At 44.1% G+C, this 70,895-nt stretch overlaps 4 protein-coding genes across 6 annotated transcripts in view; 2 read left to right on the top strand and 2 right to left on the bottom strand.

Moving 5' to 3' along the window:
• RAB33B (RAB33B, member RAS oncogene family) overlaps window positions 1-4,650 on the top strand; it is an 8,719-nt gene extending 4,069 nt beyond the window's left edge. The window contains exon 2 of the mRNA XM_027885702.1: window positions 1,717-4,650. Coding sequence (XP_027741503.1) covers window positions 1,717-2,160 — 444 coding nt within the window. The 3' untranslated portion in view covers window positions 2,161-4,650. The remainder of the gene's footprint in view (window positions 1-1,716) is intronic.
• Window positions 4,651-13,744: 9,094 nt separating this feature from the next.
• LOC114058387 lies at window positions 13,745-19,065 on the bottom strand. Of its 3 annotated transcripts, none has more exons than XM_027885703.1 (7): window positions 18,933-19,065; window positions 18,211-18,453; window positions 17,280-17,339; window positions 16,520-16,651; window positions 15,583-15,729; window positions 14,732-14,792; window positions 13,745-14,578 (listed from the first exon to the last, which is right to left on the bottom strand). In XM_027885703.1, exons 2-7 carry the CDS (start codon window positions 18,373-18,375, stop codon window positions 14,475-14,477), a joined length of 669 nt encoding a protein of 222 aa, XP_027741504.1. In that variant the 5' UTR covers window positions 18,376-18,453; window positions 18,933-19,065; the 3' UTR covers window positions 13,745-14,474. The 3 variants fall into 3 exon arrangements, with proteins under 3 accessions (XP_027741504.1, XP_027741505.1, XP_027741507.1); XM_027885704.1 differs by lacking the exon at window positions 18,933-19,065 and adding an exon at window positions 18,776-18,820; XM_027885706.1 differs by lacking the exon at window positions 18,933-19,065 and adding an exon at window positions 18,672-18,706.
• Window positions 19,066-21,250: 2,185 nt separating this feature from the next.
• SETD7 (SET domain containing 7, histone lysine methyltransferase) lies at window positions 21,251-43,351 on the bottom strand. Its single transcript, XM_027885694.1, has 8 exons — window positions 43,254-43,351; window positions 38,267-38,396; window positions 33,735-33,936; window positions 31,455-31,644; window positions 29,759-29,840; window positions 28,571-28,688; window positions 28,130-28,287; window positions 21,251-27,425 (listed from the first exon to the last, which is right to left on the bottom strand). Exons 1-8 carry the CDS (start codon window positions 43,291-43,293, stop codon window positions 27,245-27,247), a joined length of 1,101 nt encoding a protein of 366 aa, XP_027741495.1. The 5' UTR covers window positions 43,294-43,351; the 3' UTR covers window positions 21,251-27,244.
• A 23,632-nt stretch (window positions 43,352-66,983) lies between these two features.
• The window catches only part of MGST2 (microsomal glutathione S-transferase 2), an 11,830-nt gene continuing 7,918 nt past the window's right edge, over window positions 66,984-70,895 (top strand). Inside the window, exon 1 of the mRNA XM_027885707.1 lies at window positions 66,984-67,446. Coding sequence (XP_027741508.1) covers window positions 67,389-67,446 — 58 coding nt within the window. The 5' untranslated portion in view covers window positions 66,984-67,388. The remainder of the gene's footprint in view (window positions 67,447-70,895) is intronic.

The raw sequence follows: 70,895 nt of genomic DNA, 5'->3' as shown, positions 1-70,895 counted from the left end.
AGATTGCAACTGATTATCGTTTTCTGTGATCGGAGACAGCAACTTGGCTTGCTTTTCTTAATAATCTTAAGGACCCTTCTGGAAGCTGCAATTGGGTCTTTTTAAGTCTGTGGATCAGAAGCTGCAGAGAACTGGACTAGACTGCAGAAACCAAACTGTTCTGATGTTTTCATGTAAATCCCCCTGATGCAGTCAGTGCGTGCCTTTTCCACCTGCTCTGGTCTGAGTTTTTCTCGAGGATGGGTGGCCAGGGCTGAGCATAATATTGCAGGAAAAGTCACACCATCTGAAACATCACTTACTGTTTTTCCTTCAGTCTGTCACAAGAGTGATTCATAACGTCCTGTGATTGACTCGTGTATCTGGATGGTCATCTGTTTTAATAACTTCCGACCCGATTGAACCCTGTGTTTAAAGCAAAAGTCTTCATTGGTGGTCAGTGTTATCAAGATTTTACATCTGCTTCTATTTGGTTTCACCCTATTTTTACTGTTTCCAAACAATTTTATGTGATACTGTAATCCTCCTCTCTCTCAGTGATGCATCTTAAATTCTTGCTGTCAGCAGATTTCTCTGGCACTTCCCCTTTTTTTTAATATAAAAAGACACTGGTAAAAGTGGTAAACAAGGCAACTTTCAAGACACTTGCAATTTCTGAATAAGAAGTTTTACTGAGATATTTGGATCAAAGGAATGCAGAATTGTGGTAATGGGAGAACAATTTCAACAATTACATTGTGGCTTTAACTTCCATGAGGACAGACTGAATTTTAAATTTGCCTTCATTGCCTGTGGAACATTTAATATTCCTTGAGTTCTGAGTTTCAAGAAGAACTCGGCTTTCGTTCCCGGGGAGGAAACATTTTCTGTTCAAAGGCCTGAATGCTAATCAATCTGCCCCAGCCATCAGGGATCAACTGTACAGGACAGACAGGAAGGCAGAACGCAGCTTTTTCCCAAGAAATGGGAATTGCCTTTTAGATGTGTGTGATAGAGCAACACACTAGTATTGGAAACAATAATCACATGTTAAGCTAACATGTAAAGGTTTATGCATGTAATATTTTTTATTATTATTATTATTTTTTTCCTTTCATGCATACTTTGATACTACAAACCACAGCGTGGTCCCAGTTTAGGCATTACATAAGCTGAAGCTAGATATTCTTCATAGGAGGGCTTGATTCCAGTAGATACACTGCAGGGAAAGATTTGTCCTGTTTCTAGTGGTGGTGGTGGTGGTGGTGTTATCAAGCATGGCTTGATTTCTTCTTACTTTTATGTAATACCACAATAGACAACGAACAAAACTTTGGTGAAGATGACATTATTTTTGGCAATAACACAAATCATGTCAGCTGAGGGTTGTACCGTGAAGTAATATGTATTTTGTGTTACTTTCAAATGAAAGTGCTCTTGCCGAGACTTCAGCATCTGTTTTTTATAAAAATCCTTAAAAATACAGTCTCTGACAAACCTTTAAAAATTTGTATTTTTTATCAAGTTGTACCATCATTCTTCTTGGCCTCCCTTGTGAGCAGCTCTGAAAGCCAAAGTTTCAGGAATTGTGTAAATGCAACAATTTTCCTCAGCACAAACTTTCCAGTATGATTAATTCCGAAGAGTAGATTTCTGTGATCACGAAACTCCCCTTGTATTGTTTTCCGACATGAGTAGTAAAACACATTTTTCTCCCGTTGTGTTTTCCCTCTCCAGATACAACTGTGGGACACTGCAGGCCAGGAGCGCTTCAGGAAGAGCATGGTGCAGCACTACTACAGGAACGTACACGCTGTGGTGTTCGTGTATGACATGACAAACATTGCCAGCTTCCACAGTCTGCCCTCATGGATAGAGGAGTGCAAGCAACACCTTCTTGCCAACGATATCCCACGGATTCTGGTTGGAAATAAGTGTGACCTGAGAAGTGCCATTCAGGTGCCCACGGACCTGGCGCAGAAGTTTGCTGATACCCACAGCATGCCCTTGTTTGAGACCTCTGCCAAGAACCCCAATGACAATGACCACGTGGAGGCCATATTCATGACACTGGCTCACAAGCTTAAAAGTCACAAGCCATTAATGCTTAGTCAACCCCCAGACCATGATGAGATACATATAAAGCCTGAACCAAAACCTGCCACGTCCTGCTGGTGTTAGACCACTCTGTCACTGCCTGTCACCTTGTCCTGTTTGCAAGCGCTTCAAAATTATGATCTTGGCAAAATTCCAGGTTTTGGTAGCAATTATAGAAAATCCCTTTGGCACTTTAATGTGGTTTTCTGTTTGGGTTTGTTTTTATTTTTTTCCCCTGGTGTAGATGTGCCCATCTCATGCTCTTGCACTTTGTAATTGTACTTTCTGAATTACTGGTTTCCCTGCAAATATATGGGAACGTTAACTTTCAAGTGAAATTTTGACAGAGCAATTCTACTTGAGGTCTTGCTGCCATTTTTTGGTTGCTGCTTGCACTGGAATAATGTAGAAGAAAGAGAGTTTTTTGACAGCAAGGGAGCTTGGCTTTTGGGTCAGCAAGTGGGGAGGTTTTTGGCATGTGAAGGAATATTTGGTGACTGCTAGCAAATTAGTAAGCAGGTACCTTTTTATTATAAAAACGAAAACCAGGACTGTCAAAGTTTGGGCTGTCATTGTAGGTGCAAACTGCTGGTGTTTGGCCTGTCATTCCACTGTGAACTTTGTCACTTCATGGCAGTGGTAAGGGAATTGACAGACTTGTCCCTGCCTCTAGACTATTATTTGATACTTAAAGCTTCATTAATATTTCATAATTAGCATGTGGTACTAAACTATGCATTGCCTCTTACGGAAAGTACTGTAGCACAGGATTTGGGGTAAATTTCGGACTCCTAACTGTCCGTAATTTCTCTGAGCTTACTAAAATTCCAATGAGGATGTATTTCTAAAGGTGCTGTATTTGAGTTGAGTGTCCCAGGGTAAGTAAAAGCACTTAAGTAAATAAAAGATTTAGCGAATTTGCGAAAACATTGGTTTTTAAAGATTTTGGGGGTTTGGAGGATTTTACTAATGATGAGTGCTTCTCAAATATCTTGAGAAACCAACTTGGTAACATATTCCCAGGAATTGGAATGCCTTGGACGAAGTGCTAGGAATATGGGACTTTCTTGAAATATTTCTGAATACAAACTAAAGTGGGTCTTGAAATATGCAGTAAATCTACCAAGTACATCATCTGTTACAGATTTTTGAGCTAAAACCTGCTTGTGTAATGTCGTGGCTGTATGTGGGGCATCCTTGGCATTGCTAGTGTGAGTTAGTAGGGATCAGAGGAGGGAAATCACTGCTCTAGAACCATCTTTTTCTGTGTTCCAGTAGTTTCAGCCGCTTTTTTTTTTTTCAGTTCTGTCTGAAGGTCAAGTTTCATAATAAGGTCGAGTTTCATAATAAAAACGGTGCTAAGTTTTGCATGTAATTGCATAAAGCAAAATGTAAGCCATAGAATGCAATCTATGACTTCATTCACATGCCATGTCAAACAGTGTCTTGTTTGACTTAGTTTTTGAAGGAATTGAAGTATAAATGAAGTGGTTTGGGCTTGTTTTTTTTTTATTATTATTGGCAGTGTATAGCAGGTGTTGCTGACTGGAAACTAAATGGAAGGGCCAGTTTAGAAGCTGCCACCCCAGCGATCACATTCGAAACAAATCATCGAAACAAGATAACTAATATAATGTAAACTATTACAGTTGTTAAGATGTAATTCCACTGCAGCTTATACCGACAAAATAAAAATGCATTGAATTTTTTCTAGATTTAGAAAGAGCATTCAATTTGGTCTAATACAATTAAGATGTTTAAAAGTAGTCCAAGCAAAAGGTTATACTATAAAGCTGCTTCAACTGTGACAGTATTTTTGTTTAGGAAACATTTGTAAAAGGGAGCTTTTGTATTCACTCTGAACCTTACTAGAATTTACAGTCCTTTCAGAAACAGTCACCTTTTTAACACTAGTGTACTTAATGTTTTTTTTAAGAAAAGGATTGATCTTAAATTTATCTGTATACTATTGTAAATAAATATGGTTTACAGTCCAATTGGACAGTTTGTTTTTCACCCATGTCCTTAATCCTTTTTCTCAGAAGGATCCATTTTAATTATTTGTTTACCAAGGAGATTGACAAGTGTTGGGTTTTTTTTTTTTTTTGCTTGTTTGTTTGTGTTTGGTTTTTTTTTTCCTTTTCTAATAACCCCAGAATTCCAAAGTCAGTCAGTCAGGCTGGAGGTTGAGGTAAGGAAATCATGTAGCTACAGTGTTACTGTTAAATTTGCACACGTGTTAAGCTTTATTTGAGTTATCACAACCTGTAAATAAAGGCCCTCACGTCATGAAAATTGTGTGGAAATGGTGTTCAAGTATGTAATTTCATGTTCAGCACAAAGTGTGTTTTAATGGTTCTGCCATAAAGGTAATGTGGTCAGTAATGCAGGGTTCAGTATTGCTTCCTGGCTTTCAGTGGTGATGTTCTGCCCACAAAGTGGATGTCAAAAATACTGAATACTCTATATGTGTATCTTCACCTTAACCAAATTGTAAAGCTGGGTTATTTTCTGTGTGTTGGGGGGAGGGCAAGACACAATTCCAGAAACCTAATAAACTGTCTTTGCCACAAACTGTTATCAGTTGTTTTCAATAATTACACAAGGAACGATGATCTAATTTCTTACAGATAAAAAAAGCTATGAGGGGGGAAGAAGTGTTTCTAGTTTGTGTGTGTGTGGGTGACAGTTTTGTACAAGACTGTCACCACACTTGGACTGCTGTCAGCGCTTCCTTGTGATGGCTCCAGGTGGATCTGAGGCACCCACCTGATGATTCAGAAGCACGTTCAGGATTTATTTCAGATTCCAGAAGAGTGGGAAATGATACAACAGTTACAAAATTAGGAATTACTGACCCTTGAATGTATTGTCAAGACTGTAAAGGAATCTTCTCCGTTACTCTTCTGGTCTCATCGTGTTCAGAAGTAAAATCTCTTCCATGTTATCTCTTTGTTAATCTATCTTGGTGGTTTGCCCTGTGAGTCTGGACCTTGGGAGTGACCAGAAGGGGCCTTGGTAAAAGAAAGCTGCTCGGGGAGGAAGCAGTTTGCAACCTGGGGAAGGCAAGAGGTTGTGATACAGGCTCCAGATACGTCCTAGGACTCATGCATATACTTGATGTGCACTGGGGTTTCGTGGGGATTTTAATGTCTCATGTCTTTGTCGTGATCAAGATGCTAAGAAGCATCAAAATAAATCCATGAGGGTTTTACGTGTACCGTAGTCTCCCTAAAGCAAAAAGTCATTAAAGATGAAACAGTTCCACCCTTGTCGTTCTTCCTTCAGCTTCATAGGTCAGTAGTTTTAACAAAACAGCTTTCCAGATGAAGTGAAAATAGGGGAGGACCCCTAATGCAAGCCATATATTTCACTTCAATTTCAGCTCTACGCAGCTTAATGATCTAAAAAACAAGTTAGGCTCTGACTTTGATGGAAGGGTGTACTGTGGGAGTCCATACAAGAGTCTAGACAGAGGCAGCTCTGTCTGCTGCTCCCTGTGGCCTTCACCATCCTCATCTGTGCCTCATTTCATGAGTGCTTTCCCGCCTGGAATCAGGAAAATGGGAAAGCAGAAAAATTCACTCATAACTGTTTTCCCTCAAATATGGCAGCTTTGCATGAAGGCAAAACTGACCAGTGATTATGGCTTTGATCAGCCTGCAGCCAGAAATGCCTGGTTTTGCCTTTGTCTCGCATAACATTTGATCATGAGCTGATCGTGCTCTTGTTACCTGGTTCATCCTGTATGACACAGTGGAAGTGCCATCTTTAAACTGTAGCCTTGCACCAACATTCCCCCTGACTGATCATCTGCTGACTTCCTGCATTTCTAAATTCTCGGAAATTCATGTTCCTTGTGCCCTCTGTGAGTATTTTCACTTTCACCAGAAAGTATATTCCAATGGTCTTTCGTTTTCCAAAGTCCTACTTTTCAAGGTCATTGACTGATGTTTTACTAAACAATCTGCAATTCCCAGATAAAAAAGAGAGCCCTGGGTCATTTTAAAATAACAGTAACGTAACTTTTAAAATGGCAGCCTGGTTTTCTGTGCAAATCAACGCAACACCAACATGTAATCTTAAATCTAAAGTTGTGAATAACGTTAGAAACTCATTATCCTATGACTCACAAAAAACCCCCAGTGTTTTTAGGATGAGGGATTGTTTTAAAATTCATCAGTTGACTCTGGGTGCCCAAAGGAAGGCCTCTCATTCACCCATCTGAAGGGCTGTGAAGAGACACAAGAGGGAGGAGGAATGGCTGCTGGATTCCAGTCGTGTCCCGGGGCTCTCTGGGCTCTGCACAGCCTCTCAGCTGCAAAACCAGCGTGTCAGAGGCTGATATGTATTAATGTACTTCCTGAAGACAGCTCCTTGTAGGTCAGGAAGCTATTTCCAGATCCCAAAGGAAGGCCATGTAAGAGCTGCTAGCCACTCAGGGACACTCCATGAGGTGCTCAGTCCCATTCCATGTGGGTATTACTGACATGTTTTGTTTTCTTGCCTTTGCTGAATCACCACTGTTATTCAGGAATGGTGGAAGCCTTAGCTAATCATTTGAAATTACTGGAAAGCAAATTTCCCAGCAATACCAGTGACCATTAAAAGAAAACCCCAAAAAACCCAACCAAATGTAATCCTGTCCCCAGCTTGCATTTAACAAATGTTCTGTGCTTATTAGAAAGAAATTCTTCACTGTGAGGGCAGTGAGGCACTGGCACAGGTTGCCCAGAGACGCTGTGGCTGCCCCATGCCATGATTTATGACTTCCCCTCCCTCCTTGTTGTTTTGGGACAGTAGAACTTACAGCTCACTTTGCCCTCAGGTGTATGGGAGTTGGCATTGCCAGTATCAAACATTCAAAAGGAAGCAGCCTATTCTCTCTTCCCCAAAATTAAGATTGGCTTTGAAATAAATGGATCGTGTTAAAGAAAAAAAAAAAAAAAGTAAGGTGAGGGGGCACATGTTTTGGATTCCTGTCTGCTTTCATCTTATTTTGAAACCTGCAGGGTGCTCTTAGATCTTCCAGTCTGTTGTTTCCATTAAGAGATGGAGTTTGAAAACAGACTTTGCTCACACATTTGAAAATAACAACAACAACCACCCCACCAAAATCTTCAGGTAGTTACTTGCTCCCAGAGAATCAAGGAAAAGCAACTATATTTGACAACACCAAAGAGTTTAAGGGCCCTTTCCTTTTATCTGCCCGTCATAATCTTTCTGTACAGTCAGCTCCCGTCAGGTGCTGGTTTAAAACAAGTAACTCTATAGCACAGCAAAGAGCTTGCAGTGCAAGCTGACGGCAGCAACCCTGCCTCTGTGTTTGAGAGAAAGAGCAGTACATCATATAATCAGATCTTCATTTCAGAAAATAACGGTGCAGGTTTTTTTCTTTCTACTAATATTAATATTTTTCAATAGGAAATTTACAGAGTGCCAAATTTAACAAAAGGAAGAGCACTGTCTTTCTAACATTTTATCAGCTCCTTTTGAAATAAATTTTCTGCTTCAGATGTAGTTGTAAGAGTGCAAAATCCCAGTGGTAAAACCACAATAGCATGGACTTTGTGTGATTACAGCCTCTATTTTTCATACACACATGTGCATGCACAAACACACACACAGAGATGTATTTAATAAACAGGAAGAAGCAACAAGTGTGAATGTGAGCATGTGAAGAGTCATAAGACCCTGATCTTAGCTCAGTACTTCCTTTTTTATTATTATTTTTCACTGCTTGCACTGCCCCTTTGGAAAGGTCACAGGCAAAATAGGCTCCAGGGTGTGAGGCAATATGCTAAACTCCCTCTAGATGAAAATCTTTGGTTATTTGCTTTTAAAAACGACATTCTGGGCATCTAAATCACAGGTCATAAAACGGAGGCTGCGTTTGTAGAACATTTCTCCTTTCCCATGGCCAGGGGCCTAACTGAGTCTTGGCTTAGCCCTACAAAGTGAAGCTGTCAGAAGAGAAGTTCAAGCAAAATGCTGTCTTTTAACGCTGCAGTTAAACTGGAAGTCCTGACCATGAGATGATGGGACTGCTAGGAGTTTCTGAAGGTTTAACAAAAAAAAACCCTATACATGTTAACAGAAGATAACTTCTTTTTGCACATGGCTAAATGGGAGGGCTCCGGGCTACAGGTGGAGTACAGGAATGTGTGTTAAGTGCTGACCCTGCACTTATATTTTTGGGGCTGTTGCAGAAGGTGGAGGTACAGGTTCTTGTTCTTGGCTGCTTTTACATAAAAGCCTTGTCATTCCACACCCTTCACGCCCACTCCTGCCCAGGAAAACGCTTTGGAATGCTCAGGGGGGTTGAGGTGCTCCTCGTCCTTCATAATCCTCTGTCCCTTGGTGCTTTCTTTAGTTAAGGAAGAACGCACAACAAGAAAAAGATCAAACTGGCCCTAAAATACATGCAACAGCTTTTCCATTGACTTCAAGGTATTTTTAAAGCACTCACAAATCAGAGGCAGCGAAGGGCTTCTGGCTTCAGCAACTAAAAATTCAGAGGAGGTTTCCAGGTTCCTGTGCATCCTCATTACTACCTTGAAGTACTAACTTCCATACTGAGCTAATATCTGAGTCACTGTGACACTGCTGTTAAAAGCTCAATATTGGCAGCCCTTGCCTTTGGCTTCCAAGGCTTACTGTGGTTGTGCTTTTGTCAGATTGCAACTGAAGTGAAATAATCAATTTCAATAGTTTTGGCTATCATGAAATAGGTGTATTTCATTTTTAGGAGTGGTGGTAGTAGGTGATAAATAAAGATATGTAAGATATATTCTCTCTGTTTATATAAAATGATGACCAGAAAACATGTACATTCACATCTATGTATTTTTGGCCATCAGAGTTATGCATACTTTGGCATCATAATGCAACACTTGGAAGAGTGTTGTACAGAATTCCAGTTTTTTGGTATGGCAGTGAGGTGCCTGTGTGGTACATGACACGGGTGGGAGTCCAACAATAGCATCTGCTTCAAAACTCCACCTCTTGGGCTTTATAGGAGAAGAGCTGTTGGATGTAGCAAAAATTTGGGTCAGTCAGGATTGTGAGGCTGCCTGCATCAGACAAAATAAGAGAGACAGAAGCAACTGCTATGAGATGCCCTTAGGGCAAAGAATTTGGAAAGTGAAAACACCAGCCATCATCCTAAATTATGCTTTTTGGGTGGGGGCCAAGGGCTTCAGCAATATTTGCATGTACTCTTTCAGTATAAACACTATATACACAGCTTCTAATATTGACTAAAGAAGTAAGTGGTGAATGTATTTAGAAACAAGTAGTGGACAGAAGCCAGAAGATGAAACACAAATTATAAACCACAGTAATTTTCTTTTAAATTAAGATGACATATAAATGTCAAGCCAATTAAAGAGAACACATATGTTTCTGGTAGTACCAAAGAAAAGAAACATTACTGTAGCAGCTCAGAAAGTGCAACTAAAACTGTACAGTTTACTTGTATGTTTTGGTTAGGTTGACCTGAAGAGCTGCAGGGTCGATCTTTACAGAGCAGTTTTTATCTTTACAGAGAAGCTGCTGTGGAAGGCTGGGAAATGCTGTTTATGCCGTTTGCTTTGATGGGCTTTCCCTCCTCAAGTTGGATTTAAGTCCAAGGACCTTTCCCCATACTTACACACTGCTAGTGCTGGAGAATCATAGAGTCATATCTCAAGTTGGAAGGGACCCATAAGGATCAAGGGTTGGACTTGAAGGTCCTTCCCAGCTGAAACAATTCTGTGGGCCTGTGATTCTAAGAATCAAGAAATCACAGACTGACTCCAAAAAATGCATGCCATGATTCAGTTATATTAGGTGGGGTTTCTACTGACTGGGGAAAAAAAAACAAAAACAAAAACAAAACACCAGAACAAAACAGGAAAGAGAATAGTCCTCCTCTCAGCTGCAGGCAAATACCCCTTTCTGTTTTCAGAATGGATCTGTATTTTGATTGATTACTGCTACTCCTGTCCTTTCCCAGCTCTTTTAAAGCTCTCTTCTGTAGGCCAGTTCTTCTACCTATAGCTAAGCCTGACTTCAGTTTTTAAGTACTTCATGCTAGAACAGGCTGGGCTATGGAGATTCAGAGCTGTGATTTTTTTTTTCTTTTTTTTTTTTTTTTTTTTATTTTAATCCTCTGGCTTCTTGCTGCCTTTTGCCAACAAAGGGGAAAGAGATTTTTTTCCCAGCAAAGACTGCCCAGACCCTCAGCACTAGCAGCCCAGCATCACAGGGAAGGAACTGCACCAACCATGTATCTATAAAAAGTAAAAATATAGGTAGGAATAAATATAAACATCTAAATATTATGTATAAAAAAATGCCAAACAGGCTAGTTGTCAAAAAAGTACCTGAAATGCTTCCCTGTTTCTCACCATGAAGAAGATTCCCTCCTCTTCCCCTCCTCCCCAGCACCACCTCCTGCCCCTTCTTTCGGGGAAATGACTTCAGAAAATTCTTTGCCCTTAGTTGAATATTAGCTTACAGAATCAGTTCCCCTGATTAACTTTCTGATTACGCCCTGTGATTAACTCTGGCTGGGGATTCTGTGTGCCTTGTTCTGTGCATCAGGGAATAGGGCAACATTAGTCTCAGCCTCCCCGAGACGAAAATGTTTTTTGGCATAAATGCCTTGTCTTTGACTTAACACAAATAATGCTGGAACAGGGTGAGCACAGAGTGCTTGATGCCCATAACCAGGGTCCTGAACTCATGTCAAAAGCAAGGAGCTGGTGTCCTGCTCCAGGCTGCTCTGACTTGACCAGCGATTTCCAACGCACCAAGCAACAGATGGATGTTCGGCTTCAAGGAGTCATGCTGGCATCTGTCATCCCTCTTCAAAATACCAGGTTATTTCCAGTTCTGAAGTGAAGGAAGGCAAGTGTGACTGAAGTGCAGTGCTCACGTGTGCAGGCTGTTTTGGTGAAGAGGAAGCCCCTGGGCTCCGGTGAAACGTGGAATTTCTATTTTTTCCCCCCCTGGACTTTGCTTTCAGTGTTCTGCAGGCACCGTGCTGAGGTACACTTGCTGTGACACCCACCCCTGGACACAGAGGGCCACCCTATTGAGTGTGACCATTCCCTCGAGCAGCCATTGGCCCTTGCCCACCCTAAAAAGGGGAAACCTTGTCATGCTGGGAGGGAATGGGGAAGTCAGCTTGGTTCCTGGGATATTGTCAATGAGGAAAAGTCTGGGAACAAATGACAAGGCCCTTTCCACTGGAGGTGCTATGGGTGTGTGTCTGCATAATAAATGAAAATGCACCTGAATTCCACCAGTGGAAGCTGGGGGTGACGCAAGCCATGGAATGTCCCTGGGGATATGGGCAGGCTCAGGAAGGCGCTGTAACTTCCATATGGAACAGGCTACTAAGTATAGCACTGGAAACTGCAATCAGGAATGTATTTTCTGCAATGCTAACCAATTAGAGGGACTGACATTAAACTGGTAATCAGTTTCCACCAATTTCCATACTGCAGCTGTCACTTTTCTGGATCCCCCCCAACTCGTTCCTAGAAAGAGCTGTTGAAAGTGTGTGTCTGCAAGTGACCCGAGATGCTGGTATTGCAACAGGGATGCTGTGGTTGCACCACTGGAAGGATTTGAAAAGAAAATAAGGGCCTTCAAGGGCTTAGAGCTGCTGCTGAATCAATTACCATACACTTTTACGTAGAAGTAGCATAGAGCAGACTTCTCTTTTACACATTGGTGTCTGCTGCTAAGGCTATTCCACAGCCAAAGGAGAACCTGCCACGCTGGCAGAGCTCTGCCTGTCACTAAATGCCACTGATCAAAGGCTTTCAAAGCTGGGCTGGGTACTCAGCTTGTGCCTCAGAGCTGTGCCAGGAGGACCTGACCTGCACCAGTTGTGGTGGCAGGGGCCACCCTCAGATCAGGAGTTACCTGAGCTGATGCAACAGTGCAGCATTCAAAACCAGGACTAGAGGCGTGTGTGCTCTGCAAGCTCACAGTAAAAGCTCATTTCTCTGTTCAACCAGCAGTCAAACACTGCTGAATGATGTTTAGTATGTACTATCTCATACTGCAATGGCTAGTTATGGAATAGCACTTCTGGATGGGACCGTAACTTCCACCCAGAAATGATGCAGAGGCTGAGCACTGCATTTTAGCAACGCAAAATCCTTTTTAGACTAACAAAGCTGCGCTGCTTTCAGCTATTAGCAATCACAATAACCTCTCAGGGAGTCTTGCTTTCTTTTAGTGTAGAAGAACAGCAGTTTATGTTAAATAAGGAGAAAACCCCCAGCATTTCCTCGCAGATGGTTTGGAGTTATGCCAGGAGCATCTGAGGATGGGGAAGGCAGTCACGCTCAGTGCTTTGATGCTCGCTGACAGGCACTGCACCAGAGAAAAAAGCACAGCATCCCTTTTGAATTACCATGTGTGAATTACTGTATCAAAGTAATTCGAACACTGACACCTTCAAGTGAACATGACACCAGCTGTGTTTTGGTTGGTGTAGCGGGGGGGTCGGACAAGGTGATCTCCAGAGTTCCCTTTGAACCCCAGTCACTCTGTGGTTTGTAGGCAAGCACATAAAGGTATTTAGAGCCAAAGCCAGAAAGGTTTCGGCTTTCTGTGCCATGTAGCCGAGCCTCCAGCTGCCAGAGTAGGACCTGCAGCCCCAAGATAAGCTGCTGGTCCAAGCACCCAGAGAGATGGGGACAGCTCCCCTGGAAGAAGCCAGGCAGCAGAGGAAGCACTGTGTGACCTGAGGAGGGCTGGGGAAGGATGCTGGTGCTCAGGGCTGCTCTCTTGATCTGAGTACCTTTCTTTATACTCCCAGCCATGAATACTCTTAATGGTTAAAGTCAGTAACACAGACACTTGATTTACATACAAAGGGGTGCCAGAGTCCACTGGGACTTCCTCAATATGCAGGTTTAAGCATTTTTCTGTTCAAGATTACTATAAAAAGTGTAAAACATCTTCCTAGAATCATCATAGTGTGGTTTGGAAGTGACCTTAATGGTCATCTCATTCTGACCCCCATGCCATGGGCAGGGACATCTTCCAGTAGACCAAGTTGCTCAAAGCTCCATCCTTGAACAATTCCAGGGATGGGGCATCCATAGCTCTCATGGGCAACCTGTGCCCGTGCCTCACCACCCTCACAGTGAAGAATTTCTTCCTAGTATCTAATCTAAACCTGACATTTTTAGTTTAGTGATGAAAAAAATGTCAGTCTCTAGAAAAAAAAAAAATCCAGAACAACTTTCCTCTTGGGAGCATGAAAGGCACTTTATATGACGCAATAAGATAAATCTTATCTGAGGTCATTTCTGGAATTACATGCCTCATGGTGGGCAGGACTTATCCTACTACAGCACTTTCTCAAGATGGGAACTTAACTCTCCAAGCCCCGTTCAAATGCTGCGTTAATCTGCATCACGGGGTAAGTCATCTGCCACTTCATGCTCAGAATGTGCAGGCAAGATAAACACTTGATATTCACCTAAAAGCGAATCATAAAGTACATATGGGAATTTCACGTAGTTCAGGAGATGACAGAAGCTGACTGGAAGCTCCAGGTCCTTGCTCTAGAGGACTGAGAGGTCCCTTAAGAGAAACTACAAAGGAAGACCTTGGTCCAGATCTGTGATAAATTTTAGCAGAACCAGCCCTGAAATAAGCATTTCTTTTAAACTTTCAGTCTCCAAAGTCTCTCAATAGAAAAACCTGAACTGAGTTCAGAGTATTTGTAAGTGACTCTGTAAGAGGAGCTACTGCAGCTCCCGTTCCTACCACACTCTAGCATTACACTTCAGCACTAAAACTGATTGTACTGACACATGTACACCTCTCAGAATCCACATTCTGACAGAGGCACCTGAATGGCATTGTCAAGGCTTCATATCAAAAACCTGTCCTGCCCCTACTCCTACTGAGAAGACAAGGAAAACACTCTGAAGCTCAGTGATGAAGCGGGTCCTTCGTTATTGTTCTCTGGGTATCACATAATCCAAATAATTCACTCGGTAAGAGGGAGAAATCGAGACAGCAGTTGAAAAAAATTCAATTGTATTTAATATTTAAATGGCTAAGGCTTTCACTGCTACACAAATTGGTTGATGAGTTCTAGTGAAATAAAAGATGATTTAAGTACAAAAGCCAGAGGAAAAAAATGCTCACGCTTTCCAGAGGCAATGAGGTATTTTAACTATACAAAGCCTGAACGTCCCAAACCACTTGCGGATCTTCTCCTCTGCACTGTGGTCTCTGCTGAATGTTTGGCATTCAATAGTTCTCTCCTTCTGTGTGTGCTTCTCAAGAGGCCAAGGAAAAGTGCATAACCATCTTTAAGGATTAAGAGCTTGTTACATCTCTTCTGCCACATTTGAACAAAACGTTCAACCACTTTCTCAAGTCAGTCTGACATATGGTGGAGGTTTGGATGTGTCTTCCTCTGCATCCACATCCTGGGCTGGAAACCGATCTGGGAAGTTGAAAATCCTGCCCCCAGGGCCTGTGTGGGGAGGGAAAGAGGAAACCATTAAACCTGGTGTAGACACCTGCACAAAATCCTAAATTCCTTTTGGCTCCGTTTTGGTCATGAGGATTTTGGCCTGGGATGTAAAGCTTTTTCAGAATGTTCCTTCCACATCCCTGGGGTACTCACTTTGTACAGCACAAACCATTTCCACAGCCTGATTTTGGTCCTCAGTAGGTTGCAACCATTCCTGTGAAAGAAACAGCACCATCAAATACCTCATCTGTGAATTTGTTCAAGATACACATGAATTCCTTTTAAAAGTCTGTGCATTCTACTCCTCCTAACAAGTTTTAGCTTGAAAGTTTACAGCAACCTCACATTACCCACTTAGTGTCTTGAGTCAAGGACAGCTGCCTCGTGGCCTGGACCCATTATTCCCTTACCAAATCAGATGATCAGAGGTGCAGGTTTAATAACACAGCATAGAATCACTCTAGCAGAGAAGTAGCTGGTATTTACTGAGCTCACTTAGCAGAGACCTACAGCCTGTGCCCCATCACTTGAGGCAGAGTCCTTATAAATCAGCAGTAAATGTGGCATGTCGTCATCCCCCCTACACTTCACACACAGTGCAGGAGATATTTTTATTGCTGAATTTGAAGTTCTAGTGTATAAGTACCAGTGAATCTTTGAAATACTGTATCAAGAGCAAGTGTTGGTTTAAGGGTGAGAGGAGCAGTTTTTGAGGAATTCATAAGAACTGGGACCACAGTACCAAAAATGGTTTGGAAAACAGAGATAACTTATGTTAAGTCTTACGTTAGACTGTAAATAAGAGGGAAGTAGTAAAAGAAAAAAAAATTAGGAAGTATAAACTTCTTCTAATATCCACTTAATTTCTTAGAATTAGCCCTGGGTGACTGAGGTAGAGCTGAGACTAGGTTTATAGAAGAGAAACACATCTTCTCCCCCATTTTTTCTCCCCCTCCCACCCACCCTCAGCAGAAACAAACTTGTGCCCTGGCCTCCTCACTCACCATCCCAGTCACACTGTCGTAGCAGGAGCAGCGTGGAAGGCTCCGGCACCCCAAGTAAGCCATGGCCAGCACGAAAAAGGCACTGCAGATAGATGCAGCCAGCATGGCTATGTTAGCACCCTTGACTACCTTACTGAGTATGAACCTCTGCAAACAGAAAAGGAGATGTTAAAGTCGCATTCAAAAAGTGAAACTCTCCACCAAAAATAATCTAATGACTGCAAGAACGCTGAGATTGCATCGTAGGAGATTGATTTGTAGTCAGTGTTACTAAAGGCTTTTCTTTCTGCGTTCTGGAGGACAAGACAAGTGGGACCCTCAAACAGAACAAGGAATAAGGTCTCTGTTTAAATGTGAGATGCTGTGCAATGGCATCAGGTTTGGAAATAGCTTTAACCATGAGTAGACACCCAAGGAACGGCTGCTCTTCTTCACACTGAAAATGAGAATTCTCTTCTTGCTGTTCTGCACCTTAGCAGCCTGACATTTTGATTTGTCCTGCAGTAAACTAATGGTCAGCTTCATCTACCTGGGATGCCTTCACCCCCACAGAGAGCCATTGCTTGTACCAGATTTGAGGCATAAAAGGGCTAACTCATTCCCTCTCTTCAGCTTTACTGAGGAGGATACACTTGAAATAATACCCAGGTTTAACCAGCTGACCTGGAACTGCTGTAACTTTATCACCTAAAGTGCATGATGGAAAGGATTCAAGCCTAGCGGTCGCTGTCCCAAACCAGGTCAGGGATACAGTCAGCACTTCTTCATGAGCAGCACGAGTATTTTTTTCATGGCTCAATCCACACCCTTTCGCACTCAGAAGCAATAGCAGCTAACCCAGCCTGGAAGTCTGGTTCTGTCTGTAAATTGTTCCTGGTACTGTTTGCAGATTAAGGGTGTCAAGTTCCCTAGAAATAATCACGGTATCAATACTTACAGTGTGGATAACATGGACTGGGGCAGAACTCAGCTCCTCCTCTTCACCATAGTTCAGCGTAAAGGAGCTGTAACCTATTACGATGAGGATGGCAACACAAGAGATTATGGAAGCAACTATCAGTACATTCACCTAGACAGAGAATTTTAGGGAGAAAAAGAATTAAAGCTATCCTATGGCAAATATACTAGCAAGCATTATAATTACTAACTTTTGACCTCCCATAAAACTACCCAGTAGCAACAGTCACTAGGAAGCCAAACACAAACAAGTAAAAGGTTTCCAGGATACCGAATTTCTGAGCTACAGCTGAGTGCCAAATCTTAATCACAGGTGCTACCCCAAGACTCTGTCCTTAGAGATCTTGTATTTACATCCAATATCCCCCCTTTTGGTTTACATGGCAGGAGAGACCTGCCCAGAAAATGCAAGCCTTTGTTTCCTATTTTAGTGTAAACAGTCCTTATCAACATGAGGGACCACCAAAAGAAAAGCATTCAAAACCAAGTGCTTCTGCAGATTTTTGCTTGTTATTAGACCCAGTGCCTGTCTGCTGCAGCAGAAAGCAAGGTAACACTGCATCCTCCTTTTGCTTATGAACACAGCAGCTCTTCTGCAGGCAGACTCAAAGAAATAGGCTCTTAATCCTGCAGAAAGACCAGTCAGCTCACTCCCTACTCAAATAGTTTTTGTTTGCCCCAGTATCTTGCCCCCGCCCCATACACACACAACCACCCACCCATCCGCCCCTCCAGCTTACAAGGATTGGATTCTTCCTCTGAGAGGAAAACAAAGCCAGCACGCCTGGGACTCCCATCACCTGTGGAGCACAAAAGCAGTTGGTAACTGGAAGACCAGTATCAGATTCCAGAGATAAACTACTACAGCATAGATGAAAAGCCCTTGTTTTCAAGGCTTGGATTCCAGTAACTGCTGGGCCAGAAATGGGAAGAGAATTGCTCATTTCTTCTGTTTTCCTCTGCAGCATCTCCAGGACATACATAACATGCATCTTGCCCACTTGCTTTCCTCATGGCCTTGCCACCTCAGATCAGAGCTTTATGGCTCTGCCTAAATAATGAAACTGATGGAATAAGGCTGATTTAAAGTGCTAAAAATGTGCACTGTTTTCCCAAGTCCACACGCCTCTTGCAGAGGAAAAAAAGAAATTACTGGAAGGAGATGGGCACCCCCTGGACCGAAGAGAGCTCTTCAGCACGAGTTCCTTGCAGTGTGGCTTATCTGGGTAACATCAGGGTCCTGAATGCCCAGGAGCAGGGACCTCCACTGCCTGCTCTCTGCTGCAGCACAGAGGATTAGGGCCACTGTGCTGTGGGACACAGATCATCGCCCAGATGTTCATCTACCTGACGTGAGGACAAAGTGCTCCCCTCCTCATCTTTGGTGGCTTCTCTGTGGTCACCATGCTTCTGCAACAAAACCCCTGTCACTTGTCACTCTGCCCCATTTCCTACGTTATCCAGCAGAAATTAATTTAATTTAGCTCCTTCAGAGGGAAGTCCGCTTGCACTCTTCTGCCTAAATCATGATAAGGAAACTTTAAGTGGGTTCAAAGCAGAAAACCAGAGAACAGTTGGCAAGAAATCCTGGCTTCCCTCCTACTCCCAATATCAGTGCTAGAAGACAGCAGTGGGTGAAAAAAAAGCACAGAAAATACAGCACAACTTTACCATCCCAGCCCAAATTGGAGCTCTGGTTCTGCCCAGCTGAGACTCTGTTCTGAAAATGCTATCTAAGAACCCGCTGACGACGCACACCGTGCTGAGGGCTATCTGGAACATCCCCAGCACCACCATGTTCCTCTGGTTGAAGATGAAGTATCGATAGCGATCCATTCTGCTCCGAGTCACACATAAATCACAGAGGCTGGCAAGCGGCGCAGCGGCCTTCCAGGGGAGGAAGAAGAGCTTTTCCTAGGCAAGAGAGAAAGAGAAAAAACAGGAGCATCAGCACCCGGGGGGCACCGGCTGGCGCGCAGGACCTGTACCAGGAGTACAGAGTTCATCTGTCTGAGCCAACCGTGACAGCGACCAAAGGTGAGCGGCCCTTTGGGAAATCCCTGGGCGTGCTGCCTGGCAGCTGCCCGGGACACCGCTCCTGACGCTTCTGGAGAGGAAGGCGAGACCGCCACCTCCACCGCTGTCCTTTTCCCTGCGGGGTTTCCGCTGCCCGGAGCGGCGCGGTGGGGGAGAGGGGTGCCCGGGTTCTGTTCCATTTGGAAGTTAAGCTCCGCACCTCTCCAGGAAAGCGCCAGGAAAAAACAGAGCCCCAGCTCTGCCACCTCGCTGGTGCCGGTCACCGAACGGCTCAGAGAGCCCTGTGTTCCGTGTCCTCCCGTGTCCCGTCCCGCTTCCCGCCGGCCGGGAGGCGCCGCCGCGCCCTGCGAGCTCACCTGCGGCGGGCAGGGACCGGGAAAGCTCCGGCTCCGCTTCCGGGGGAAAAGAGTCCCGAGTGCTTTCCGGGCGAAAAAGAGCCCGGCGAGGGCCGGGAGAGTCTCCGCAGTGCCGGCCGGGTGCCGTGGAGGGACGGGGCTGATCCTGATCCTGCTCCGCCCGCCTCGCCCTCCGCAGGGAGCGGCCGCCCCCGCCCCGGCCCCGGGCGGGACCGCGGGCTGCCCCGGGCACTGCTGGGCTGCCGGGACCGGGCACTCCACCCATCCCTTCTCGATAGCAATTTTTTTCCCCCACCAGCTGCAGCCTTAAGTGCTGCTTCTCACGGCACACACGTGCACAGTGCTGCGAGTTGGGGAAGCCCGTACTGGTTGCCTGGGAAGGTTTTTGGATGTCCCATCCCTGGAAGTGTTGTAAGGCCGGGTTGAATGGGGCTTTGAGTGAGTAACCTGGTTTAGTGAAAGGAGTCCCTGCCCATGAGAGAGGGGTGGAAATAGATGATCTTTGAGGTCCCCCTTCCAATCTAAACCATTTTGTGATTGTAAGATTCCATGAAACCCTCCCTTTATGTGCTGTTAATGACTTAGCGTGATCAGTTTGTTTGGACTGACAGGCAAAGGCTCCCCCCTGGCATGTCAGTGCCCACTTTCCATTGGAAACAGCACAAAATCCTGGGCTGTTCAACAGAAGGGGACTGGGGGGTGCTATTTGATAGAACTGAGCCAGCAGTGTGCCCAGGTGGCCAAGAAGGCCTAGGGCATCCTGACCTGTATCAGCAAGTGAGGCTAGTAGGACCAGGGAAGTGACCATCCCCCTGTACTTGGCACTGGAGAGGCCACACCTCGAGTGCTGTGTTAAGTTTTGCGCCCCTCACTTTAAAAAAGGACACTGAGGTGTTGGAGTGTGTTCAGAGAAGGACAACAAGGCTTGTGAAGGGTCTAGAAAACATGTCTTATGAGGAAGGGCTGAGGGAGCTGGGTTTGTTCAGCCTGGAGAAGAGGAGGCTCAGGGGGGACCTCACTGTTCTCTACAACTCCCTGAAATGAGGATGCAGTGAGGTGGGGTTGGTCTCTTCTTACCATGCCTGCAGCAAGAGGACCAGAATAAATGGCCTTAAGCTGAGACAGGGGAGATTCAGATTAGATAATAATTACAGCCCACACACACACTGTTAGGGTGGCCAGGCATTGGAAAAGGTTGCCCAGGGAGTAGTGGAGTCACCATTCCTGGAGGTGTGTAAGAGACATCTGGCATTGGGTAATACTGTTTAGCGGTTTGGGCAGTACAGTGGTAGTGCTGGGGGGGATGGTTGGACTGGATGATCTCGAGGGTCTCCTCCAATGTGGATGATTCTATGATTCTCTCCCACCCAAGCACCTCCAGCCAAATCCTAACAAGCACGGCACTAAGGCCTGCCTGCTCCTTAAACATTTTTAGGAAATCAATTCACAGGTTAGGTACCATTTCTTTAAATAAACTCACTGCACCTCCACAGTGGGTTATTACACCGGTGTAGGACTGGAACACAGCCAGTTTGGGTGAAGCCAGCCCATGGCACCATCCACAATCCCAGTGTCATTTCCCACACAGCTTGCAAATACACCTCAAGCACCCATCCTTCCAGTTCAAGGACTGTGAAGGTTCAAGTGGCAATGTCAAGGCCAAACAAGTCCTCTCTGCAACTTTGACCCTAGAGGGGGTCCAGACATCCCCTCTGTAGAAAGGGGAGGGCACAGCACTGCATGTAGGCATGAGAGGCCAAGATCACAAGGTGCGAATAAACCTACAGAAGATGGCAAGGCAGGCACTGAAGCACTGAGGAAGGCAGGACAGCACTGAAAGCACCGTCCCTTTCCTCACCACTCACCCAGTAGGACGTGGACATGGAATTAGGAGACAGGAGTAGGTGACCTGCCTGAAAGGCACGACTGCTGCACATCCTACTGCCTCAGAGAAAAACACACCCAGTGCACATTCACATGTCTTAAAATACAACTGTTAAAAGACACTTTGGCACATACAAGGAGGATGTTCTTCCAAACCACAACACAACTGAAGCCCATTTTATGTGCACTGAAATAGAGAGAAGAGAATAAGCAGCAGAGGTGCCAGGAAAAAAAACAACAATGAGGTGGTGTCAGGAGTGTTCTGCTTTTCATTCACTATTTATATAACATGGCCTAGAAGTGTGCTAACTGTGTGAAATCCTGCTCCCCTGCATCAGCAACAACCGTGGCCACCCAGCACACACAAGCCTGGGGGAGAGGTCAGAGGATGCCCAAAAATGTGACACGCAAATAACAAGGAGAGACAACACCTTTTTGTTGAATATTTTAATATCTGCATTGCCTTCATAGCGCAATTAAAGCAATCTTTAAAATTCACTTATTACAAATGTTTGTCAAGTCTGTTTTTCCCCAGAAACACTTTTCTTGCTTCCTTGCACATACGCCCAAACACACTATAAAAACCTCATTCATAACATCAAAAGAAGGGCAATCATCATTCATGTAAACATCTTCCTTAGAGTTATCCATTTTTAAAAGTCATGAATAAACCTACAGATGTTCAGTAAGGCTCATAGTTCGAGTACAAATGTCATAAAACACCTATCAAGTACTGTATACAAGTTAAATACTCCGGGGTTAACCGCTAACACGTGTATAAGCTTACCCCAAAGATTATTCTTTAGCACTTAGTTCTTCAGAACAGAGACACCCAGTAATTATGGGCTAAAGAGTATTAAAATAGCAGAAGGCCCAGCAGAAACTGTTAAGTAATACACAATTTTAGTCTGGATCTTAGCTCAGAGTTAAATTCATTACAGTTACAGTAGGAAAAGTTTTCTAGGAGGGAATCTGCAGAAAGGAGGGATGGGTCGTTTCTACAATATCATGAAGGGACGAGCTGAGAGGTATGTCTTGAAGATGTGACTAGCCTTGCTATTGCAATTATTTATGGCAGCTGCTTGTAATGCTGCATAAATACTTTCCCAAATAGCAGAAACAACCATTTGTAATTCTAAGGATCATTTGTAGCATCTCCCCTTAAAAAAATAATGATCTACTTACTGGTATTCAATTACACGTGCATCTTACAAAAAGACATCCTTTTAAATTTGGTTTAGATCTTACTGGAACTTTTTTGTTTAAATATTCATTCTACCATGAAAATATTTCATACAAACATCATTTTACATACAAACGTTAAAACCTGTGAAGAGGGTCTTCCCACACTCGTGATTTTATGGCTTGAGCATTTAATTGCTTACAATTTTTGTATATATATTTCTCCTAGGGGGAAAAGATATAGTTACAGTAAAACTGGTAAGAGGAAAAGAGCAGGAGCTTCCATTGCCCGAAGACAGAAAAGCGCCAAGAGGAGGGTCCATTCAACAGATAGTGACCTTAGTGTTCAAAACCTTTGATCTGGGGCAAGTAAACATGCACTCATTCTTGCACCTTTTTATTTTATTTTATTTTATTTATTATTTAAAAATCCCTTATAAGACTGCTTAGAAATTCGTTGTCCAAAAAATATAGAGTTCTCGTATTTCCAGTACACAAAGCAAAAGGAACAAGTTCACCCCAGGGCACGGGTGAGCGTGGAGCCCACTGGCACCCATGGGGTAAAGCTGCCCCTGCGCCCGCTCTCCTCGCCCAGATGCTCTCAGCACACGACAGCGCAGCACTAAGTGAGGAAGAGGCGTCTAATGCAGCACCCCAGCATGTAAGGAGACACTTCAGTAGCATTGTTTCCAAAACAGTTTGGTTTTTCTTAAGTGCATGGAGGTGAATTCCTCAGGCACCCACAGCTCCAGCGATTCTGCTGTGCCACAGGAAAAGGAAGCCACAGGTAAGCGGCTCTGTACGACACGTTACCTCATCGCAACGGCAGCAGTTTCCTAGAAGACTATCAAATTGAGTGAAAGGACAAAAATCACAGAGGTCTCTGGGACAGAAGGGACACTGTACAGTCCCTGGTGCAACCCAAGCAGCGAGCACTGGTTTTGACTGAAGGACAGGGGCAGCCAGCTGGGAAGGAAACAGAAAAGTGGTAATTTCTACCATTTCTCGGTTTCTCTCACCAGACAGGACACTTTGGCTGTTCTGCTCCTCCAGTGCCTGGCAGAGGGTGGTGATATCCCTGATGGAGCTCTTGCTTACACACCAGCAACAGGCTACAACCCTGGGAAATAAACCCCAGCCACTGCCAGCTGTGTGCAAGGCTGCAAACTCTGCACCCGGAAGGGCTGCGCTGAGGTGAAGGCTGCCCAGTCGCTCCCAAAACACGCAGCCCCGCATGGCCGAGCAGCTGACCTCCAAAAGGTCCCAAAACCTGCACAGGGAGTTGCCCAGGAGTGATTAAAAGCATGGGCTGTCATAGTGGGTACCACTGCAACTGTGGAAAAAGTCAAAAAGCTCTCGCAGCTTTCACTCCCACTGCTGAAGAGCATTATCCACATATTTCCTTTGACTTTTTCAACAGTTAAGAATTGCAGGTCTTTAAGAAGGTTAGGTTTGTATAATTACTACAAAAATAAAACCAAAACCAAAAAAGGAAGAAAAGCCTTTTTAGATTTGTGAAGGAAAACCAGGTATTTTAATAGATCCCCAAAAGTAAAATTATAGCTCGAGACTCAACTTGAGACACCCCCTCCACGGCTTAAGCCCTTTTCCTTCTTATCCAGAGGAGTGACCCAGCAGCAGGTAGCTCTCAGATCTAACTTCTTGTGCTTTCTTGTCTCCAAGATTATTCACTTCTCCAGAAAACTGGGCTTCTTGTGCTGCCATGGCAGGAAGATCCACTTCAGATTTAGTTTTCTTTTTCAGAGACAATCAGCAGCCCCTAATACAGGCTGATGCAGGCTCCTTCTCATAAGGGAACTCAGGTAACAACCCTCCCATCACAGAGGGGCCACGTGCAGCACTGCAGACTAAAGGCAGATGTTGGGAACTGATCCCTACCTGAAAAGAGCAGCAATTCCAGGTTCTCCTATCCTAGTCACAAGAAGAATTCTGAGAGCCAGCTGCTCACCCAGGCTCAGCTGACAGGCATCAGCTCTCCTCCCAGTTACTGTGCTGACAGAATAGGTCCTTGGCCAGACTCTAGAGAAGTGGAGCTTCTTTTATTATTGCATATTCACCAACAGTCAGCTGCATCCCACAGACCCAAACGGATTTCTTTTGCAAAATGACTTCTTCCTCTGCCCCAAATTAAAACCGTGGTTTGGTGCGGGTCTCATGTCTACAGATATGTCATCATAATACTTGATAAACAGTTTTGCAAAGCTGGTCTTCCTACCTAGTGAGCCCCAGAAGCTGAGCTGCAATACACTGACCGAGTTAAGGCATTATTTGGAGTTCTGTAACTAACCTGTGTTTGAACCAGTGGCTGCCAACGCACACCTCTGAAGGACACACTGAGCCCTTTTGCTACCTAGTGGTAAAAACCATCCCAGCCATCTCCACTCTAACAGACCAGAAAGAGAAAGAAAACAAGGAAGAATTAAAAGGCTTGGTCCTGAATCAAGCCGAAGCAGCTTCATAATCACAACTTTTACAGAAGGTTGGTCACCGAAGAAGGGAGCTATAGAAGGACCAACAGATTTTACAGAGCAGAGAGAAGGACAGCAGAGCTAACAAGGACAAGTGCCACAGCTGTGGCATGCTACCAGGCTACACCAGTGTGCAAAAGAATCTGCCTGACTGTCACCAAATTTTTGGAGAACACACAGGATACTTCAGTGCCTTTTTTTTTTTTTCCTTGAATTTCCCTATTTTAGGATACAATCTTCTAGCCTGACAAGTAAAGAGCACCTATTTTCTATTTATCTCAAAAATCAGGCAATATGAAGACTGACAAATCTATCAAAACATAAGCAACTCCACACAAAGAGGAGATAGCAGAGGAATCAGAGACTGATCAGGAATGAAGCTAAAGGAGCTCTAGAGATCAGAACATAACAAGCACAATTCTCCAGTGAGCACGGAGAGGCCAGCAGTCCAAAGCAGGTTATCAAGACTGTGGAAAGAGTTACCATTCTTTCCCAGCAGGGTTCAGTCACATATCTTCCCTCTCCCTCTTCCCTGCACTTCAACTCAAGCCTCAATTTTGCAAACTTCATGGTCCTGGCAGAATAATCCACTAGATGCACATGACAGCTCCCTACCAGAGAGGAATGCTTTTCTGCAGTAGGCTGATGATCAGGCAGGGAAAAGATCAAGTCGTGCATACTTCTTTTTGAGGATTATTTGCTGAGACTGTGCTCCTGACTGACCTTTGAGAACTCTCCCTCATCTGTGAGGTGCAGTTGTGTCTCTGCACACTCAGCTCAGTCCCTGACCTGTCACCTCTGCCAGACGCCTGCCCTGGATGGGGTGCAGAGCTGAGTCTCCAGCGCGAGGAGACGGGAGGTGCCACAGCTCACATTCAGATCACCACTGAAAGCCTCAAAACGCCCTGAGCCTACCTGTCCCCTGCCCCAGCACAAGCACAGAGTAGCTTCTGTGCAAGCTTAAATGGTGAGGTGCTGGAAAAGGTTTGTGATCAGTCACAGAGACTTAACAGAGCCCCCAGGTTAGAGAGGTTCTTATGAGTAATTCCTAACTTTGCTCGGGTACCAAAGCAAGGATTCTCAAGACTGCACAAACCAGCAACCTCATCCTTCCACTTGCAGGTCCCCAGCCCATCCTCCCTGCCCAGCTCCCCAGACAGCCAGACACCTCCGACTGTTCAAGCAACCAACCAAAATGTGTTGCAATAGAAAGGTAGGTCTGATTCCCAAATCATTTATGTTACATATATACAAACTTCTTTAAACTACAAACAATTAAAGAAAGTGTTGCAAATGCATTTGAGTTTTTCCCTAAGCTGCTAAACCCAAAAGAGAGCATCAAGAGTCCCAGAAAGGCTCCAGTATCCAGATCGAGACGATACATTACTTCTCTCTTATACAGCATTAGGCAAGACCAGTACAGTATCTGAAAAATGCACAATTTCCCTACCCCCGAAAAACCCCAGAACACAGCCCTACAGATGAATATTCACAACCCCCCACTGCTGGCTACAACAAAGCTATGGATTGACGGCTGTTTCTAAATATTCGCAGTGAGTGATGTTTTTACATTCATTGTTTGTCTTTCAAAAACAATCTTTTTGTATCTTTTCTTAAAAAAAAAAAAAAAATCTTATTTTGATACCGCATACTATATTAATTCACTGTGTCTTAAGCCAGCACTATCTAAAGATGGCTACAAGGCTATATTCTTTGTCAACTGAACACACACAAAAGATACAGCTCTCCTTTACCAAGTACTACAGCCTGTCCCCAAACACACACACCTCCTTTCTTAGAATTTATGGGAGATGCAAGCACCTCATTGCCAGAACTTTTGCCTTGAGAACTGGCTGCTTTGACAGGTGAAATACACAAACCAATTCATGGACACACTGCTAATGCAAGCAATGCCTTGCCTTCCAGAACACGAACTTCAGAAAGTCCTTCGATGAGCGAATCTGTTCTCTCCTTTCAGAAAATCTTCATGCAAAGAACAGTTTCATTTGCATGTCATAATAATAAATTAAATAAAATAAGCCAGCCGTAAAAGGCTAGATAAATATTATGTTTGGACATGTTGCTATACTATTTAGAGAGCCACAAAGACCAACACACAGCACTCTCACATACACACACAAGCCTTTCCACTAGTTAGAAAGGATTTTCTCCTGCAAAAGAGGATTTTGTAGAAAGAACAACGTTCAGACAAGAGGAAAGGGGAGTTAAAACCCAGCCTCCTATATGCTAATAAATAAACTGCTCTATTGCAAGATTCAGATCAAAGGTTTAAAAAGGCAAAATTATGCTACTATTAGAGAATATCAAAATATTACTGTTATCATCACAAGTGGCATATATGCAAAATGCAGTTGCACAATAATGCCTAGGCAGATAGAGAGCAACACTAAGTCTGCCGACTAAAAGTGAACAATATACCCATTTTAGTTGCTGTCTAGTCTTTTGGCATCTTTGCATATGGTGCAAAAGCAGAAGCTACCAAAGAATACCACATCTTGTATAGAATATTAAATAATTTCTCCAGATAAGACTGGTGCAACGCTAGCTAATTTTAAATCTGCTATGAGTAACACAGTCAAACCTAGTTAGTATGCAAGAAACTTATCTCTTAACACAGAATGCAAAGTTATGATGCAACAGCATGAACAATCCCTGGTTGTCCAGTTTTCAGTATAAAGGTAGTGCATAGATCCAAGTTTCTGTTTCAGTTTGCTGAATGGAGGAGGGGCTCCCGTTTCACTTTTGCTGGGCAGCCTGGAAAGCTTTCAGTTCCAGCTGGTACCACTCTGGTGCCTCTGGCCCGTTCTGCCCGACGGGGTTGTGATCGTATCCGTAAGCCACTGTCAGTTCTTCATCCTTCTCCACAGCCCTGATGGTACGGATACACTTGATGGGCCCAAAACGAGGATGAACAAACCTAGGGGAAAAAAAAGCATCTTTGCTAGGCTCAGGTGTCAATTTACAGACTCACAGTTTCCGAAGTCCCTCACAGTTCAGGGTAACACTGCATAGTCTGATATCAGATGAGCAAATTGCTTCGAGTCAACATGATAAAGATCTAAGGATAAGAGCAGAAATACTGACGTATCAAAGGAGTTTTGTGTATCTCTATTATCTGAAGTTTGGCTTATTTAATGCAGGAAAACTATTTTCTACGTAGGTGTATCCACAGTGTGTTTGTTTATACCTTGGTATGAGGATAGGATTACAGGAAAAGTTTCCTGGTGCAGAGCAGCAAGATGCTTGTTTTTTCTGAGTTTCAAAAAACAACAGCACATTTGATGGTGCTGGTCAAGCATCAGTAACTCAGCAAAGGACAGCGCAGTCCTAGCCAAGCTAGGATTTAGAGAGCTGTGATAATGCGTTTTTAGAATCAAGAATTGGCTCATAAATTTCCTGACAAAACTAAGACGGCTGCATACTTCAAGACATTCCATGGTGTAAGTCCCAACAGACATGCCAGCCCATTTCCAGCTCAGCCCAGGTGAGCAGGAACTCCTTCAGTGCCTGAACTCACTGCTCCCACCCCACCACTGCTCCTCATCCAGCTGCCCACAGACATCCTGTGAGCCCAGACAGCTGGGCTGCAGCTTCTACCCCGAAACACAGGACTCTACTCACGGGTCGTAGATGCAGTTAGGAGTGAAAGAATGGTTGGCCTTATGCCCCAGCGAGGCACAGTACTTGGCAGCGTGGTTGTAGGGCTCTGGCACGTCTATGACTGTTTCATCATCCAGGGATATTGTATTTCCATTGAGGGCCCAGTCTCTGCTGTCTACCTAGTTTACAAGGCAAAAATCCAGTGTCTGTGGGGTCAACTTTGTCAGCAGTTTGAAAGCCAACATTCAAAACATATGCAACTAAGGCTTTTCATCTGTGTGCCACTTAAAAAAGACCCACCACCTTTTTTCAGTCATACGTAAGTGAACATGTACTTTCTTTAAAATTAAACTTTATCATATTAAACCTTAAGGGTGGGAAAGTGATGGGTATAAAATCCTATGAGAAAAAAACTTCAGAAGGAGCAATGAAAATTCAGACTGACTTTTTTCTCTTCTTTACCTCCTGGTGTGTAATTCGCACTCCGTTGTAAAAGGACATCACTGTACTGGCTTCTGCTGCTACTTTGGAAAACAATCCTTCTCCAGCACTGGAAATGAGAGAGACATCCACGTACACCCTACAGGAGGAAGGGGGCATGGAATTAGTGACTGGCCACAGTTTTAATTATCAAGGAGTATTATCACAACACTACTGGGATAAAGACTAATACTTCAATATAACAATAAATCTAATAATAATAACAACAGTTCAGAACCTCTAAATGGAAGTCCTTCCCTTCTTCTCTTCCATACACTCTCTTTATTTTGGCAAAACTGAAATTTGGTGGGAAGTGGGAGTGACTTTGAAAATTACTTTTTTCAAGTGCCAATCTACTATTGCTCCTCAGTGATGACTCCAACTCAGGAACGCCCTCAATAACATCCCAGAAATCCCAGAGGTCATCACCAGGCTGGGGTTGCTGGTACGTACATGCACAGATGAGCAAGAGTTCTGAAGGTAAAGTGCCACATATTCAAAGACTCAATGCAAATCAGTGCCAGCATTTTACTAATCACTTACTTAGACACTTCAGAGTGTCAGAAAAGGACTACAAGTGAGGTATATACAGAGCAAGGTCTCCTAAAGGTCTAGGTAAAAGTGTAATTGCGGAATAGCCACAGAAGAGATATTCCTGAATATATATCACGAGGCAATTCCTGAGCAATGTTTTTTGACATTACAGGGTTGTCACAAACAGTATCTCACTCTCCTCCACGATGATGATTTACTCTTGCCGCTTTCCTACATCTATAGGGAGGGGAGAAGATTTTGTGCCACCCAGCACAAGATACTGAATGCAGCACCCTGTAAGCTAGTTACACGTCTAGAAAATAGGGAACAGCATATTTTTGTCAGAACATTTTGTTCATATGTGGGCTATAGTGGAGTCCAGGGTTTGACTGAACATGTCTTTGAAATGCTAAGAAATTACCCTAGTTTAATTTCTTAAAATTGTGTTTCATCCACCAGAGTGCAATTTTATTGTGTGAATCGGAAAGAAAGTCAATCAAGTCAAATACTGACTGATGTACATTTCACAAACGCTTAAAAACCTTTTTTAAAAAATTTTAGATGAGAAAAGGTTTGCAAAATTAGGCCCTAAATATGCAACAGCAAAGAAATGTCGGGAGAAGGAAAAAAGCCTACCTTTCTGATTCGTAAGGATCAGGAAGAAGGGCATTTGTAGAAATGCAGGATGAAGTAGATTTGTCAAAAGTGTACACTGGGCCTAAAAAAAAAAAGAGACATCAGCAAAGCAAAAAAACTAACTGGCAGCACTGAAAGCATGCAACTCTTAACTTAATCACAACATTCAAAAATTAAAATTTTAATGGCTGAAAAAATGTTATTCTTCCAAGAAAAGGTACTAAACAGAACAGTATCTGTGAAAAGCCTTCCGTGAGATTCTTCCCCTCAACTTACTAGAGTACCAGCATTAACACAAAAAGGTGATACATATGTTCTTCAAACTATCAACTCATAAAGGAGGACTGGACAGTCTTTCAAAACTAACCCTCCCAGAATCTCAAAATAAAAGTAAAGCAAAATTTAAAAGGATACATTCAATAATAGATTAATTATAAAAAATCTTGGACTATTTAAAATATGAAGTATTTTCTAGTCCAAATTCTGAAGAGACTTCAGACAGAAGATAAGGTTCAGTGGTCAGAGAGCACACATGCTACAGTCATTTATTTTTTGCCAATAATAAGCAATGCAGTGATACACCTCTAATTAATTCCACATCCCTCTCTCAATTGCCAGAGGACTATCTGGGAGACAGGCTAAGATGAAGGGGGAAGTAAGATGGGGAAAAAAAACCTGACAAAACAGAGTATTACAAAGTTTGATGAAAGGCCATTGCCCCTGGTGTCCAGGATCCGTTCTGGCTTAAGGCAGCTTCCTCCAGAGTACAACGTAATCCTATTTACAAACCCCAACGGTACTGTCTTTGAAGGCAAGCTTTAAGTTAAATTTTGACTCGCTATCACAACCGAGAGATTTAAAAAATAACCACACATGCATTTGCTTGTCAGTGAGTTTTATGTGCCTGTTTCATATCAAGTGAGACAACCTTTGCTGGCAAAACAATTAAATGCGTTATCACGGTCCCTCTTGATGGCCCTGTCTGCAGCTTAGCCCACACCCCTCCAAAACATCACATACACCTCAGAGCAACAAAACTGCTCCACAGCTGCAGGTCCAAGCCACCACTGCCCTAGAAAAGGAGCACTGGCTACACAAGTCAAAGGCACCACCCTGCCCCCATGCACTTCACAGCCACTCTCTATCAGCAGTGCTAGACAGACTGAAGCGCTAGTGAATCAGACTGTTACACAATGACTGAATCTGGTTCACTAATTCCAATCCCTGTGTCCTTCCAGCCTGGTGACACAGGTGCCAGAACATTCACAGTGCTAACGCTGACTTCCACAGAGCCAGCTCTCAGGGCTACAACGAAAGCATGGCCTCCCTTACCATTTGTAGTTATTTTATTAACAAAAGGCCTGTAACTGTGACAGCAGTAATGTGGTGAAGCAGGTTTTCCTGCTGGCACAGAGGACAGTGGTGTTTGTGATGAACAGGACTGTGCCCAAAAGCACATGACGGAGAGAAGGGCTATGAAAGGCAGTTTGGCAGGACCATGCAGGGGTCACTTCCTGCCTGTTCCAAGGGAAAAGGAACCCCTCCATCTGAGTCTCTGCCCAACTTTATAATATAGAGAAGGGGACTCTCACTGACAGACTTACTAACTCATCACAGCCAGAGTCTCATTACAGAAACCAAGCTGCCCGTAGCAAAGAGCTGGTAGAATACAAGTTTCTGTGTTAGCTGAACTTACTGCCTGGTACTACTTCAAACTGAGGTTTCCCATCCTCAACAGCTGTCAGAGTTGCCAGTTTTGCTTCTATCATTTCTCCATCTATGAACCTTCCAGAATATGCAGTCTTTCCATCTGGATACACATAGGCTATTTTCTCTCCAGTCATCTCCCCTTCTTCATTCACTTCTCCCACAAGGCTGCCTCCATCCTGAAAGCACAGGCAAGAAAGAAAAGGCAAAGCATTCAGTTATACTATACTGTCTTCAGTAAATGAAAATGATTTCCCCCAACATTTTTAAAAAGCAGTCTAGGCTACAGTAAGTTCAGATGTGAAATTATGTGAAGGAGAGAGAAAGCAGACACAAGAAGAAGCTGTATGAAGCCATTCCAGTTAGGATAAAACGGGTAGTAGAAGTGAAGGGTGCTTTCTATGTTGTTTGGAATAGGCAAAACCCAAGGTCTTTCCCTCCACGTGACACAAATACTGAGTTTCAATTGGCAAAATCTTTATGTGAAGAGTCTGCAAACCAAGGCCCAAAGAAAACCACACGGATGTCCAAGTTCGGTTAGTAGGATACTGTGCTGGAAGAAAGAAAAAATTTAAACACTGCCTTGTTCGCTGCTAATTCACGGTACCTCAAAATACCTGAGCCTATTAGGGGAAAAAAAAAAAAAAAAGTTTTGCTGGATGACTGGAGGGTGTCTCTGTCCCAGTATCCCCCCCAAAATGTCAAGTGGTGCTCAATGAGAACAACCGTTTGCTGAAAGCCATCAGCAGCAACACTCTTCCTCAGGTTTACACATTTTAGCCCTGGGCTTTGCCATCTGTGATTTGCCTGCAACTCAGGTTAGGTCTATTTACAGAACTGCAGAGTGAGATGCATGGATTATCACAGGTCTAACCACTTCAGGTGTTTATTTCAAAAAGGACAAGGAAGCCTCTCCAAATAACACCCCGGAGCAAAAACAGCAGGTGTGATGTGGCAACAGACTGATTTAGATCAAGACCACTGCGCACAGACTCTATTTCAAAGTGACACCATTTAGTTCAACTGCAAGGATGAAAAGAGTTTCAGCACGCTGTAATGGGGAACAGAGAAACTGAAGTCTTGGAAAAAATCTGTGCACATAGTGTCATGCACAGAACCATGAAGAAAGAATTCCTTCCATGGCAAAGGGGTTTGTTTTTTTTTGGAACACTTTGCATCCTTAAGTCTGGCAAGATGATAAACAACCTCTAATTACCCACATTTCCAGAAGGTACAGCAACACTTTGTCACCTGGAAGATGAAGCAGGAGATACACGAACTGAAGGGTCAGCTGTTTGTATTTTATATACTAGGACTGAAAATCTTTTGGCAGTGTACACAAAGCATTTATTGATCCTAGCACATGCTTAATGGCAATAGTGAAAACCAGTAAATAAAATGAACAGCCAGCGGTAAGCATTTAGAAATGAATCTACAACTAAAGTTTATGTTGCACGTGGCACAGAAATAGACTCGGTTTTGACCACCAGCTTAATTACAGGCAGGTGTTTTCCCCCCTCTCAGCACAAGGTGAAGATTGAAAGGTTCAACTCTGGAACTCTGTGTAAGGCAGAACAGGAATTAAAATTAAAAAAACCCTAAAACCTAGTACAACCATTATTGCCTTAATGGCTGTAGAAGGACAACAAAAATTTTTCCAAAAGTTTTCCAGAGGAATATCTAAGGTTTTATGAAAATTCAGAAAGATAAAATTAGGGCCTGATTAATTAGCAGAGCAGTTGTCCACACTCCACTCAGAGGCACAGTTCTCACACTCCTTTGATTTGTTGGGCAAAGCCAGACTTCTCAACGTACCCTGCAGAAATGGAGACAAGGTCTAATTAAATAAGAGCAGCAGGCTGCAATAACTTGCATGGCTTCCATGCTCCTCACCTACAGCTAGCACTGTAAGGTGGCAAAATTACTGGTCCAGCCTTCTCAAAGAGACAATGCATTAATTGTTATACATATTATTTTTACATCACATACAAATTATAAATAATTCACTTCCAAGGGACTGGGTTGCCTGGAAGATGAGAACAGTGGAGGCATCTTGCAACCTAGCTGAATCTCGCCTGCTGGGCAAGCATTCAACATGAGAAGCTTTAACTGTTCGTTGAATTTTCCAAAAATCAGAATGTGCAGATCTTTTGCCCACATTTTTGTGTGTTGACTCTTGGATAACTGGGTCATGGTGGGTATTTGTTTCGGCTGGGGAGAAAAGAAAGGTACATACTGTGCAATCAAGAGAGCAGGTGGCCAGGCTTACCGGGTAATAAATCCAACAGACTCCATGTCGGATATTGTCCTTATACTGCCCTTTGAATATCAGCCGCCCATCACTGTCGTACTCCTGGGCTGGTCCATTCAGCTCTCCATCCACATATGTGCCATGAAGGACCACTCCATCCTCGTAAGTGTAGATTCCCTGGCCTTGCAGGGCATCATCAACGTAGTACCCTTCCAGGGTGCTGGTAAAGAGAGAAAGAAAACAGCAGTGGAAGACTGTTCACCTCTCTCTGGGGTGAACCCAAAGTCTCGACACACTGGAAAGCCAAGAGGAAAACCAGAAACTTGTTTCTATGAAGCTCCAAAGGCAGAAAACAACTTACAGTGTGCTTTCATCAGTGTGCTGCAGTGACACAGCATCACATCTAAATCACAGCGCTCAGCATTCTTTTGTAGGCTGGAATGGCAAATTAGAGCAGTGAATGGACGCTCCTGGTCAAAGGAAATATTATTGCTCAAGCAGGCTACTCTCACATCAGGACCTTCCACTTCCCATGTGTGGATCTTTACTGACACCGCTCTGGCGAGGTGAAATTGAGCTGCCACACAGATGAACCACCACAGAGCACGAACTGCAACCTGCTGCAGTTCGGTGTCAGCTCCCCAGCAACACACTTAGCAGCCATTTGTACAGGACTTTGCTAAAAGCACAGTCATTTTTCATGTATTTCTATTAAAATGGAACACAGCCTGTCAAACAGAACTAGTGCTGCACTTGGATTTGAATACAGAAACGTTTCACTTTTGTTTTGTCTTGCAAACACCCTTTAGACAGGGCACAGTAACACCTTGCAGTCTGCATTACAAAGAATAAAGGCATAACCATAAAAGGGGGTCTACTCAGTTACTTCTTTCTCATGTTAGAACTAGGATAAGGGAATACAAACTGTTTAGCTTTTCCTGCAGCACACTCAGCTAACAGCCAGCTGCAGCACACATACTTTCACTGCTTGGTTTTTTTTTTGGATGCAGGCATCTAAGGTATAAGCCCAAACATGTGTCTGTGAGCACATGACTCTACACGTTTTACATGATTTTACAAAACAGACTTTCATGAGTTGCGGAAGGAATGTTTTTTTCAGAATTCACTTTCTCATTTCTAAAGCCTCATCCTCTGTTTTTACATAACTCTGGCAAGCTGGTTGAGGTTTCCATGGGAAAATATATTACAGTAAAAGCCTCCGTGCAAACCAGATGCAAAACAGGAAGGGCAGGAAAACTATTTTATTTTTCAGTCAGATGAATTTCTTGATCCAAGTTGCTCCAGAGCTGCACCACAGCACAGGGATGGAGCAGGGTAGATGAAGGAAACACCAGGGATCAGCGCTCTTACTTGACTATAAATGATGCCACTTTCCCCACTAGTTTATCACAGATCACTAGATTTGAATTCATTGTAGCTGACAACACACACAGAGTCCACACGCAGAAATATCCTTTAAAAGAAGCAGCCACTCCCAGTTTAAGTACTGAAAAACACCAAAAAACCCTTCTTGTTACCCTTAATTGTGTTAGTTGAAGTTAACAAGTTGCTTAATTACAACAGTGCTTCAGTACTGGAGAAATATCTTTTACTGTAACTCAAATTTCTATGTTCAATCTTTGTATTAAGCTCCAAATAGTGTCCAAAAGATCCACCTCATCCAAGGAAATCAAAAGAAAGATACCTGAAGAAAAAAGTCTAGGTCCTTCAAACTCAGGTTCTCTAAAATTTTTATACTTTTCAGAGTTTCTGAGTTATTTCCACCCCGCTCCACATTCTGTCTTAAGCTCTCAAAGCGTGGCGTCTGCAGCCAGACATGATAATTGCAGCTAAGACCTGACCACCACAAAGAGGAATAAATAGCTTCTGTGTCTTCCATAAACAAAATCCTGTTAATACAAACCCTGAGGTGGCCTGTATTTCTCTGGTTTGCCTTTCACATGACCATATTTCTGATAGTGTGAAGTTTTACTAAAGTCAAGATCAGCCAGATGTGCTGTCTTCCCATTATCCATTACGCCTAGAGGTGACCAAAGATACTCATTACCTAAAAAATAAACCCGTGGTAAGAGCTGGGAGGAGGGAAATACTTAACTGCAATGCCCTTCCCTGCTCCAGGTATTACATTAACATCCACAGAAACCGCTCTATTCGTCTCTCACTCCCTCCATATGGGAACATCTTTTTCCCAAAAAAGAAAAGTTCTGTACTGTGTTCTGGGAAATAGTTTACAGGAGTTTCCAGTTAAGGGAGAAGGGCAGTTGCAGCTCTGTGCCAAGCACGGCTCCCGTGCTCGCCCTTGTTGCGCCAAGTGCTCTGCAAAGTACACTCCAGAAGTGCTGGCACCGTGGAAAGCTCAAGTGTACAATGCAAAACAGGGAGTATGCCAGAGGTGAAATTTCTCTCACTGAAAGAATATGTTGGGGTTTGTTGCATTTTTTGAAGGGGGAGGGAAAAAAACCCAACTGCTATCTCATGCCAGGTTTTCATTCCCTTAAATGATCAACAGGAAGGGGGCAGCTATTCCAGTAAAGGGGAAGGTTTTCACTGACCAAACAAGGCAGCCAGGCAGTCAGTCCTATCCCCCAACACTCAAAAAATGAGAGTGCTTACACTGCAGCCTGTCCAGTATGTGACAGGACTCAGCTACTCCCCAACAACAGCAGTGCAGCTGTCAGCCTTTACCAGCAGCCTGTCAGGGAAACAGACCCATGGGGTGCTGAAACCAGCTAACTTACTGCAAAGGGAGAGGTGCTTGCAAAAATTTTGGAGATTAATTTCTCCTCTTCTTGAGCACTCAGCCTTGCCCGTGGCACAGTTAATGGAAACAGCACGTCCTGTTTTATGCCAGGTCATTCTTCCTGCAATACATCGTGATTCCTGAACCATCCATTTCAGAGAGCAACTCAGTCTGGCTAGCTGGGCATGGCTAGGTAAATTACATCTTCAGTAATTAGGCACTGCTCAGTTAAGGCTGCTTAAGCTAAATTAAAATATGTAACGTCTTATAAAAATACCTCATCTTCCCAAAACACATTACAGACTATTTTTGCATATTTTCATTCTGCTACTTCCTGAAGTCATCAGTAGCCAACTGTTCCATTTTTTTTTTTAGGGTTATGAAAATTACACAACCAAAAAAAAAAAAAAGAGAGAGAAGAGCTGGCAACACTGAAGCAGTAGAGAAAAGGCTCAGCAGCAACCTGACTTTTCCCACAGAGCACTGCCTGTACCCTGGATTACATGGAGGAGCAGCCCTACAAACAAAATAGCAGGTCAGTTCCTCTTGACTGTACAATCAGCAACTGCTCTGCTGAGATCATCCACAAGCACAGAAGCATTATGCACATGTGTCCATAGAGACGCTGTCTGCCAACTTAAAAAAAAAAAAAAAAAAAAAAAGAAAAGCTATTTTGGAAAAGTCAGCTGCTGGGGCAGTCCTGGTTTTCAGTTACTCAGAGCAGATTTAATAAGCCCATGACCAATAAGAGTGGGGATTTTTCTTCATCCAGGCTTGGAGGCCTGATCAGTTTCTGCATCACTGAATGAATATATTATCTTTCTCATGAAAAAAAAAACAAACACCACAATCCCCAGTATGAAGCAACTGCAAAGGCAAATACAGACAAGGAGCTGACTCACTGAGACAGCACAATACCTCCACTCCTGCTCAGAACTTCGCTGAGCAGGCGGAGAGTAGACCCAGCACGACTGTCAGTTTAACAGCTGCTATTCATAGTGCCACCGACAGCTGCAAAATCATGAAGAATCGTGTCATTTTATACATCTGCTGCTCCTTTGGAGGAAGTTCTGGGCAACTGCAGAGAGGAATGCTGCAGCAGTGGGGGGGGGAGATTTACAAGGTGTTTGCAAAGAAAACCTGAGAAGAAAACACATGCATGGGCACAGACTGTCACGACGTCACTGTCAAATTCCCAGTGAAAAGAGGGGAAATTATAGGGGCTTTCCTGAAAGTAAATCAGGCCACAAGCAACTGGCAGAGGATTAACTAGAGCTGGTAACAAATCTGCCTTTAACTCAGTCCTTGAACCACTAAACAATTTCCAAGACCAAACAAAGGATAAGCCTCTCTGTCAAGGTCCTACCTCTGTGCACGAGGGCTGGCCCAGGGAACTCCCAGTCCAGCTGCACTCTCTGTACAGCACCATTAGACACAGAATTCAACCTGTAGTTATGGACTTGAACTTTGATGTCCAAGGCATTGGTTTCTAATAGTTCTGACTACCTCTCAGCTCTTACGGTTTCTAATTAGTTCGTAACTTTACAGTGCTAAAAGAGCTCACACCACTGCATTCTCCCACCAGGAAACAACTACCAGCACCACATCAGACACAAAGCCCCCAAGCGTAAAGAGGAATGGCTACAGGAACAATAAACTTTCCAGCTATAGTTTTCAATGAGAAACCTTATCCAGAAAGTCAGCAGCACACAAAGGATGTATATTAGTTTTGCATCATTGCAAGTAGAAGGAAGAATACAGAAGAAAAACTCGAAGCGGCAGAGTCTACCTTCCATCAAAAAAGAAGAATTTGCCACGGCCGTTCTTTTCTCCATGCACAAAGTTTCCCTCAAATCTGTCTGTTGATGAATAGGTTACTGTACAGAATCCATGTGGCAGCCCGTCGTCATCTAGATGCCCTGAAATAAAATCCAGACAAAGAACAACAGAACACGTTAATTATTATATAAAATTTCAAACCTGTTCAGATTCTGTAGATGCTTGAAATGCAGTAGCTCCCTAGCACAAAACAGTAATTCAAATCACTGCTGTTAGAACAGTGATCGGAGACTGTGCAAGTGAAGTTTGCACTTGTGTAATAAATCATTTAAAAAAGGGTCAGGATAAAAGAAAGGGGATGAGAGACAGAAGAGAGAAGAGAATAATAAGGATTTCTTTCTAAAAGAAACAAGGTTTATATTATTCTAACTTGTTTTAATATGCATCTTCAAAAATATAATAATTCTTTGTCTAAAACATGTATTTCTTGGTGAGAACAGAATAAATTTACACTTCAATACACAGAGTAAGAAAAGGTTTGATTTTTTCTTTTGATAAATACATGCCTTACAATAATGTGGGTGTGTCACCTTGCAGCTATATCCACAAGAATTTAAAGAAATAAAAGCACGTAATACCTTTAATGCTTACAATACGTCAGTCAATTTGGTATTTAATATTTTAAATGCTATTCTCCAATGCCTTCCTGATGTTTTCACTTGACATCCTGTTCTCTTTCCTAGCCATATCAGTTTTCCCCTTGGCTCTTGCAAAGGGGCAACATACCTGGATCCTCACCAGCACAATCTAAGTGAAAGCATAATAAGGGTCCTATAGCACATCTCTGAGCGCCCCTACAGAGCCCAGAGAAAACGGCAGAAAGGGTGGTTCTTGCCTGGTTTATCCATGTGAAGCTGGAGTCCTGAGCACTCCTGTGGCTGCAGAGCTCAGCAGGGCTGCTCTCAGCACAGGGATACACCTGGGGGGGGTGTAACAAACTCCCACCGTGACATTTCAGCAGGTATAAATTCTGCATGAAAACTGTCAAGTAAATAAAAGCTAAGCCTATATTTATGTTCTTCCGTGCGTCTAAATAAAAAAATTACCTCAGATTCCCCGAGTCTTCTGGTGATGCATACATAGCTTATGAGAGACAGCACATGCCTCCACTTCTACAGGCTTTGGGCCAAACTCTTCACTGACCAAATTTGCCCTAAACTGAAAAGGTTCAACACACACATGGAAAGGCAGAAACAAACTTCAGTGTGAGTTGAAGCAATTACAGCCCAGGCTGATGCAGGCAGCCAGAGGCACTTCAGTACTACCAGTCCTCCAGTTCTGTGGCCAGAGAGGGAACAGGGCTGTGCAGAAAGCAGTGGGAAAAGCCAGCCACCTATGTGGCTTCAGAGGTCCATCTGTGCAAACCCTGAAGGTTCTGCAGGGACAAGGGTACCCAGAGAGCACACACGTGCCCATGTGTTCCTCTCACATCACCGTAAGCTACTGCTTCCTTGGGATGCTCCACAGCCCCTCAGGGACATCACAGCCAGGGCATGGTAAACATCTGGTTCAGAAGTCCTCTCCTATAAGGTACGTGGCCTGCCCAAGCCTTGCAATTACCAGAAGGATTGACAGCAAAATTCACATGCACAGGACGCTTTGTCACGATTTAGTTCCAAACTTTGGTCAATTTCAAAGAAAAATTACCTTAAAAAAACCCAAACAAACAAATAAAAAAAAAAAGAGAGAGAGAAATACAGGAAGGGGGAAAAAAAGAAGTAACTGAATGTTCTTCAAAGTAACCAAGTCAGGCTGTGCAGCTTCATTACCCACCTCCTGCACTGGATACTTTGAGTATGGAAACACACCACGAAAGGTGTACAGGAGAAAATACCAGTGATACCTGAACTCATCCAAGAACCAGGATTCCCTCCTTCACTCTTCCCATGCATGCTCCACAAAGTTTCTCTCACACCTGCACATCACTGAGCTCTCCAAGTCTTCAGTCCCAATTAGACTGAAAATAGTCTTTAAAGTTTAAGAAGTTAATAAAACCAATCAGGCACTGCTTACAGTCTGAAGTGAAAGAAATAACAGAGTAGAAAGAGAGAGCAAAACGCAGAAGGAAAAAAGCTCCATCACTAAAGGCTTTTAATAACTTTGAAGAAAAACCCTTTAAACAGAGGCTGCTCTTTCCAACCAGAAGAAAGGCTTTTTTTTTCCTCCCATTCTCCCATACTCCTTTTTGTAGAAGGGAAGAGTTTTAGCAGTTATGTTAATTTAAATAACAGGTCAGTGAAATTTCTATGGGGGCACTTCTTTTAGAACCAAGAAAACCTATATCAACATTTATAGTTTTAATCAAAAGCCTCAGTTTTGTCAATATGGGAAGGGTACATTGGTGTAAGTTAACAAACCCTAAACAATACAGCACCAGTTTTCCCCTCACTATAGAGGAAAAACTTCTATAAAACACTGGGATTTAAAAAGTATACTGACAATTCTGGTACCTTATACTATTTAAAAACCCATACAAAACAACAACAACAAAAAACCCTCGCAACTTTGTTCTCTGTGACTATTCAGTTTTGTCAAGATTTTGCTGGAATGCAAAGCACAGCACAAAAGCTGTCACGCTTACACACAGAGCGCGTGTCAGGACTTTAGCACAGTAGGATAGAGACTGTATCACAGACTTAAATGGTCAGCTTTGATCCCATGGCCTCTATATAGGGTCTTAATCTCAGCCACAATACAAAGAATTCAGTTATTCTAATACGTCAGAGTTTTCCTCTTATTAAAAAAAATAAAAATCGCCAGCCCACCCCACCCCCAACAAAACAAGAAACATACAGTCTCTCTTAGTCAATGGGGAGGAGAAAAGAAATGTCCAGTTTCATAATGTAGATGCAACTTTTCCTGTATGGCTGAGGCCTTAGGCCCTAATTCTGTTTCAGATTAAGTCAACGGAAAAAGTCCTCATTATTTCAGTGGGAGCAGTGTGCTCCACTTCCCTTTCTCACCACTCTCCTCCATTTGGAAAAAGCAAACCTAAAAGGTCTAAACGTATTTTTAAATTATTGCAAAATCATACTTTTGTTACTTCGTTAAGGGTCTCTCAAGATTTCCTCTTAAGCTCAGCCTTTTCAAGAAAAGGAATTACACTAATAGGGGCTAGCTCACAATGGGGTCACTTACCGGAACCACTCATGTACACAAATCAAAGATAAAAGCCCTTTATTGTCGGTATTATTATGACATACAACGTGCATCATCAATAAAAGATTCTGGCCACAAAGATGCCAGATGGATGCTTTTTGGGATAACAACAGTAAACCAACCTTCCCCCCACCCGCAAAAAAAAAAAAAAAAAGGTGCTGCTTTGTGTCGTTTTCTAACTTCCTTTGGGTAAATGCAAAACCACCCAGTCATCCTAACCCCCAAAGAGCACCCTGCTCCTGTCAGATAACTCATATACAGATATTCAAATAGAGATATTCGTATACGGATATTCCTATACAATGCTGGATAAAACATACTTTGAAAATTCGCTTCCTTAGCTGAATGCTAAGCAAATCCAGGATACGGCAGATGTGTCTTTATCTGTGACATAGGGATCAAAACTATGACTCTTTGTCCCAGACAAAATTGCAATCGGCAGATTGGAGGAGTGGGGAGAGAAGGGAGGGGAAAACCACTGTCTTTTAGGGCACAGGACACATCCCATCCGTACCTCAGTCCCCTCACACCCCTGTTTTACGCAGAAAAGCCTCCCTTCGGCTCCAACACCACATACCTAGAGACAACAAACCCAGATCCGAGCAGCAGCTGCTCAGCTCGCATCTGTCGTCAGACTAAGCCGCCGTGCAAAATGCCTCCTCTGGAGCAACATGCTCTTGAGGCCTAATCCTCCTGCCACAGGGATACGAGCAGCACATGGCGGAACAATGAGCATTACACCGGCATCTCATCGCAGGCAGCTCCTTGCTCCGTGCGCGCTTAATCCCAGCGTATGAAAAACCCAGGACCGCTCTTGCCGGCAGGGCCGCGGTCCCCGCGACGAACCTTTTGGGGAGCAGGTGCCTTCACGCAGAGATGCCGTGCTTTGTTCCCAGAGCCCGGCTCCCGGGATGACACAGTGCGCTGGGGAGCCGCATTCCTGCGTGCCACGGAGGCTTCCAGCACAAATTCACTCCCAGAGAGTAATTCACTCCTCTGGTCTAAAACTCTCCAAGGGTAAGTCCTCCACCCACAAGAGGCGTGTGTATGCAGGTATATACAGGCGTGTATACACACACAGGGTGTGTACATTGGCTAGGGGGTGGCCTGCCCCGCTCCCTTATGGATGGGCTCCCGCCCCGCTGCCCATGGATATGGCCACGGCTACTTCTTGCAGCCGCCCTTCCTTTTCCCTTCTCCATCTGCAGGTACGCAATTGCAGCGCCTGGCTCCCTACACTCTTCCCAAAGGACAGGAGGGATCCCCCGGTCCCTCCGCCACCGGCGGGGGGAAAAGCGCCGGGCATCGCACGGGGCGGGGGAGCGCGGGCTGCGGGAGTGCGGGTGGGGGGAAAAAACAAAAACAACAAAAAACCCCACCCAAACCAACAAACCACTGTTTATTTGTGACACTAGTTATTTCTGACACCGAGAGCTGAGCAGCCGCCACCGCCGCGCCCGGGGGTCCGGAGCCTCCCGCCGCGCCCGGGGCGCTCAGCGGCGGGCGGCCCCCAGCGCGCCCGCCCGGTACCGCGGCCCCCCGGCTACCCCTGGCGGCCCCGGCCCCAGCCCCGGCCCCGGCCCCAGCCCGTTGCATAAGCCCCGCTGATGTCATGCGCTGCCGCCGGCCCCGGCCGCCCCGCTCCGGCCGCCGCCGCCGCCGCCCCGCGCTCCTCCCCAAGCTCCTCCACCAGCAGCGACCGACGCCGCCGGTGCCCTGCGGTGGCGGCGCCGGCCGCGCCCGGCGGGTCGCGCTCCCCACGGCCGCGGGACACGCACCTTCCACGACCTCCTCCAGCGTCTCCTCGTCGCTGTCCATGGCGGCGGCGGCGGCAGCGACGGCGTCGGGCGCGGGCGAGAGGCGCAGCCGCGGTGACACCCCGCCCACCCCCTCTCCCGGGGAGGGGCCGCGGCCAGCGCGGTCACGCCCCCCCTCCCGCCCCCTCAGCCACACGGGGCGGGGGGAGAGCTCCGCGGTGGGGACGCGGGGCGACGTGGATCCTGTCGCACGGCACCGAGCAGCACGGGGAACACCGCCACAGCCCTCTCTGCCCGCCGACCACGGTTGGCATCGCTGCAGTTCACCTCCTTGTGGGTGCCGTGACACCCCTTCTCCCGCCTCACGCCGAGGAGCGCTGACCTGCTGCTCTTGTAACAAGAGTTCTGCAAGCATAGAATCGCAGAATACGTTGAGTTGGAAAGGACCCACAAAGGATCACCGAGTCTAACCCTGAGCCCTGCACAGGACCATCCCCGAGAGTCACACCATGTGCCTGAAAGCATCATCCAAATGCTTCTTGAACTCTGTCAGGCTCGGTGCTGTGACCACTCAGGCCGTGGGGAGCCTGTCCCAGTGCCCAAACACCCGCTGGGGGAAGAGCCCTTTCCTGATATCCAACCTAAACCTTTCCCAACTCAGCTTCATGCTATTCCCTCGGGTCCTGTCCCTGGTCCCCACAGAGCAGAGATCAGTGCCTGCCCCTTTTTTTCCCCTCACAAGGAAATTGTAACTGCAGTGAGGTCTCCCCTCAGTCTCCTCCAGGCTGAACAGACGAAGTGCCCTCAGCCACTCCTCATACAGCTTCCCCTCAAGGCCCTTCACTATCTATCCTTGTGGCCCTCCTTTGGACACTCTCTAATAGCTTAAAATCCTTCTTACATTGTGGTGCCCAAAACTGCCACAATATTCAAGGTGAGGCTGCCCCAGTGCAGAGCAGAGCGGGACAATCCCCTCCCTCGACTGGCTGGCAATGCTTTGCCTGATGCCCCCCAGGACAGGGCTGGCCCTCCTGGCTGCCAGGGCACTGCTGACTCATAGTCAACTTGCCATCAACCAGGACCCCAGGTCCCTTTCTGCAGCCTCTCGTTCCTCTTTCTATAGACACAACCAGGGCTACCCCATCTCAGCTGCAGAATCCAGCACTTGCCCTTGTTAAACTTCATATTTTCAAATTAGAGGGCCCAGCCCTCTAATTCATCGAGGTCTCTCTGCAGGGCCTCTCTGCTCTCGAGGGAGTCGACAGCTCCTCCCAATTTATTGTCATCAGCGAAGTCACTTAGTATTCCTTTGAATCCTGCATCCAGGCTGTTAATGAATAAGTTGAAGAGAACTGGGCCTAAGATGGAGCCTTGTGGAACCCAGCTAGTGGCCAGACTCTATCCTCATGTTACCCCATTCCCTATGACTCTCTGTGCTCGACCTGCGAGCCAGTTGCTCACCCACTACCCATGGTTATCCACCTGTGTGCAGGACATTTTTTCCAGGAGGATACTGTGTGAGACAGTATCAAAACCTTTGCTGAAGTCAAAAAAGATTATCTCTACTGGCTTTACTAGGTGGGTTACCCTGTTGTACAAGGTTGGGCAAGTAGGACTTGCCCCTCATGACACTGAGGGGTTTAATTCACCAAAGCAACATCATCACACTCCTGGATCTCCATGTTGCAGGGAGGGTGACAGCCCTAAGCAGAGGGTGCAGTCTGGGAGCTCTTAACTAGGAGCTGTGAGGACAGTGCTCTGTCACCATAGGCAGTGTACTGCAGGGCCCTCAGCCTTCACCACAGCTCAGGGATTGCCTTAAAGGAAAGTCAGAGTGTTTCTAGGTCTTCCAGCCAGCTGTCTTGGGAGAACAGGAGGTGTCTCCATCCTACTGGAGGTGACCCAGACAGTCGGGGCTCTGTAAGGTGAGCCTGATGGAATGAGGCTTCTTCAGCCCAGAAGAGAGGCAGCTTCAGGGAGACCCAGCAGCGGCCCACCAGCACTGCTATGAAAACAAGCTCTTCGCAGTGGTGGGAGGACAAGAGACAACAGGCACGACTGAAAACTTTACATAATACGTGACATAAGGAAAAATTTGCTCCCTGTGAGGACAGCCAAGCAGTGTAGCAGACTGTCCGGAAAGGTTCTGCAGTCTCCATCCTTGGGGGCATTTAAGGACAGACTCAATAAAGCACCAAGCAGCCTAATCTGACCTCAGAGCTGCCCCTGCTGTGAGCAACAGGCTGTAGTAGGGATGCCCTGGGGTCCCTTCCCACCTGAAGGTCTCAGTAAGTTTATGCCAAATCAGCCACATGCTGCCAGGCAGTGCTGCTGAAGTCAGGGACAGCATCCCACCAGGAAAACAGGGCAGTTACAGCTTAGTAAAACAAAATAATTAGATATGTCTGCAGAAAGAGAGTTTAGAAATCTTTAAACGGAAGAATAATGAGGTTAGTATTTGACCTAATTGACATAAGAACTTAATATATTATAAGTTCAAAGCTTTGGGGAGGATTTGATATGTACAGAAAGCTTGAGCAGAACGGCAGGGCTTGCTTCTGGATCACTTTTGGTTAATTTAACTAAAGGACAGTCAGTTTTGCAGTTTACGAGACAAGATTTGTGGTTTAAAGCGCATATACTTAACACAATTCTGATATCAACCCTCCAGAAAGGAAAGAGTAAGTATTGAGCACAATAGGACCCCCTACACAAAGCATGTGTTTTGTTTCACTGATTGTGAGTCTCTGAAGAGATTAATTCAGAATTAGCAAATAGATGGTGTTGGAGTTATGAAAGGTGATGTGCTTACACTATGAACATGCCTGGTGAGCAGAAAGGAAATGAAGCTGTGAGGCCAGAGCTGGAACACGTGGTAGATACCCTTTTCACTTAGAGATAACAAGAGTCCAGGGAATCCAACAGAAAACAAGAAAAAGGGCTCTGCTGTGACCTACACACAAAAATAAGAAAGTGCAGATCAACAGGACCTTTAAACATGGTAGTGTGGTGAGTGCTCCCCTACAGAAGCTCATCAGGATACGAGACAGCAGCTCCCAGATTAAAAGCACACCTTTTGGCCAAAATCACACACTAAAAATGCTAAGGTTACAAGTTCTCCAAACAGAAGAAATACCCCTCCAGGTGCCACGTGCCCAGCTCTGCATGATTACATTGCTGCCTTTTCACCCTGATTGTTCCACATATAGCCCCTGGCCTCTCTTATTCTATTTGCCACCCTTCCCTGCATACAGGGAGACAGCTTCTTGTGAGAGCTTCTGTGCTTCTCTCTCTATGGCACCCAGCTTCCTCCCATGTTAATTAAATTATTTCTGTGGCACAGCGATGGCACTGGGCACGTTATCATGCCTGCAGCAGGAGAACTAAGAGACTTGGGCTGAAGCTATTAAAGTGTCTGGCAAATATCAAGTGCAGGATTGTTGTCAAGCGTTCTTAGCGTTACACAGAGCTTCACATGTTCAAAGAGGAATTTCCATTAACTTCAAATGCAGCTGTAAGAGCAGCATAGCAACGCTAAATGAAAACTATGGTAAACACGCTGTTTTAGCATTTCATGCTGGGTATTAAGAAGTGGGGGAAAACTTAACATAAGACTAGAAAATCCCTAGCAAACACTGCAGTGTGTAGGGGTCTCATTGGTTTGGACTTGTTTTGGCAGACTGCAGGGGCACCTCCAGGCTGGTGTTCAGCTTTCTTGACTGCCTAAACAGACAAGCAGATGCGCTGGGGCTCACAGTATGTCTTCACATCATTAGGCATTGTTCGAGCTTCCTCCAGCTGCTAAGGCTGGTTGCCTCTTCTTTTCTTCTAAGCAGGGGCTTGATGCTGCCTTGCCCTCCTTAAATGTTAACTCCAGATCCAACAGTCTAATCGTATTATTGTTTATACCATCCCTTGCCTTGCCTATTATTTAATGCCAGCCTCTGGGAGGAAACAAGCACCCTAAATCTCCTGCCCTACTCTGACTGTGATAAGGATCCTCTGGAAACAAGCTCATAGTGGAAGAGAGCAGTAAAACGCAAAATAATGTGGTGAGGTTGGGCATGAAATTTCTGTTCCTTTACTTGCTTTGTATTTCACTTTGGAAGAGCAGTAACTTTTAATTTAAGTTCATAAGAGCCCTAATTAAAACAACAAAAAGTATCCCAGCGAATTCCAGCTGTGCTGCTAAGGTCATGGAATTCATGCAGGGGCTGGTAGCACCAGGACATTGTCACCCATGGGGAAGAGACGTTTGGGTAAGGAGGAGAGACTGTTTTCCAAAGGGCTATTGGAGCTGCTTGCAGAGAACAACTAGAGATTCAATGCCTCTGAGATTTTGGAAGATTTTTGTGATTTTAAATCTGCTCATCCCTCACTGTCTGCTTTTCTGCCCCCTCCTTACAGCTTTCCCCCTCTTACTCTTCTCCTGGTTCTTCTCCTTCCTGTTGGCACTGAACCCTGCCAGCTCTCTCCCAGCCTCCCTGTGTGCCCTGCTTAGCTGCCCTTTCTGACAGAGCTAAGGTACTGCCTTGTCCCCCCTCGTGGCAGATGGCTCTTGTCACCTCTAAGTAGGACAAGCTTTATTGAGACAGAAAAGGGAATGACCACTTCCTAAAACTACTTGAAATGTGAAAATAAGAAATAACCCTTTCAACGCTCCGGAATATTGCTGAATTAATCTGGAATGTGTTTACAAGATGCTCTGTTTTATGGAGGACAGTGCTTGAAGGCTTAAATCAAGGCACAATGGACTCTTCCTTTCTGATTCCTGAGCTGTGAACAAGGTTCCTTCAGACATTCATAAAGCAGAAATGGCTCCTCTAACACAAAGAAAACTTTTTCATCCCTTGAACAAAGCAGCAATATAATTTATGAATCCAATTTACATTCAAAACACTCTCATTTTATTCTTATTGCTGAGGTTGGTTATCACTCTTCCTTGGTAAAACAAGTTAGAGTAGCTGTGGTTGATATTTTTTGGCCAAGACTGTAACAGCCTGGGTATCTGCTGAGGATATGCAGCATTATAGATGTTGTTAAAGCTGCAACATCAGCACATCTAGAGACTGCAACTTTTTTGTCCAATTTTTATATGATGTTCCCAAATTCAGGGCTGCTGTGGATGGTCAGGCCCTCAGGGTTGTCTGGGTATGAACACCTTGGGACAGTGGGCTTTTTACTGGGTGGCTGGACTGAAGTTTCCTCTAGTCTTTCTGCTGTGGGAGGATCAGAGCTACCCCAAAAAATGCCATAAAAACCAGGCTTTTAAAACCCCAGAGCCTGGATAAGTCAAGGAGTATCTTGTCAAACCCAGACTGCAAACTGTGAACTCTGCTCACAGGACACTGACTGAGAAGATGGGCAGCAAAAAGCAGTACTGCCTGGTGGTGTGTCCAGCCTCATCATGAAGTGGCAGGGAACTTGCAGGTGGATTTCTTTCAGTTCGTACTCCCAAGATTTCCCTTTTGTCTTCAAGGGAGGGGGGGAATAAATCACCAAGCCTAAGGAAAAGCAGAGGGAGTAGCTCTGCAGCCTAGCAAAATTTGAGACACACTGTGATAATGGAAGAGACTGGTTTGTGTACCAGTTGTTTATCTGGAATGAACACTGAATTATTTCCTTGGGAATGTTTCACTTGATAGACCTGATAGACTGGCAAAGCTTCAACCAGGATGCCCAGTTTTCAAGACCCTTCTTTACAGCTATGTTTATGGAGATTGGGCTGTTTATTCATGGAACCTGAGACTCTCTGGGGATAATTTACAACCCCTGCTCCCCCCTATACCTTACTGGCTATTTGAGGTAGTTTACCAGGTGCAGTGAATGCCATTTGCAGGTGTGAATTCTATGAGTGGCCTGAGGTCACTAACGTGAAGAATTTATGTGGAAGATCGCCTGTCAATACAGGAGGGAGGAGCAATTCAGAGAATGGATACTATGGGAAGAAATATATATGTATATACATTCCCAAATTCTTTCATCATAATATCACAGCATGCACAAGCTAGGCTTAAAACTTGACCTATACACCTGAATGTCCTGCAGGGCATAGACTGTGTGCCTCATACTGCTTATAGAGCCGTTTGCCTTTCTTCCTAGCTGCTCATCAGTATGGACAGAAGTCTTCCCTCTGCAACTGAGGGGTTGAGTAACCTGTAAAAGGTTACTTCTGAGCAGATGGCCCATGGTTCCTAGTACCAACAGGACACATCTTTTCTCTATGGTTTCTTGATGTGTGCATCAAATAATAAATTTTGCTTGATGGTTGTTGAGGGTGCCAGAATTTTTCTCTTCTGTATCTCAGTTCTCTCTTTCCTCAGAGATAGTGGAGGAATAAAGCAGATAGATCTCACCTTACTACAAAAACCTGAGTAATTCTTGAGATTCTTCTTTCCTTGAAGTTTTTTTTTTTTCCCCAACAAAAAAGTGCCTTCATCTTGCTATACCCCAGTCATTTGCCTGCCTGTGACAAAGCCTCTAAACTCACTTTTGGAAAGTAAGTAGGTTACATTAGGTAAGGGAGTAAATTGTGAGAAAAGTTTCCAGGTAAAAGCTGAGTTTGAACTTTTAGTCCATAAATTCTCACGACTGATCAGTCTTGTGTAACAGATAGGGTTTGCTTGGTGTGTGCATTTCTTACTGTCCCCTTCCCTAACATTTGAAATTGCCTGTCATGCCTGAGATTGAAGAAGTTTATCATATTTCCCAGCCTTTTGAATACACACATTATCTGGAAGCTATTTTGTTTTCTAAATCAAATTCCATCCTCATCTAATGGCTGAAGAGGCTCTGCATCCGCCAGATGAACTACACAAAGCACAGCGTGTTGTCATTAATGACATTCAAGCTGTACTCTGCTCTCTTGTTTAGTCTGGGAAACCCAGGGTACTCTTTCACAAGCCACAAGACTTCAGACTGGATGGGAGCCCCACAAGAAATAAGGTAGATGGAAGCACAGCAAGCCCAGTGGACACTTCTCTCCCAAAGACAGGGAAGGGAGGTGTCTTTTTGTCTTCGCAGCATCACTTTACTAAGATGGTTTTATGCACCTGATTTACACTGCAGCAAGCTGTCCCATGTCTAGACTTCTGAGAGAGGTAAAGCAAAAGCCAATGGTCCACATGCACCTGAAATTTAGGTAACAAGCTTGTTTGAATCCAGTTTTCTCATCCACCAAATAATTAGTGGCTGGCTCCACATAGTGGTTTCTCATGTAATTCCACTGAGTAGGGGTTTGGTATTTGGTGTTTTCTCTCTCAAAATAGCATTGCATTAGTTTTTCCAGTGAGCTGCCATTTGCAAGCCCAAACAGTCTCACAGCCTTTACCTTTGCAAGCATCTGGACAGTAGAGCAGTGAAAGCTGGCTGGAGTCCATCAGGCCACCGCCAGTCCCACTTGTAGCTTGAGAGGTTAGGGATTAGAAAGATGGTTGTGTTCTTGTGTACATCACTGAGTGCGATATCAGGTGTCTGCAGAGACAGGGATAGCATATCGAGTGAGTGAGCTTGCCCTCTTTTACCTCAAGGATCCACTGGGATTTCTTATTAAAAAAAATAGCAACGTTCTAAATGTATGGAAACGTTATACCAACTCACATCAGTGTCTGGCAGTTAAGAAATTACTCTGCACACCTCACAGCCTTGGCTTAGGGGTCTTATGACAGACAAACTTTTGCACATGGTTATGGAAAAGTGCTCTGACAGTCAGACCTTTTACTTCATTTCCCTGTGTGAAGCCTTCTTCCTGGTAAGAAAAAAACTCAACAAAAATTTTAAAACCTCCTTTCTGCTGCAGCTGTCTTATTTTCCTCAACTCTCAGCTCTTTAGTGGTGACTGGAGACACATAAACTTATTCCTCCTTCTCCTTCAGCCCTACAAACATGACTGATTATCTCCAGTGTTTCTGTTTGTGTTGGAGAACATACATGCTGGTGGGATTTTAGCCACTGACCTGCACTTCGGGGTGCTATGATACCAAAGATACTCGTGTGAAACATCTTTCAGATGCCAACCTATCTATCCCCTCAGTCAGCTCATCATGAGCCATTTTTAAAGCAGAGGACTAAAAGAAGAAGAAAAAGGCATGAGCCCCTTTTTATTCCCAGCTTCCAGCTTTGAGGTTGACCCTTTTCCTGCACAGCACCTGCCTGTTGCTCAGCAAAAGCCTGAGTTACTGACAGGGCTGCAGAGCAGCTCCAGATACAGTTTGCTGAAGTTCAATACTGCAGCTTCACAAGAATCCCCTGGCAAAGGAAAAAGGCCAAAGGGACCCTTGGACCTTGCTGTTTCCTTGTTTGTTTCTACAAAGCCTTTGCCAGTATTTATTTGTCCACGTGAAAGTGAGTATTAATTTTCAGCACTGACTGAGGGCTTTTAAATCTGTGACAGGTCTGCTAAAATGATCTCATTTCAGAAGCTGTGATGAATAAGACGTTTTACCGTAAAACCTTTGTTAGTATGTGCGTGCTGCACAGAGCTGTGTGATTTTGCATTACCTCATTAAGCTATGACCTCCCTGTGCTACTTGGAGGCTTTGATTTCAGTTGTGTAAGCATCTGTGTCAGCCTGAAAGGAAGCCAAGCTGATCCACACAAATAATGCTGGACTTGTGTACTGCACAAAGCATGACTAAGCTCAAATCAGAAGCTCTCTGATACTTGTTAACAATAAGATGGGTTCCTATCTGCTTCCAATCTGGTCTCTGCAGGATGTGGAGAGTTAAGCCTGCACAAGCGTGTAGCTTTCCATTAAAACACGATTTAATAACTGGTACCAACCACCATTTCTGGGAACCACATGTACTTCTGGGACCAGCCAGTGAGAATGGAGACTCTGATGCTCCTTTGAAGGTTCCAGCACATGTGACTCCAGCTGCTGAGTCTTCAGCTGACAGCACCAACAAACCCTCTCCTGGCACTGAATGTCCTGCTGTTTCTAGTAAGCTCTGTCTCATAGTGCAGAGACCATGAAGCTGTAGATGCAGTGAGTTGGACTATCCTTGGCCATTCTCTGCATGGACCATTTTCAAAAATAAGCAAGGCATTGGACAGGTGTTTAAGAGGGAAGTGGAAGAAAGGCGAGAGGAGAGAGAAATAAGATTCCTCCTTCCAGAGGATGTATGTATGTATAATGTATAAAGGCAAACTCAGTCAAGATCTGTAGGGGTAGGACAAAATCTTGTCTGACTACGTAGTGTTAACACCTTCCCCAACTAGTGCTCACACTCCTGAGACACAGCTGACAGTTTGCAGTTGCACAGGAAGACCAGAGGATAGAAACAGCTGCTGTTCACACGTGCATGGCCGTGGAGTGGGACTGCAGGCTCTGGGATGCGAGGAATCCTATCTGTCAACAGAGACTGCAGCAAGCAACAGAATGACAACCTGATGGCACACAGGATGAATAACTGACATGGTCAATGTGTACATGTGCACATGCATCTGGGTACTACTCTTTTAAGCTCTTATCTCTACCACAGGGATTTTTGATAATCTGCCTCGGTTGGGAAGCAGATGGGTATGCTTTTAGCACTTGCATTTTCTACTGTTAGAAGTAATATGCCAGAAGTGTGTGCACAAAACATCTCAAACATCTATTCCTACAGAAAACCAGATTTTTATAACCCTGTCTTTTTGAAGACAGATAATGATAAAAGTTGTATACTCAGTTGTGCCACTCACTATTTAATTCTAAGTTTCACAGACTGTAAGTGTTCAGTCTTAAGCTTTTTATCTCTACATATGTCCCTCACTTTTCATAGATTTTCAAAAGGACCACTCTTGACAGAAACTAGTCTGGCTTGCTAACAAAAGAGAAAGGAAGGCAAGGTTCACACTTTACAGAGTGCAAAACTCACTCTGTAATCACATCCTTTCAATTCACTGATGCGCAGGCCATTCAGACCTCAACAGAACAAAAATAATTTATTCCAGATACTTGTAGAGGCACAGCCAGTACTTAGAATGGTGTTGCAAGGAGAAGCTAAGAACCTGTACGTTTTCATTTAAACTTTGGTCTACAAATCTGTGTTAAGACGATCGAGGAAGTCTAATGTATACACAAGCACTGCCATGGTGGGGGGTCTAACTGCAGCTGTGAATCCTCACAGTGCTCAGCTGCAGCTGTGTACACAGAGCCCAAGTGGAAAGCTGGATTTGTTCTAGCCACCAGCAGGCCAGTCATGTGGAATGCCGCTTTGTCCTAACATAAACTCTCCACGCTGCTGTTGAAAACATGCCTCAGCAACACACAATTTATTTGGCATCGTGTGGAAGCGGGGACTGGTAGTGCCCTCCTATTGCTCCCACTTTGAGGTAGCCAAGGTCTTGGAGCCAACTACTTCACACCAATTGGGCAGAATTTTCCCTGCGAGATTTTTCCTCCAGTATACACGCCTTGTTTTGACACTGTGCAAACCCACAGTTAACGTTAGGTCAGCTGTGTCCTGCCACGGTAGAAAATTAAAGCCACTGCTGTGAAACAGCTGTGCACAGTACTTGCTGAGAGCAGTCGCCACTTCATTCTTAAAAGTGGTGCTTCCCAATGTAGCAGTAAATGTTTTGTGCACCCATCTAGTGCTGACAGAAGGGCTGCATTCTGAGCAGTTTGCACACAGAGGTATGCAAAGTAAAACCATTAAAATATGCCCTCTGTTCAGAGTACCCGTATCTTGTTAGCAAGGACATCCACACATCCACCTGCACAGAGACAGTGCTCAAAATAACTCAAAATTTGGGTTAAGTCTCATTAAAAATGTAGATGGCAAATCCTTTCTTCCTATGAAATGCCAGGCTGGCAGCATCACTGGACCTAGGGGCAGACAAAATGCTCCTTTGATGAAGGATCTATTCCAGGTTGTGTGACAGACTCCCTAGAGACTCCACTACAAGGCATTTCAGGCAATGCTTTCCACAACATTTTGCCCTAGTTTGGATCTATCTACTGGCATTGACTTCTCGTGCAGGAGTAAAGCACTTCCAGGTACTCCAGAAAAGCCTGTGCTGTGGGCAGATGCACAGTGAGGGAGATCCACACCTCTGCTGAGTGTTCGCATGCTGCCTCTTTTATCTTGGTCTGTCCCATCCCATTAGTTGCCAGCTACCATGAGTCAACCCAAATGCTGCCCTAATACCCTTTCATTCCTAAACCTTAGGGCCAGCCTTGGTAATTCTGCTGGGCCACTGCTTCAGGGAAAACTGGCAGTATAACTCATCAAATGAACTGAGTCATTCTCCATGTATATCCTAAAAGGATTATGAGCAATGGTAATTGCTTGTAATGAACAGGCACCCATCTTTTCCAAAAGATTAGTTTCCATTGCACAGGGGTGAGGTAATCTGCACAGGTTTATATCATACTCCTTGCTTATGCCCAGCTTAATTTTAAGATGGATCTCCTTCCTCAAAAAGCTCATAAAATGCCTAGCTCTTGTCTTCATTTCTAAAGCCCCAGTGGATTTGTTAGACAGATGCATGGCTAAACCGAAAGGTTATTTCATGTATAAAATGCAAAGTAACTGGCTTGATAGCCCTCGGAGCAGGGAGAGGGCTCTGTTGACATGGAAGGAAGCTATTCTGGAAGGTGGAAGTAAGAGTTCTGTGCACTGTTCTGCAGTGGAAGGCCACTGCACAAATACAGGAGACTACATACCCTGACCTTGCAGGAGGGATAAATGAATGCACACCCTGATGTCCAGCTTGTTCTGGCCACCTTTCCTCTGAGCATTGCTGTGGTGCACAGTAAAGAAAATGTTCTTTGATGCACCTGTCTTGGGCAGTACCTTCTGCTAACACACATACACGAGGAAGGCTGGCATCACCTCTGAAGCTCTTGATCTCCTTATTAGGGTGCCGAAAGCCAACAGCTACCACACATTGCCTCTTAACCACTCGTTGCCTCTCCCCCACAGAACAGAGGCTGGAGCATAACCTTCGGCATGCTTTTGCAATCCTACAATCCTGTCACAGCCTCTTTTCTTCTGAGGAAAGGGCAGGAGAGAGTGGCAAGCAGTGCTGGCTATGGGTGTGGAGGGACTGTAGGGGGACTACATGGATGTTCCATGTCACTGGAGGCAGTTACCTAGGGCTGCAGGTCTGCATGCCCTAGGAGCTTATCAAATTATCCTTGGACCTACATCCCCCTCAGTAATCAAGGCTCCCCTGGCTGTTCTAATTACAAACTGTCTTTATCACAGGTTAATAACTGAGCTGCAAGCTCTCAGCCTATGGCAGCACACTGTGGCGGCAAAGTTCTTAAAGCATGTGCTAATTCTATGAGATTTGTTTTTTGAAGAACAGAAACTGCAAATAGTAGTAGGAGCAATTATTAAAAAAAGATACACTCAGAAGGTCACTAGGCTCATAAAATGAAAATTTCACCTGCTTTATGAAAGTTATTTCGGTATTTTTTTCTCCAGCTAGTCACTGTGTATTTCAGTGCTATTACCTGCCTCCCTATTATCACAATGGTGCAACAGTAAAGTCAGGCTAAGAAATAAAAGAGCTAGTGGATAAGCTGTCACATGTTGCCATTTCTATTGTAGGGTTCTGAAAAGTGTCCACACATTTATTAGGCAGACAGACCTTCAAATACCAGGTAAGGTGACCCATCTCCCCCCTTTGGCCTTCCTCTTGCTTCCTGGCTGCTTTGTGCCTTCACTCACACGGGCCCTGGCAGGCAAGGGACAGAAGTTGCACACCAGCATATGCAAGCTGTTGTGATCATTTCAGCAACCTATTTTCCTAATGGTCTTTTGGGGCCACCGCTTTTCCATCCTGAGAGATAAAGTGTGAAAGTGACAACGAGACATTTCTGCAGCCACGCACACGCGCGCACACACACACACACACACACACGCAAACACACAAGTGTTCTTCCCTGCAGTAAGGATCAGGACTAAAGTATTTAAGGGATCAACCTAATAAGCTTTGGAGATTCCCTAAATTATGGTGTGTCTCGAGGGTGTTTATTTTTCAGCTCCTGGGAAGTGCTGTAGGAATTACAGAGGGAGGTTTGTATTCCACCCAGTGAACACAGACTTCGGTTTGTGCTAAATCTCAGTATTTGCCTAAAATATTTAATAGGAATAAAATAACATTAATGTTTTGCCACTGGAGTCAGCAATAGCAGTGGCATCTAATTAGTTCCCGTCACCAGAGGGCATTGGAGGACAAGCTGATTTTTTGAAAGCACAAGCCCTATCCCTTCTGTTAAACTAGTGAATATTAATGATGCCAGTGAGCCTAAGACCTCCCTTTTGTTGGCACAAAACGAGCAACTCTGGCAGAAGCAAACAGAGAACGGGGCTTTGGGTTAGCCCCGTGCAGAGCTGCAGGCTGAGGAGCATCCCCTCACTTTTTCCCCTGCAGCTACGAATCCATCTGAGCACAAATCAGGAATGTGACTAAATGGTGCTTCAGAGGTTGCTGTGCAGCCAAGTCACAAGTGTGCTGGGATGGTTCCTGAGGTACCAACCACTCACCAGCAAAAAAAAATGCCAACACCTGGCAATCAGCCTCTCGGGGTCTCCAAGTGGGTTATTTTGGGAGGCAGAGTGCAAGAGAGGCAAAGTGTCTGGTGACCCTTCTCCTGGAACCAAGGGGCTGGGGGGCAAATTTGAACTGTCATTCCATGGCTCCCTAGGCCAGCTCTTTTGTAACACACCTACAGCACACATGGAGGCTGCAAGGCTCTTCTAGGCTCCAGCAGTTTCCTCTGGTTCCTAGGCTGATTCATTAAATTCATTTCTATGTTAAATACAGGCTCAGTGGTTTACAGCAGAAGAGGATTTGCTTAGACTCTCCCACTTGACTCAAGGGTACCTCTTCAGATTAGCAAGGGAATAAAACCAATCTGAGCCCAGAAAGAGCAATGGAAAGTACTTATTTTGTCTGGTGCCAAAATGGCAAAGATATTTCAGTCAGCACAAAGAGATACCACGCATTAGCACCAAACAACGAGCCTTTCTGTGCATTGTGAACACCTTTAAATAGGAGGGAGCAGGCCAAGTGGCTCTGGTCTCTTATGACCGTAAAGTAGAGATGCTAATTTATAAACTACGACTGTGGCAAATTTGTGCTCCATGTCAGATCCCCGAGGGTATGAGATCATTGATTTCAATTAGAGAGTGAATGCTGCTGCATAACAGTCAAAGGCCTTTCAGTCAAAGGCAGGGGTTCTTGTGCTTTTCAGGCAGGGTCAGCTCAACACCCTAATAATAATGTTCCAGATTATATCAGGCAATGGTTTAATTCGGATTATATTTGACTACTGTGTTTTTCCTTTAGATGTGTATTTTGTTTTAATTCCAATTTTTGCTTCACTTCATTCTTGAATATATGCTAGTCACCCACCACAGTCAAGAGAAAGAGGGAAAACAATGGGGTACGCTTATTTGCTGTTTTAAATGCAATGCCTTGTCAACTGTACAAAATACAATAATCAATGTATGGATCTTTACAGTACATCACGTATTCAACAGCATGTCTGCAGTGCCAGAAGTGCTACCTCATTCATTTCTCTTTAAAAGGCAGGTGGCCTTCAAAAAATGAGTACTGAAAGTTGTCACATTGACATTGTTTTGGAAAGAAAAGGAACTGCCTTAAGCCCTTACGGGGAATGCTTCGTGAAGTTTAAAATACAGGGGATCTGACACAAATTCATGATTTGTGTGGATACCAGGACATGCCTCAAAACAAAATGCATCCCATCCTGTATTCTGTATAAGTTACTTTATTCAAAGTTTATAAAGTGGAAAGACACAATTTTTCATACGCACTACATCCTTAATGTTTTTATATAATCAACAGAACAGACTCAAAAATACAAAAAGCAGGGATTTAACAAAGCAATGTGTCTATTGGGATACCTATTTTTTGCACTGATCTTAATACTTTCAGTAGTGTGCTTTTAGCAGGAAAACTATTTCAAGAAAGGCCAAAATGAAATTTATTTTTAAACTGAATTTTTGAATTTTAAAGCACATTAAAATGTTGTGTTTTTTTTTTCTAATTAGTGTTTTAATTCCAAAATAGATAAATATTTTGAATATTAGTATTTTTTGCTCATTAAAGACTTAACATCTTTCTGCTCTTCTTCAAGGAAATACGGGATTTAAAGTGATAGGTAAAAATCTTCAAATAATACTAAGCTAGCAAAAGCCAAAATGAAATTTTGGTTAGGAAATAACACAGTAATACCCATAGGAAATTAAAAATGGATGCATTTCCAAAATTACCTAATATGCTTTTGTTTCCTTTTGAAGTAGCACAAATCATGAACGATGCTGAAACCCTACACAACTTGAAGTACATCCCAATATTCCCTGTCCGTGGTCATGCTATGCTCATTTCAGGTTACGGGTGTTTTATAACACTGCTTATACAATCATGCCCATGTGTGGTAATGCACCCATAGCTCTATCCACCAGGGAAACTAAGCACAATTTATATGTTGATGCACTTGAAAGTTAAGATAGTTGAAATGCTGCTTGCCCACCTGCAACTCCAGATTTTGTCAGGCAGGCATTCCCCCACCATTGTATTTATTGCTCTATTTATTTTCTCCAGTCATTTTTCTTTTAGATTAACTGAGCAAGGCTTCCTAAAGGAGCGGTACCAGTCAGAGAAAATGGACCAGAAGGCGAGTCTTGGGCCTCCTCCAGGGCAACAGTGGGTCCATACGGGGTTTGTCACAAATTTTGAGAGCAGGAAGTAAATTTGCCATTGACAGACTTGTGATTCTTTCTTGCTTGGTCCTTTCTATAACACGTTGACAAGTCTCGGTGCCTGTGTTGTGGGCAAGGACTGCAAAGTGTAAGCACCAGTAAGAGGAGGAGAGCAAGGACAGAAGCAGTTTGCACATGCTGTTGATTGCACAAAGAAGAACCAGACCACTGAAATGCAAGCAAGCAAAGTGTACAAGACTGGTTAAGAATGGGCAGAAACAGGAAATATTATATTTCAGATAGATAATGTGTAGTTTTCCACAAGCATCCTCTTCCTCAGGAAAAAAACCTAATTTATTTTAGGAGATGAGGGCTTTTTAAGTCAGAGGGGTGTGAGTGTGCTGTGGAATGGAAGGAAATACGACTGCCATGGGCAGCAGGGAGAAGTGCTCACACTCATCTCAGAGGCCCCGGATCACAACGGAAGATATTTATAACTCTGTCTCTGAAGAAGATGAAAGTAGTTCTTATGCTGAGAAACCAAAAGCATTGCCTAAAAATAAATGTCCCAAGTCAATGCCACCTATTTCTACATTCCCTGTTTCAGAGCTGGCTAAATGAACTGTATCAAGAAACATCTGGGTTGTTAAAAGAGTGATAAGGCCTTTCTGGAACTGGAATGGCTTTTACTCTAAAATATGCTAATTTATCAGCTGTTTTCTGCACTCTGCAAGATCATCTCTCTTTGAGTTGAGAAAGGCAAATCAGTCAGCACAAGGATGTTAGCTGATCCAGTGAGTGAGTGGGGTAAGGTGACTAATGAAAGCCCATGGTAATTGTATCCTCATATTGGTTTAACTCCTTCCAGCCTCCATATAAGCATTACCAGGTTATGCATTGAGCTGACTCTCCTCCACTTCTGTTTCCACCAGAAAACACAGAGGGATTTTCAAGCTGAATAAGGCTGAAAACTACCCTCAACCAGAGTATCTCATTCAAGGATTTCAAAGCAACTCTCCACATGTCTTCACAGAGTTTCACAAAACTCCAGATTTGTAAGCTATTGAACTCAACCAGAGTGTCCAGAGCCACTGCTGAGTAGGTGGAGCTGGGAAACTCTACCACATCTCCATTTGGCTATGGAGCAGTCCATGCTTAGAAGGAGTGCAGAGTAAAAGGAACAAACAAAACCCCATACTTTTCTCTGAGTCGCTGTAGATTCAGGACAGAAATGGCTGACAGTGGGTCACTACTGCGGATCACTTCTGTCCTGGTGTGATTTCCTAAGCAACCAGCCCACCTAAGCTAAATGAGCCTGATTTGGGAGTTGTTTTCCCTCTCTGAGGAACAGTTGGGCCATAGTCTCTTGTTCCTTCTCTACTGGTACAATCCCACAAAAATACAAGCTGTCCTCTCCTTGCAAGTATACCTCTCGGCCTTCATTTCTGTAAAGGTCTTCATTTCAAGGACTTTCAAAGTCTCCATTCTGAAAAGTCATTTCAAAAAGGTTCTCCTTAATAATCCCTGCTGTGGGAAAACTGGATTTTAAAGTGAATTCAGAATCTCCATCTAACTGCTTTTAGACAGAGATTTTCATCTGTCTATACTCAGCAGGAAGATAAGTGAGCAGATGTCATGCAGGCAATATGCCTTAGAGCTGTGGTCAGAAACCATCTCTGCATTCAATTCCAACCGATCACAAAGGTACAAACAATAACTAGATAGTCAAAACAGTATAATATTAAACAAAATCACTCTGTGTGACAATCACCTGCAGAACAAGACCACGGATCTCTCTTGACAGCCAGATACATGCAGGCAGCCGTAGCTCCCAAAGAGGTAATTTCTTAAAGTAAAGGAGAGAGGCTTCTACTCAGGAAATTCTAAGGGTTCCTGTGGCTGAACTAAAGAAAGGCACACACCAGTAGTTCTGGCACACCCCAGCAGAGGGCAATGGCAGATGTACATATGAATCTGGCGCTGCAAAGCACACCCTACAATAGAAAACTAAGATCTCCCCTGCCTATCAGATCTTGTCACAAGCTTGGGAATCAGCAGTGCTAACAAACGGAATAAATCCTATCTTGAGCTGAATCAAGGCCCAGTAGAAGATCTGGCAGCATGTAACTAGCCAGCAGCACGAACACAGCTTTCTAGATCTGTCCCGAGTGACAATAGTATATTAAGTAAAGAAAGGCTTCAGCAGGATTTTCATCATATGATCAAAGCCTACATGTGTCTTGGCTTTCTCACTGTGCTCTTTTCGAGAAGACAGATAAGTGTATGTCTTCTTTGGCACATCCTCAAATGCAAACCAGAAAGACTAAGCTGGAAGTGGTTAGTGTGGAGGAGGAAATGGCAAACAGATAAGGTGGAGACTCAGACATCGGGAAAAACTCTGGCTGCTTTATCTCTGTCCGTGGAAGCGCTTTCATTTTGAAATCTCAGTGTTAGCCCTAAGGTCCTCCTGAAAGGGACATAAAGCAATTCAGAGCAGACTTTGTTAGGTATATGCGTACCTAAACATGAGAGCCACAATTTGAGGCTGTTAAAGCTGGACTCTTTAATGCTGGATTTTTGCACTTCTAAGTGTAAAACCTTGAATGTCTCAGTTTGGGGCTGAAAAACAGAAACATCCAGAACTAGCTACTGCTTTAAAATCTACAAATAACATTGTATGTCACATGCCCTGAAATGCAGTGACCATTCAATAATTATGCAGGCGTGCCACAAAAGCATAAAATAATATCTATTTTGACCAAGGCAGGATGTGAAGAGTTGTTTACAAATCCTTTCACGACAGTAACTGTCAGTAACAAGTAAACAGCGACAGGAGCAACTGCTGCTGTAATATTGCTGTCATTTGTTGTGCCTGCATCAGCAGGCGCTGTGAGGGAAAATGACTGTTGGAAGAGAGAGAGAAGTATGTTGCCAAGCAACACGAGACCCCGGCCAAGGGACCCCCTCCCCTTCCTGGGAGCAGACAAAGCTTCCCGGTACAACTGTTCTGAAAGCTATGCCGGCATCCATCAGGAGAGAGTGGACAATGTTGTGGAGTGAGCGAGCAGGAGAGGGGATGAGGGACTCTAACTGGTGAGGAGAGGCTGTGGAGACGAGGAGAAGAAATGACAGTTGTGCCAAGGAGGGATGCAGAAAGGAGCTGAGTGGATAGACTGAAGCCAAACCAGGATGGAGTGGTTGACCTGGGAGCGTGGCAGATGGGATAGCACTTCGACCAAAACCCACTGTCGTGTGGAAGGGCTGGACCTGAGTGGGACTGCCCTGGTTGGAGAGAGAGATGGAGGAGCAGAGAAGGAAGATACTCTGGAGAGGGTTTTTTTCTTTTTAAAACACACTCATGTAAGCAGAGCACTCACAACATTGGCTAGTTACATTATTTTTCTCAAGGGAGCTGACACCTCGGCCCTGCATGCTCCAGAACCTGCCAGATGAGTCTGGAATTCAAAGCTCAAGGGCTGCAGCCTTGATTACTCTCTCTACCATTAACCTCCTCTGTTAGCACAGCCAAGTCAAACAAGACTTCCAAGTGAATCTCAGGGAATCGGGCATCCCACCTGACAGAAATCTGGGAGCAGCTGAATGTGTCACTACAGCAGGCACCTTGGGGGACTGTCAGTTTTTCAGCTATGACAATGACTGGAGCTGCTACATCTCCTCAGTAGCTGGGGTCCAGCAAGCATCACTCAGACACCAAAAGCCAAGATTTACCAATAGTGTTTCAGAAAAGTTGAAGGTGCGGGCAGTAAATAATGGCCATGCTGAAGAGCTGAACAGGCTGGACGGCCTGGCTGGAGGACCAGCTTCCTGAGCAAATGCTGAGATCTGCCTCATTGCCTAAAGGCATCAGATAAGGCTGAACATTAGAACAATATCCCTCCTGATTCCTAAGCACAGCTGACTTCCACAAAGACAAAGTAAAACTTCTGTAGGGATGACAAGCCTGCCTTGAGTGGAAGTGGTTCACTAATTAAAATAGTTGTTTGTCCAAGGTTAGGAAGTCAGAAAACAGCAAGTGTTATCAGAAATCTACTAGGTGTTGTGAAGGGAGACAAGGGATATACAGCCAACACATCTTCAAATCTCTTGCTGAATCTCCATTAATCCCCTGCATCCCAGATATCAGAGAAGTCACGTTGGCCTGGGGATCTGCTTCCAGTTGGTCAATACCAACAGGAAAATCTTTAAACCTCCTTTTGATCCAGAGATAAGTCATGCAGGCTCACAACTGGCAGACCAGCCCTTGATTCTCTCAAGACCACCTGCTGCAAACTGGAGACGCCGCATGCAGAGCCAGCGGGACTGCGTGTTGTGGAAAGCATTCTGACTTGTGGAAGCACCACTGCCTCCCAGCTCCTGTCACTTATTAATGAGTAGTTACTTGTGGCTGAAATGATGCCGGTTTATATCATACCTTATTATGTATATTGCAGTCAGGCAAATGACCATGTTGGTCCTCAGCAGCTTTAGCCTGTGAGGTGTGGAGCATAATTTCCACGCTGATTTCCACAGGGTGAAGGATCTGGGAGAGTGGCTTCTAATCCAGGCATAATCACATGCACTGGTTAAATGTGACTTTGCCTAGCTCTCTCCTCAGACGTGTGACTGCAAGGCTCACCACGTCCTATCTCCAGGCTGGTAGGTTTTGCAGCACACATTAAGTCTCTCACAAGGAAAGTCAAAGGAAAGAGTGGCTTTGCATACCACATTTCCTCCTCCTCTGCTGCTAACAGGCAGGGTTTGCAGAATTCACTTCTTGTGTTAGGCTGTACTTCTCTGTAGATTTACTGCTTGATCCAGAAACTTTCAGGTTAGGAGGAGGAGAAGGTCTGAGACACGGGAGGTGAGGAATATTTGACCTCTACCCACTTACATGATGACCACAAACACAGAGCTCTTGTACAGCAGTGCAGGTGTGCCTGTGTGTGCACCATTTCGTGAAGGGGTTCTCCCAAGCCATTGCACCCCGAGTTCCTCGGAGCTGAGAACAGGTGAAGGTGTTTTTTTTTTAAAATAAACACATTTTTTTTTTCAGAAAAGCACTGTTTCAAAAAAAGACAACCCCACACTGTAATTACATAAAGGGTACTTTTTATAACAATCTAAACTCTGGTTTTGCTGTCACTTTGAAAGCCTGCTGTGATTACAATGGGATATTATGCAAGATTAGCACAGTGTATGTTTTATATACATATGCAAAACCACATTATTCTCTATCGAAGTCCAGAATTGCAACCCAGATATATTCTTGCAATGACCGAAGTAAAAAAATGTAATGATCCCCAAAGGCCATAAGGAGATCCAAGAGGCCTGTTGGCATTCGGGAATTTATGTGCTTAAAGCACATCAATCTTTTGTACAACCAGATGAGAACAGTATGAACCAATTCTTTCCTGACTTATATTCGATATTGATGGAGGTGACTTAAGGCTGTGCAAGGTGCAGCTCAGGGAAGAATCCAAACCTCTGGCTAGTACTCTTTAAAATCTGCTCTGCCACCATCATCAAAAATAGTCTGATCTCATGCCACCAGTGCCCCAAGAATGGGGATGGAAAATGAGGATCTGTTGTGGTAACAGTCACAAACCAGGGACTCTGAACAACCAGACATTAAACTGAACTGGATTCATCCTTCCTCTGCAACCCCACACAAAGTATATATGAAATAACCCTAGACATGGGTTACAACTGGTATTTAGGAGGCAGAAAGAACAATTAAAGGAGTAAGTATATTTTCTTCCTCTTACTTCTGATAAATTTAAAGCCTAACTATGACCTGGTGCTACATAGGCCTATATTCTTTGCAATATATTGTTGAAAAGCAGAGTAACTTAATAAACTGCAGAGCCCACTACTGTTCCTGCTGTAGCTAAACTGCTTTTGATACATGAGCTGGTCTCATACGTTGTAACAGCATTGATTTACCCTATAAATGTTTCCAGTGAAATACATTAGAGTTCAAATACGTTTTCTCTTCCAACCAGAACTCTGTTCTTCAGAGACTGTCTTCCAGGAGGTATTCTGGAATGAAAGATTCTGCATTGCCACTTGTAGCTGGTCTTTAGGAAGACACAGACTGAACACTGCCCTCTGCAAGGCTCTTTCCAGTGATGAAAACTGAGTAGCTTTGGCAGAGTAGCTCTGCTAAAAGTGCTTATTTGATCAGCCTGGTTTAACGCTCTAAGTGCTCTTGGTCTCACTGCCCCAACCATCTGCTCTCTGGTGACAGCAGCTCTGCCACCCTGTGGGGATCTGCCTTCGCTGCTGGTCAGCAGTAGCTTCTCTCCAGAGAGAAGAGCCAGCCCCTTTGGGGCGGCCTGTCAGGGTCGCACAGGTCACCAAGAGGCAGGACCACTCATTTGCCTTAAATCCCAGGACTAGGCAGATGCCCAGCTCTGACACGCAGCTGCTGGTGTGAAACCATCCAGTGCTTCCCCTACCCAATGCCTCGGTTTCTACTTCAGGGAAATACGGTCAGAGAAGCTTGTTTTCCCTTGTAGGGCACACCTGCAAAGTATGGTGCCTCAATAAAATAGCACTCATTCAGATAGGAAAGACCTGCATCTGCTGAGATACCACCAGGGTCACTGGCTTTTCAATGTTTAAAACCTCTCTTCTTGTTTTGGAGAGAGTTTTGGGCAGCTGCAGAAAAAAACATGCATTTACAACAGCAGAGCTGTGAAAAGTATGTAGGAAATATGAGCAAGAGGGGTAAATGCAAAATCAGATTGCATTCAGAAGCAAGCTGAGAAATTAGACACAGAGAAGGTGTCAAAATGTTCTGACATAACTGGATAAATACCTTGGTCAATCCCTGCATCTATTATATACATCATAAAATTTCAGGCATCTGAGGCACTACTTATATTTCCAGGACCATAAATAAGCCCAGCCTTGTTTTGTAGGGGATTCGACTTCCTATTCTAGGTTACCCCAAGAGGAAACACAACATTGGCTGTGGACTGCATATGACTAAAAGCATTATAAATCTGTAGGCAACTACAAACTCTCTGCTAGATGTGGAAAGGGAACAGAGTGTTAAGCAGACCCTGACTCAGCCATAATGGACATGTAACTTAGAATATTTCTGTGGATTTAATGCTATGCCCTAAAATGTATCCCTGCCTACTTTTTGCCAATCTTTGCTGGATTTTGCATATCCATTTCCATTTTGAAATTCACGTCTTTTGTATAAAGTTAGAAAAAACACAATAACTTCAGTGTCATCTGGTCTGAAAAAAGTGTTGGTTTTAAACCCTTGTAGTTTTCACTTTTCAAATGACCAGCTCTGTCAGTTTTCCTTCACATGCCTCTATCAGCAGGGTGACAATGCTCTAAGCGCTTCTGAGCCAGCTGCTAAAAACACAGACTGTGTGGTGAGAAAGTCAAACCCATGCTACACCAAGAACTGCAAGTAAAGGGCATAAATCAGCAGTTAAAGAGTTACTAAGCCACAAACATTCACCTACTGTTATTACAGTATGTCTGCTCGTCCAGTCTTTAGAAAGAACTATGTACTGAATTGATACCCAAGAAACGACCTTGTAAAATTTGGCAAGGTAAAATAACTGATTTAAAGTATTTTTGTGTGTGTGTGTTTTAGCCCTTAATATTAGCAAGTTTGACAAAAGGCAATGAAATCTCCCACTTTAACATCATCTGGAGGCAAAGTGGATAGGTAATACTGGAGCCACAACAAATATCACACTGGTTTTGTTCCAGTGGTCTCACGGGACCATAAAGTCTAATGACATAAAGCTTCCTGTTAGTTAGCACTAGGAGATGAAAAAATGTTCCTCGAGAGAATCTCTCCTGGTTTTAAGGTTAGGAAGTAGCTATGGGAAGCGTGCTCCAGGCAGTAAAACCAGGGGAGATATTTCTTTCTGTCTTTCTCAGTTGTTCTACCCTTTGAACTGTTCCTGAACAATTCATTTCTGCGTGCTGGCTGCTCGAGAAGTCGTTGCCGTGCCAGCCGGCAGAGCCTGTGCCGTACGTGTCCGGCAAAACCCGTAAATCAAGCGCGGGGGCAGCACAAAGCTCTGCTCCTCCCTCGCTTCTCCCGCACCTGCTGCTGCTTTCAAGCGGCTCTGCGAGTGATGGACGCAGCCCGCGCCAGGGCCCTACCAGGGGCTCTACAAACACAGAACAAAGAGGCTTCGCCCCCAAAGAGGCTGCAACTGAAATCTAGGGCATAAAGGAACAGCTGAATCCACAGAGGCAAGGAAGCCTGGTTTTGTTCTCTCTGTGCTTTCACACAGGCAAGAAGCAGGCAGGGCTGAACTTTTGCAGGAACAAAAAAAGGCCATAACTTTGCGCTCTTGTTTTAAAAACCGGTCTGTTTTGTTTCCAGGGCAGACCTCTGTTGCAATGCTGAAAAGAGCTCTAATTCTCCCACCTGTTGTTTTTCCTCATTGCTCACTCAGGCTCTCCCATACATACATCCTGTTTGCACACGGAAACTGCTGAGAACATGGCTGGTGATTTAATTTTGCTTGCGGCTGTCTCTCTTCTTTCCGCCTTCCAGCATTGTAAGAAAGAGCTGTGAGTTGCGTGGCTGGGGTTTGGGGGAGGTGTCCACCGCAGTGGAGTTTATTTTATGAAAAATTGGTTGCTCTATGACTGAGAACTCCTAAGATTTTTTTCACAGGAGCACTGTTTACCCTCTCTGTAGTCTGAGAGGCAGTTGGCTCAGTGGGACAGATTACTTTTCCCTGTGGGGAGAAACTAATTTGTTTTCAATTCTCTTTTGCTTATTGATTTTTTGAAATCATACTGTTATCAGAGCTTGTAACTGGCTGTAAAGTTACCTCAAAGCCACATTGTGTCTTGGTTTTGATTCTTATTTAAGCACCTATACAACTGAAAACCTCAAAAGTGAGAGTAAATTTGTGAAATCGAATACACCAATGTTGGACTGAAAGCACTGCAAAAAAATGTTTCCAGAAAGAGGGATATATACTTAGTATCTGAAACGAAATGAGAAAGCAAACCTGTACACCAGGCAACGAAAACATGAGCTATTCCATACTATGTTCTCATCCTACATTTCTGTAAGACCTAAATGGATTTATTTTATGCCCTGCAGATATGCCTCTGAGATTCAAGGAATAGGCTGCCCAGGGAAGTAGTGGAATCACCATCCCTGGAAGTGATCCCTGGCTCTTGGGGACATGGCTTAGTGGTGAACATGGCAGTGCTGTGTTAATAGTTGGGCTGGAAGATCTTGGAGGTCTTGTCCTACCTTAATGATTTGCTTCTATGACTAGAAGTGGGCGAGTCTGAGACGCTGGTTTTGCTGCGTATCAACCTAAAACTGCAGTATAATTTTTAATGTGTGTTATTATTTTCTCTGAGACATGTTGGTGCATATAGTTGTGTTTACACTGGGGAAAAGATACATTTTGAAGGTATTTATGCTATGAGATTTAAAAATAATTACCCTGCCTTTTTTTCCAAATATCTGTAGCACTGCCAAACTTACCTAGCAACCTATCGATTTGACTTGATTATTTATCTGTTTTCAAAGCCTCAGCTACTGAAATAACATCTGTACCCAGAAGGAAGAAAAAGCTTGAGAATCTGACCCTTCTGGTTTAAAAAAAACTCAGCACAATAGAAGGCAAATATAAAGCACCGAAAATTTACATTCTCTTTCTCTGCCATCAGATCAGCTACAATATACCCTGGGATCTCTTCCTATCTGTATAACCCTCTGTCTACCTGGTGGCAATACTTGTCATCAACTTCCAGGAAAGTTCAGCTTGCCTGCCTTTATTTTTAACATAAAAGTGTGAAGGATTAAAACCAACCAAACAAAAAACCAGATATTATTTGGGAAATAAATTGCAGCTTGAAAACTCAAGGAGTTGTACAGATACTGAGAACGTGAAAGGAGCTGGAAAATACCTATATTCTTCCTTATGATGGATACTCCGTATTAGTTAACCTTAGTTAAAATCACAGAACAGATGATGTAACCTGGGGTTTAATTTACACTGGCAGTCTGACATCAGGCCCAAAGAGAAACTCGTGCAAGACTCTGATCAGCTGACCTGATTTAAACTATCACGGCTTGGTGTACTCTCAGCACGCTTTCTAGCATCAGTAATCCAACACAAATTAATTTATGGAAGTTCAAATGAGTGTTGTGAAGCCAGGGTTGTAAGCATGTGTTGTAACCAGTTCATGCAAGGGAAGCAGCTCAGCATGTGACTGTTTGCTGTGAACTAAACACGACATACACAGCACTCAGTGCACTGTTTGCTCTTCTGTTTATTCTGCTGAGCCTCCAGTCCTGAGGTGGGAAGGTGCTACTGGGCAATACCACCTCCCTGAAGCAGTGAGGGAAGTCGGGTTTCACACAGCAGCCCTTAGAGGTGCAAGATTTTGAGTCTCAGAACCATGAGTTATTCAAAGAATCAGGTCAGTCGAAGATTAAGTGGTGCAAGAAATGCCCCAGAGTAGAAAGAAGGAGCAGAAACCACACAGGAAGCGGTTTCCAGTTGTGAATCCAGTCTTAAGCAGTTGAGATTTGCTTGAGATATTAGTGTTTTTCAGACTGATGGGAATACAAGGGCATTCAGTGAAAGGGCAGAATGAATCTCAGTCATTGATACAGAAAAGAGCAGGGACACAGGAGTCCCACTACTCCTCTATTTTGAATCATCTCTCTGAACTAGCAACTTTTAAAATCACTTTTAGCAGTTGCAGGGCCTGGCAAGACATTTTAAAAAAGTATTTGATTTGGTTTTTTACAGACTGTGAGGCCAGGCCATGCAAATTAATATGTACTATCATACACTGTGATACAAGTAGCAGCTTCCCTGCAGGCTTCTTACACATATAAAATGTTTGAGAGTAATATTCCTTGAAAGCCTGCTTTGTCCCATGTTTTCAGAGTAAAGGTATTGACTCAGAAACCATACATGCCACCTCAAGATAAAAGCAAAAAAAGAAAAAAAAATGGAAAACAAAGGCAAGTCCAGCATACTTTGTAACTACCTCAGTCATGTAATTTAGCCTATTAGAATTGAACAACTTGATACAAGGGGAAGAAAAGGCTATGAAAATCTTTACTTACTCCTGCTGCACTGCTTTCTGGAGTCCTCACGACAGCACCTGTGGGAGGGGCAGAAGACCTCACCCATTGCTTTATTTACTCCAGCCCTTGTTAAACCACCATCACAAAATGCAAGTTTGAGGTTACATCACTTCTTTCCATTCACTGGGGGGAACTAAAAGGCAAGCCCTACGCAGTTAACAAAAACCACAGTAATCATTTCTCTCCTGAGATCATTTTGCCTCCCTGGCTGGCATCTATGTTGCTCTGCACACCGGGCTCACCTTTTCTTGTAAGATGACAGACATGACTTTTGTTCTGTTACGCAGTGCCACGGCTCGGCTTTCACTGGTGTATAAAAGCCCACTAGTGCCCATTTGAAGCCAAGTCCCCATGAGTTGCAACAGAAGCCACTAAAGAAGTGCCTTTTATGTTGGGTGGCTGTATTAACACAACCTGCCTCTGCCTGCAGTTAACCAGTATCCCATGTCCCAGCCTCTGCCCCTCAAACCTTGTTGGCCAAGCAATATCAAGGGCAAGTCACATTACAGCTAAAGCCAGGGTTGTACCACAGCCTTGATGATTTGCTGTGGTTAATTGTGCTGAACAAACAAGGATGATTTGGTCCCTACAATGGGGGGCACAACTTATTTATTTTCCCCAGTAAGTTTATTTTGTCCAGCATTCATTCAAGGCTTTTTTTTTTTTTTTTAAAAAAAAGTTGATTTAGATGCTATCAGCTACCTTGGCTTGCCTTAGTTCCTCAGAAGAAAAAATTTGGTCCCAGACTGACTGTATGCCTTAAATGGCTCATTGCAGCCAGAAAATAAGGAGCACACTGCTGGCTAAAAATGCCATTGCACAAAACACTACAGCTCACCTACCCCTTTGACAAATAAGCCAGGCAGGATTTCCCAA

The sequence above is a fragment of the Empidonax traillii genome, unplaced genomic scaffold, assembly GCF_003031625.1.
Source record: "Empidonax traillii isolate 1590-97213 ecotype Southwest subspecies unplaced genomic scaffold, ASM303162v1 scaffold170:size2694500, whole genome shotgun sequence".
NCBI lineage: Eukaryota > Metazoa > Chordata > Aves > Passeriformes > Tyrannidae > Empidonax > Empidonax traillii.
Note: the sequence above shows the minus strand (reverse complement) of the source record. Positions and strands in the feature narration are given on the sequence as shown.

Coding starts and splice junctions, on each gene's coding strand:
- SETD7 (XM_027885694.1), bottom strand. CDS start 43,293: ATGGACAGCGACGAGGAGACGCTGGAGGAGGTCGTGGAAG. Junction 28,288..28,570: donor TGCGAATTACACACCAGGAG/GTAAAGAAGAGA, acceptor CTTGTAAACTAG/GTAGACAGCAGAGACTGGGC. Junction 27,426..28,129: donor CCTAACTGCATCTACGACCC/GTGAGTAGAGTC, acceptor TTTTTCCCCTAG/GTTTGTTCATCCTCGTTTTG.
- LOC114058387 (XM_027885703.1), bottom strand. CDS start 18,375: ATGGATCGCTATCGATACTTCATCTTCAACCAGAGGAACATGGTGGTG. Junction 14,793..15,582: donor ACGACAGTGTGACTGGGATG/GTGAGTGAGGAG, acceptor TTTCTTTCACAG/GAATGGTTGCAACCTACTGA. Junction 14,579..14,731: donor AATGGTTTGTGCTGTACAAA/GTGAGTACCCCA, acceptor CTCCCCACACAG/GCCCTGGGGGCAGGATTTTC.